Source organism: Lontra canadensis, unplaced genomic scaffold, assembly GCF_010015895.1.
Source record: "Lontra canadensis isolate GAN:19392208 unplaced genomic scaffold, GSC_riverotter_1.0 scaffold11, whole genome shotgun sequence".
In the NCBI taxonomy this organism is placed as follows: domain Eukaryota; kingdom Metazoa; phylum Chordata; class Mammalia; order Carnivora; family Mustelidae; genus Lontra; species Lontra canadensis.
Window position 1 is genome coordinate 7,544,681 of NW_022631005.1, and position 51,913 is coordinate 7,596,593.

At 38.5% G+C, this 51,913-nt stretch overlaps 2 pseudogenes; one reads left to right on the forward strand and one right to left on the reverse strand.

The window, feature by feature from the left end:
- Nucleotides 1–25,462: 25,462 nt before the first annotated feature.
- Nucleotides 25,463–28,370, reverse strand: LOC116866783 (annotated as a pseudogene).
- A 14,612-nt stretch (nucleotides 28,371–42,982) lies between these two features.
- LOC116866937 lies at nucleotides 42,983–44,947 on the forward strand (annotated as a pseudogene).
- Nucleotides 44,948–51,913: the final 6,966 nt, after the last annotated feature.

A 51,913-nucleotide genomic window follows, 5' to 3' on the forward strand; every position in this document is an offset into this window, starting at 1 on the left:
CCCAGGCTCCCTCCCTCCCTGGAGGTGGCTCTTTCAGCAAACTACAGGTTGACCTCTGCGGATCACCAGCTCTGCAGAAAGTCCGACCTGAGGAGGGTGGACTGCAGCAATGTCACTTTAAATGTCCAGGTCAGAGAAAACACAGCCCCTTGCCGGCCGCGGTGGAGGCTTAGAACCCAGAGGTTAGGTCTACAGAGTCCGCATTATGAATAACGAAGTGGGGGGAAACTGCCTTTCTAAAAAAGAAAGAAAAGAAAAGAAAAATGCACATAATTACAAGTAGGCCACCAGAAGAAACAGGTTTTTAAAAATTTTTTTTTGCCCTGCAGAATTAGAACTTTTGAGTTTTGTTTCCTAAGGTTAAGAATGAAAAACTATCTGCTTTGAAGTATTTGGATATCTTCTTCCTCTGATTTTACTCATTAAAATAAAATGGCTCTAATTATTTATCTCTCATCACCAACGATTTCGCCTAACACTTGAGGGAACTGTGTAGGAAAACAACACCACACAGGTAATAGTAATCATGATGGTGCTGACAACAATCAAACCCTTCCCATCCAAATTAGCTCAATCTAGAGAAGAAAACAGAAAACAGATCCCCTCCTGGTCTGCCCCTTCCACTCTAATGAGCAGTCCCTCCTCCTTCCTCTCCCCCTCTCCCTTCTCCAGGGCATATTGCAAATGGAATGACCTACAGGGGCCCTGCACCCTGCCCTTTCACCCAGCAAAAGGATTGCAGAATGTCAGAAAACACAGCCTTTATTGAGAAGAGAAGGAAACAAACCCTAAAACAAAACAGGAAATCACCTTTGCTCTGCATCATTGAAATATTTTGCTGCTTTCATCCAGCCATTTCTCACAGTCAGAAGCAGAAAAGATGCCTCCACTTCAGAGCACAGGGGGAGAAGCTGGTTTCCACTCCCCAGCATTGACCTGACAGCACTTACAAAACAGCAGTGTTCACTTGGGTTTATGGAATTTTATCTCTGAAATGACCAGAAACAGCACATTTTGTGACTAAAGTAAATTTTTGCAGAAGAAAGTTTGTTCCACTTAGGAGTTGGGGGAAAAAACCGCAACTGATGATAGATAGGGAATCATTTAGTTAGGATACAAACTTTGTCTACAATTATTTAATGCCATGATTACATGGCATTAATTTTTTTTAATTTTTTTATTATTTTATTTATTTTTATTTATTTATTTTATTCATTTTATTATTTCATTTATTTATTTTTGTTCTCTTAAGAACAAAGCCAAAAATACAGAAATGAATTAGATGAAAAATGATATAACAAGTACATTTTGGGGGAACAAAATTGAAAGCAGTCAGTATTAGAGCATTTGCGGGCTAATCTGCATCTAAAAATGTAGCTGGGGTTTTCAATAAATAAGAAGGAAGAAGTGAAGAGTAAACGTAATAGATTGTTTGCTATATATGTTCTGCTGTTCAGTCTAAGTCTTACAATAGAAGAAACAAACTAATTGTTTTTATGGTTCCACAACTATCAGAAACAAAAGCTGCTTTCCTTCCCCTTCACAGACGTTAATTACCACTTTGTCTAACATGTCCCCTCACAAGGTTTCTCTAATCCAAATGTGTCTTTACCAAAACCCAAAATAAATTTCACTGCTTTCCAGAAGTCTTTTTGAGTATACTGCCTGGTTCTGTTCATTTTTCTAGTTAGTTCCTCTTGAACTTTATTCATTTTTGCGAATTATTCTTTTAACACCTGTCAATTTACTGCTTTAAAATTTTTCCTTTTATTATTTCATTTGGGTGTGCTCTGCCTTCCTAAATGACATGTATGATTTTTTTATCAAGAAGAGCATTCATCTTTTGATGAACCTTTTTCTTTTGAAATGGGCATTTGAGAAATGTGAACAGATAAAATTTAGCTTGCAATATTTTAAATATTAAAATACAAATGTCTAAAAAGTAAAAAATAATAAACATCTTAAAAAGAAATAACATACAATTTGAACAAATAGTGATAGCGAAGTTTGAAAAATAGGCTATATAATCATGTAGGAAACACTAATTAGATAGGACAGTGTCCATTAGTGGGTGAGCCACGTCCGTAAGAATGAGTGCCTTCCAACAGCCCCACATTCAGAGAAAATGAAGGGAAGGTTGAAACCTGGTTCCTCAGAGGATATGGGTCATAGGTAATTTGTTTCTCTGATGTTATTTTGCACGGTTTTACTTAACCAGTGTTGAACTGACAGAATCCTTCGGTAACAGCACACCTAGGCTGTATGAAGTCAGCTGACTACTTCAGACATCTCCCGGATCTGCTGAAGATATGTAAAGACTTGGCAAGCAACACATCAGTGGCTAGAGAATTGAAGCATTTAAGTGATGTTTTGATTGGCGCAGCAATAGGGATTCTTTAAAACTCACTTTTTAGAACTAAGGATGAAAAGCAAAGATTTTTGCAGTAGATTTTGTATTGGAGAAAGTTGTCAAGATGACAAATGCAAATTGACTAATGTACTAAGACCCTACTGAAAAACATTAATGAAGACCAGATTCCAAGACCCTAAAATGCTCCCTAAAAATCTCCCCAAAACACATCCAGTGCCCTTCATGGGTGCCAGCATTGGGAGTAACCACGTGGTTCCGGACTCTCTGAGAACTGCTGCATAGCACCCACCCCCCAGCACCTACTGGGGGCTGTGAGTCAGTTCTGGGCTCTCAGCTGCTTAGGAAGTGCCCCCAGACCTACACATGGCCAATCAGTCTTCTCAGAACGCATCATAGCACCAGGTCATGGGCATTTCATCTAATTTCCTGACAAGTGATTTCAAGAAAAGATCTATATAGAATTGTTGGATCACTCCATCGTACCCTTGAACCTGATATAATATTGTCTGTTAACTACACTGGAATTAAAATAAAAATAAAATACCAGGGGAATCTGGGTGGCTCAATTGCTTAAGCATCGGCCTTGGCTCAGGTCATGATCCCATGATCCTAGGATTAAGCCCTACATGGGACTCCCCGCTCCGAGGGGTGCCTGATTCTCCCTCTCTTCCCCATTCATGCTCTCTCTTGCTGTCTCTTGTCTCTCTTCCTCAAATAATCTTTAAAATAAAATAAAATAAAATAAAATAAAAAATACCAAACAGAAAAAAAAAAGAAAAGAAAAGATCTTCCTAGAGGTTTTCACTGTGAAACAGCCATCTTTCCAAAATTCAAATTTGACCAATTAAAAAAAAAAAGAATTTGTAATTCTTACAGATTTGTAATTTGTAATTCTTGTCAATAATTTAAGTGTCAGCATTTCTTTTTCATCTGTCTAAATACACTTTAAACTTACCCCAGTGTTGCATTTGTAAGAGGATCCACATCTGTCCCTTAAGAAAGTGTGCTTACATTCTTACAAGCAGGGCTGGAATGTGAACTAATTAACTAGTACAGCATGGTCATTGATCAGTCCGAATGAGTCTAGTCCCATTCTGTACCGACTGGGGATCAGCCCTATGTAGCCAGGGAGCAAAGGAACTAGTGTTTATTGAGTACCTACTATCTGTGAGCCACATAAGCCATTCCATGCTTTGCAGGAGGTATTAGTTCCAAAGACAAAGACACTGAGTCTCAAAGGAATGGAGGAATTTCCCCAAGTTCTCACAACTAGAATAGAACCCTTCAGAGGTGGGACTTGAATCCATGCTCTTTTCCCAACTCCAACAATCACATTTCTTTTTTTCTTTTTTTAAATTTTTTTATTTGAGAAAGAAAGAGAGCATGAGAAGGGGGAGGGTCAGAGGGAGAAGCAGAATCCCTGCTGAGCAGGGAGCCTGATGTGGAACTCAATCCTGGGATTCCAGGATCATGACCTGAGCCGAAGGCAGTCGCTTAACCAACGGAGCCACCCAGGAGCCCATTTCTGCCTAGGAAGAGAGGATCTGGGAACAGGTCGGACCGTGGCTCTCTGTGGACCTAGGTTTCAGCCTGAACCCTGTCCTCACTGTCAGACATTGACTTTGCCTGCCCAGGAACAGAATATGAAGCCTTGCTCTTCAAATGCAGAGACCTTGTTTCGTGGCCTCATTCAAACTGTTCTGTGGACCTTGTAATTCCTCAAGTTCCACTTTAGGAGGAAATTACCTTTCTGGTCTCCAAACAATCCAATAAAAGCTTCCTGCTTCCTACCAGTGAGCTACATCAACATCAGGGCAGGGATTGTGCAGCAAAATCGCCTGCAGGACTTGGGAAAACTCGGATTGCTGGGCCCCACCCAGTTTCTGGTACAGTAGGTCTGGGGTAGGGCCTGAGAATCTGCATTTCTCATATGTTCCCAGGTGATATGGTATTGCCGTCCAGGGACAACACTTTGAGAATCACCCTTTTGAATGAGATATGAAGTCTTGATTTGCCCTTAGTAAACTTTGTGTACTATAAAGCTTTCATTATTTTATCTCCTGGTGATCTTTCTTAGGAGGAATTTAGAAACAAAATTTCAGTAAAGCAGTCTGACAGCTAAATGACCCTCCGAAGGGGGACTGGGAGGAAAAAGGGACTGGATTTCCCTACTAGTTACTCAAAGGCCAACCCCAGAGCCTCAGTGAGACTTGAAAATAAAATCAGCGGGCTCTCTCACCCTCATGTACTTTCCTAAAGGAAAATAGCACCACTCCACCCCCACTGCAACAAAAGAACAATAGATGGATCTTCAAAGAAGTTCCAGGAGTCACCATAGTATCTTAGTAATGGAATGAACCTCAACGATCTAGCCCACCCACCTGCTCCTCCCCCTCTAACCACCCAGCCTTTCCTGCCTTATTTTGGAAAAAACTCAGAGATAAAAGTCGCTTACGCAAAATCATGGAGCCGTTAATGGCACTTAATGGTGCTCAATTCAATGATCTTTCTATTTACACCACCCTTCTTGATTGGCAATACCAATGCCTATACCAAATACGTATGTGTTCAGTTTTCACAATCCCTTAAAATCATCCAAACCTTCCAAACAGCCCAAATGGATTTGGGGGTTGAGAAGGAGAGGTATGGGACACATCTGAGTGGTCCCCAGACTGTACTGCTCCCTCTGTCTAAGATCAGTTGAAACTAAAATGATCCTGAATTTCTTTCTAATCTCCCTTTGACAATATTTAATTACAGATGATGTCTAGAATACTCTTTTGCCATCTTACTCTAGAACAGACCTGTGTGTTTGACAACATCTTACATCTTATATCTTTAAAAGTCTTTAATTTTCTCCCTAGCTCCCCTCTGATGGTGAAGGGAAGTCAAGTGGCACACAGGTTGTTCCAACATGGGCTTTAGGCTTATGGCTGAACAAGTGAGCAACTGACTGTGACCATCAAGGCCAAGTCAGAAAAGACTTAAAATAATTCTCACTATATTGGAAATCCTGCAAAACAATCAATAAGAAGCAATAACCCAGCTAGCCCTCAGTCATTTGTGAATTGTTATATGTGAGGCATATAATTCATGTTAAACCTGGAAGATGAATTGTTCTCTTTCATGGATACATAAATAATGAGAACATCAATCTGCCAACTTGGCAAAGATAGCAGTTACTAAAGCCAATGAATTTTTTTTTTAAGTCTAAAACTGTTTCCTCAGTCTTGAAGAGTAAATGTTCATCAGAATATCAGAAATGGTTACTGACAAATTTCTAGGGTTGAAATGAGGTATTTCAAAATAAGTTAGCCAATGTTAAGCCCTAAATCTTAACATGGATCCTCCTAGCGTTAACAGTACCTTTCCTGGGACTAGGTTTATTACCCTTATATCACTAATCAACTAATTTACCCCATGTGGGAATCCTGGCCTGCTGACCTTCTTGCTGCCCCAAGAATATTAATCATCCTATTCAATTCCACCCCCCGACCCCACCCCACCCCCCCATCCTTTCTAATTGATGTCCTTGACCCTCAAGGTGGCCCTCAGTTACTTTAGTCTTCCCGTCACTAGCTAATAATCCTACCTTTGGCGGATACTCTTTCAATCATTCCCTCCATTTTTCCATCATAAAGAATTGGATCATGAGGAGGCAAATGCAGATGTTATTTTATTGTTCCCCTCTACCTTGTTTTGTTATCTGTCCAAAATTTGTCCCGGGAAATCTGCTTTCCTTACTCAAAGTTGGGCTCCTTTTTAAAATATATTTATTCCCTAAATTAGAAACAGGAAGAGCTGGAATTCACTCAGCATCAGAGGATCAAGTCTTGAATTTTGTAGACTCTATCATAATAACAAATACTTACACAGCACTGACTGATTTACTACGTGCCCAACACTATTAAAGCATCTAACTCATTTAAGCATCACAACAACTTTATACCATAGTAGCATGATTATTCCCATTTTATGAACGAGGAGGCTGTACCACAGAATAAATTGTTTTCCCAAGATCCCATGACTTAATAAGAGGTCATATCAGGATTCTGATTCAAACAGTCCTCTGCATTTGAAGTTACTCCTCCCCTAGGCACAATGTCCACAGGGAGAGGTTTGGGATTGTATAATATAACGTAAGTACTCTACCTACTAAATTGCATGCCATTCCTCAGATATCTTTTTTTAATAACAGTTTTATTGAGATACAATTTGCATAAAATTTATAAAATTCATTCTTTTAAAGCATACAGTCCAGTGGTTCTTAGCTTATTCATAGTTATGTAACAATCATCACTATCAAATTTAGAACATTTTTGTCACCCCAAAAAAGAAACCCAAACTCATTAGTAGTCATTTCTCATCTCCCCTTTAATCCTTTCAGCCCTAGATAACAACTAATCTATATCTTGTCTCTACACATTTGCCTATTTGAAACATATATATGCATTTTCATATAAATGGAATCATACAATATGGGTTCTTTGTGACTGGTTTCTTTCACCTCCTAAAATGTTTTTAGGTTCACCTATTTGTAAACAAAAAGTGGGAAAAAACTGAATACCCATCAGCCAATGGGCACCTGTTTTTTTCCACTTTGGGGCTATAATGAATAGCACTGCTATACCATTTGTGCACACATTTTTTGTGTCTGGACATAGGTTTTTGTTTCTATTGGGTAGAACTCAGGAGTGAACTTGCTGAATCACATAGTAACTTCATGGTTAACCTTTGGAGGGACTTCCAAACTCTTTTCCAAGTAACTATACCATTTTGCATTCCTACCAGCAATGGATAAGGGTTCCCATTTCTCCACATCCTCGTAAACACTTACTGTTAAGTGTCTGTCTTTTTTGTTATAGCCATCCTAATGAGTGTGAAGTGACATCTCATTGTGGTTTGGATGTGTATTTTCTTAACGGCTAGTTATATCGAGAATCTTTTCAAGTGCCTATTTGCTATTTATATATCATCTTCAGGAGAATCTCAATTTAGAACCTTTGCATTTTTTAATTAGATTGTTTATCATTGATGATTTATTCTTGTTTTATTTTGTTTTGAGTTGTAGGCATTCTTTATAGTCTAGAGAAAAGTCCCTTATCAGATATATCATTTATAAATATCTTTTCTCATTCTAGGGTTTGTCTTTTCATTTGCTTAATAGTGTTCTTTGAAGAAAGAAGTTTTTAATATTGATGAAGTTCTACTTATTTTTTTCTTTTGTCTCTTGTGCATTTTAGTGTTATATCTAAGAAAGCTTTGAGTAACCCAGATCACAAAGATTTATTCTTTTGCTTTCTTCTAAAAATGTTATTGTTTCAGCTCTTGATTTTGGGCTATGATCCATTTTTAGCTAGTTTTGGTGCATGGTGTGAGGACGGGGTCCAACTCCATTCTTTTGCATGTGCCTATCTAGTTGTCTCAGCACTGTTTGTTGAAAAGATTATTCCTTCCCCATTTCATTGTTTTGACATCCCCATCAAAAATCAATGAACATAAATGTAAAGGGTGTTTCTGGATTCTCGATTCTATACTACTCATTGTCCTGATATCCTGATTCATTCTGATGATAAGTAGCAAAGACCTTAACACCAACATTGGTTTTGTCTTGGAAAATTTGTCCTATAAAGCCTATCTTCTTTGAGCAATCTCTCAGAAATAATAAGGCAAGACAAGAAGATTATAACTTTCAAATACTACCCTGAATGTATGACTGATATGTTATTAATACAATATTAGTAACTGAACACAGTAGCAAATAATTTTTTGAACCCAAAGGAAAAGCATCTGGTTAAAGCCATTACTTATAAGATTATGATACATGACCGTCTTCAGGAAAATCCTAGGGGAGAATTATACTTCCTATCTCTTCTATCTAGATAAAAATTTGTTTTTACTTATATCCTTTATAAGAAATAGATTCTAAACCTATCTAGAATATATTTAATAATTATAATTCATTATAAGTAATACTTCTTTTGATACTCAATATTGGCTGTCAGTCTGATTGTGTACATTACTAAAGGAACAGAGAAGTAAGAGTCTCTCCAATTCCTTGCTTGACCTGATGAGGTTTAAGATTTGATAGGACTTGAGGCACCTGGGTGGCTCAGTGGTTTAAGCCTCTGCCTTCAGCTCAGGTCATGATTTCAGGGTCCTGGGATTGAGCCCCGCACGGGGCTCTCTGCTCAGCAGAGAGCCTGCTTCCCTTTCTCTCTCTGCCTGCCTCTCTGCCTACTGGTGATCTCTCTCTCTGTGTCAAATAAATAAATAAAATCTTAAAAAAAAAAAAAAAAAAGATTTGCTAGGACTTTGCACACAGGTCTTCTGAGAAAGCATCCTTTTCCCCTAGTTACATGTCATCTGAAAGGCAGCTTGGTACATGGAAAATTTTTCCAGTGAGAATTTGAGAAAGGTGTAATATAGAGTTAACATCACTCACTTATTCAATCTGAGGTGAAAAGGGAAATGCGGACAAAAAAAAAAATCAGCCATCCTTTCTCTTGGCCTGCCAAAAATAAAAACCTGGCAAAGTTATGAAAACAACAACACACATGAAGACCAGTTAAGGCCATCCAGATACTTACTGAGCACAGAATTTCTACAAATCCACCTCCTATCTTGATGGAAGTTCAGATTTTGAGTTTTCACTAGTAACTGCCAAATGAAAACATTTTAAATTCTTTAAATATTTTGCAAAAGTAAGACATAGTATGTCTTAGATTTTCTTTCTCACCAATTTTGAAACTAAAGAGATTTTAATTTGTAAGCATAATATAATCTGCTTTAAGTGAAAACAGTTTACTTGCCTTCAAGAGGACCTTGGAAGGGAATGTCCATTGGCATCTACTTATACTGTTTCATAAACAATATAAATGTTTTCATGTTTTTTATTACGATGATGAAGATGGTGATTAACACAATGACAATATAGCTATTAAGGTCTAGAAGTCTAAGTCCAATAGCATCAAACTGGAAAAGAAACAGAGGAAACATGAAGCATCTTCTTTGGGGGGCAAGGATGGAATATAATCTCTGGAAAAAGTTTAAAAGAATATTGTTGTTCTGAAGAAGAAAATTCATCCATTCATTTCCTAAACACTTGTTGCTGGCCTTTTAAGTTCCAGATAGTTTTAGGTGGAATAAATAGCACAATTAACAAAACAAAGTCAGGGCCATCATAAAATTTGCACTCTAATAAAATGTTTCTCTACAAAATAGAAAGAACTGTATCAGCCCTATATCTTGACTAAGGAAAGACTAAGTTACAACATTATGTTATGGCAAGAAAGAGTTATAATAGATTTAAAGAATGTTCCAGGTAGAGGTTGGTAAAGTCCTGAAATGGTTCCCTTAAAAATTAAGTTAATATTGAGAGACTGTCTTTTTCTTCCAAGAGTGTGGATGACTCTACTTGCAAACCAAGCCACAAATTTTCCTCTTATCTTCAGACAGGACCCCTGCTTAATGGGGAAGACAGAGGGCGTGGGAAGTGAGGTTTACAAAGAACTAGCAGGTAGAAAATGATTAAAGAGGCATTTTTGATATTTCATATAAACAGCTTTTATAAAACAGCTTACATTTCACTGACATACTGTCATGTTGGTGTTTATATTTATTTAGTCACCTTGCATGTATTAATACCCTACTAGAGTACACTTGAAAGAATTATTTGTCCTACAGGTGACATTTAGTGTTTCATTTCACCAAATTATATAGGTCCATATATTATTTTTATTTTTGTTTCTTTTCCCACGTTATCCATAGACATGTTTGGGGTGTTTTTCCCCCCCAGGAAATTGCATTTTCTCATCTAGATAGAAAAAATGTTCACAGAAGTATCTGTAAGACCCTAATTGCCAGGTCTGTGCAAGCCACAAGGAACTCTCTGTGACCCAGCACCGCATCTATAACTCAGTGTGTGATGCTGGTGTTACAAATATCATTTATAGTGAAAGATTGGGTGGGGAAATTTGCAGTGCTTTACACCTGCAGTGCATTTTGTTTTAGAACTTGTTTTTCTGTGAGGAATGTGGTCCACAACAGGCTAAGATTTTCCCTAAAAAATTTAAGAAGAACCAAACAGAAAACTATGAAAACTGTAGCACTTAATTCCTGGTAAGATTACAACAAAGGAACCAAAGGCAATCAACAAACTACTTTACATAAAACAGAATTCAATCACATTTAGAAAAGAAAAAAATTATCCCAATAGATAGCCAATCAATGGCTTCTATCCAGCTATTGTTACCTCTAGGGAGACAAATGTTTAGGTTCTGTATATAAATAAACCTATTCTATAGTTTTAACAAATGTAATGTTCCTTAAACATTCACACATTCCATGTTTTCAACCAAAGGTATTTTTTCTTTCCTGAATATAGATAATTAAGATTTGTGTCATTTCATACAGAGATCTCAAAATATATAAAATGCATGTTCCCATGTTTGCATCTTAAATGGGTATCACTAATGTTAATATTATATCTCTAATCTACAACACATGATTGAAATAAGAAAATGTGGAAGAAAAATGTCCAATGGCTGCCCATGATCAATACAGCATGCACCCAACCGCCTTACCACAGGCAGGTAAATGAGAACAAAGGAAAGCCCAGGAGAACAAGATGGGAGGATGCCAGGGATGAACTTAACGCTAGCAGAGAAACAAGAAGAAAGTTCGACAGAGAGGAGGCGTTGTCCACTTTTTTCCCCAGGACGGAAAATCATGGGAGGAAGCTGGGCAAGGAGCTTTTTTCTGACCTGTGGATTTGAACAAAGGTTGCCTCAGGCTGCCCCTCTCTCCTTGGGGGTTCTTCCACCCTGTCTGGCCCCTCATGTGGTCACTGCTAGTGGTGGTTCAGCCACTGGAGGGGGGCTTCGCCTTGGGTGGTCCAGCATTTCTGTGACTGGGTACTTAATTCTTACTAAGCCAGGAGTCAAAAATTAGCAAGCCCTATTAGCCATATACCTAAATCCACATTCCCCAATCAACTTTGTTAGTAATAACATCCATTAGTTCAGAACCAAGTGGTTCTGAAATTGAATTGGTAAGAGAGGGGTTTGTTTATCGGACTCCTTCAAGATGTACCAGAAGTCTAATTTTACCCCATCGACCTCAGGGACAACTACATGCCGGAATCCAGTTCTGCCATGATATGGATGGTAATGGGACCTCTGTGTGGTGCCTTAGCAATACACCACCAAAGAGGATATGATTCCAAAGAGATGTTTTGATGCCAAAGTACTACTCTTATTAATATTATTGTTTAATTTTATAAATAGGATTATAAAGAATAAATAAGTCACAGTTGATAAATACACTGTTTACCAATCCTTCAACTTTCACCATTTTAATTTTTCTCATGTTTGGCATGACCCTACCACCAACTTTTCTCTCATGTTGCCTGTTCTTTGCCTACTATAAACAGAAATGCCCTGGAGATGAAGTATTACGTAAATATAAAATGGAACAGATGGTGCACTCCATAACCCTTCCCCGCTCCCCAGAAATCCCAGGACCGAAGGGGCTTTCAGCATATTGTATGTTTCTGAAAGGCCAGAATTATGTTGTACCTTTTTATAATATGAGTACTGTTCAGGAATCTGATCTGTCCTGTAGCTAAAGCCATAAAATAGTAGAAGTTTCTGAGACAAAATCCATGAGAACCACTGAGCTGCTGTGTAATCTGTTTGAAATTTATCATGTATCCTACCAGCTTTATCATGTGCTGTCACCAAGGTTCTCCTGCTTATTTTATTTGTAACTCTTCATTGATAGAAATAATGAATGAGTATGTTCACCAAGACTAGAGTCAGGACATAAATATGTTCTGCCATGATGTGGCATAGTTAAAAACTATGGATGCTTAGGGATAAAAATTCCTATACATTTCCATTATTAATTAGTTTATAAATTATCTATTAAAAATTTACATCTGTTGAACCCTTAACTGATCTGTCCCAATTTTCCTTTCTTTCTTTTTTTTCAATGTCCACACATAGGTACCTATTTACTGGGTAACAATAGCGTGTAATTCCAAAAGGTGTGATGATTAGTGCTAAAGCACTTTAAAATCCTTTATTGTTTGGAAGGATTATTTGATTGTCTAACTATTAACATTAGATTGTATTAGGTTAAATTTGTCCTTCAGAGTGTCTAAGGTAACCACTGCAAATGTAACTTTCAAACTAATAAAGGGGAATACACAGGAAGGGCAGACAAGAAAAATGAAATTAAAAACTTCAAAATTTGGACATCTGGGTGGCTGTGTCAGTTAAGCATCTGCCTTTGACTCAGATCATGATATCAAGGTCCTGTGATCGAGCCCTGCATCAGGCTCCCTGCTCAGGAGGGAGTCTACTTCTCTCTCTACCTCTACCTGCCACTCCCCCTGCTTGTTCTCCCTCTCTCTATCTTTCTCTCTCAAATAAACAAATAAAATCTTTATTTAAAAAACAACTTTAAAATGTATCTCTGTACTTAAGTGCAGACATGGCCTAGAAATTATTTACATTTGCAAATATTCTATAGAATGCAGAACTTCACCTTGTGAACCCCATTCCCTCACCAAACCAAAGGTTTAGTCTTTCTCTTTCTCTCCCTCTCTCTCCCCATCTCCCCTGTCCCTTTCTCTCCCGTCTTTTCTCTTCCACTCCCTTCCTCTTTCTCTTTCTCTCATTATACATACACATATATACCTATATCTATATACTTGATTCTATTTTCAGATAGCTACATTTTAAGCACTTAGAAAATAGAAACATGGTGAGTGCTGTGAAGTGTGTAAACCTGGTGGTTCACAGACCTGTACCCCTGGGAATAACAATACATTAAATGTTAATTAAAAATTTAAAAAAAAATAGAAACAATTTACCCATCCCTGTGGTTGAATCTATATATTAACAAACAAATTTCACTAATTAAGAAGAAAAAGTCAAATTGAATATAATTGAAATTTGAATTATCTAGCTGTTTGTGGTATTGGGGCTTTTTAATCCTATTTTCAATGATAAGAAAATTCAATCAAATTTGTGTAACTTAAATCACTCTATCAGATAAGAAGTATATACTAATTACTTTATTGATAATGATAATTTAGGGAAGAAAAAGGAAGAAGGAAAAAAACCCAGATCATTGTGATATGCAGAGAAAACCTCCAGGAGGGGAGGGAGGGGAGAGGAACCTTCAGAGTCAATTTCATCTGAGATTTATCAACACCACTCTTTCCCTCTTTCCAGCTCTGACTTAGATGACCTTGATTTGACAGATAAAGTCCCACGAGGTTAGAATTAGATCCCATGTCTCATTATTAGGGCCTCTAGGAAAGACAAGACAGTGTACACTTGTGATAATGCCATCAACTATAACCAAGATCTGCCCATAGCCATTATCTGTGCCTCACAGCTTGATAAAAAGACAGGAGACTTTGAAATTGGATTAAACATGAGCAAAATCCAACTCTTTGGAAAGGCATTCTATTCTATTCTAAAGAATAAGATTCTCAATATTTAATTTATAGAGCTCTTCCAACTTATGACTATCCATCAAATTTTAAATCCATTGATTTAAAGCAAACTAACTAGGAAAAACTTCAGAGTTAGGCTTCCCATTACAGTTTGATTAAATTGTCCATCTAAAATAGGAGACTCTACAATAACTTACATTAAATATTTCCCAGAAAACCATAAAATGTTACATTGACTTGAAAATCCTCCTAGGTCGCCATTTTGTTTGAAGATGACATACTGAACTACAAAGTTGACTTATTGTGTGTGTACTGTATGCTCTTTGGCAGCCACATACTAGGCAATTTTTTTCAGACAAACAGAAAATATCAAATGGTTAAACTTAAACAAAACTTTACTGCTACCAATTAAAGGTTCCTTAGTGTAATGTTTTGGAAACGTTCCAAAATTCTCAGTTTCTTTAAAAAAATTAAAAAAAAAAAGTTTCTGCCAAAGTCATTGTTGCTGCATTTACCTAGTCCCACACGGTAAATATGGCCCTAACTGTTAAGAAAGAAAAAAAAAATTTTTTAGATGAACTATACCAAAGTGCTAGAGTTCACTTTTTCCCTTTTTACTTTCTTCTGCAGCAAAGACATAAAATGGAATTGAAATTTATGAAAACAGCCACAGTGTTTATCTTTTTTTTTTTTAATGTATTTATTTGACAGAGAGAGATCACAAGCAGGCAGGCAGAGAGAGAGAAAGGAGGAAGCAGGCTCCCCGCTGAGCAGGGAGCCCGATGCAGAACTCAATCCTAGGACCCTGAGATCATGACTTGAGCCGAGGGAAGAGGGTTTAACCCACTGAGCCACCCAGGCGCCCCTATCTTTTTTTATTACAGTGATTAAAGCACTTAAAATACATTCTGAGGTTCAACATGGTCCTTCCAAAAGAAAGCTTTCAGAGAAAATCTGATGTTGTTAATAGGAAATAAAAATCCTTTGACTAGAAAAGTCTTGAAACCACCTATCCCACTGAGTGACTTATGCCTCTTTCCTGCTTAGAGAAAACCATCACTTGTTAGTGGAATAAAATTATAAAACTCAATTACTTTAGCCCTAGGTTTTTCTGTAGGCTCTTCACCTTCAAGGTGAGCATGTGATGACTGCAACTAAAAGACCAGTTTGGCTTTATTTAACTAAATGCTTGGTCATTACTTTCTCCTTTGAGGCACACAGGTGCAAAATTAAACTGAACCCACTATTTCAGGTTATAAAGAGTGGATGTGATGGGGCACATACTTAAATGATTTTTTTTCTGCCAGAAAGTATTCCAACTGTAACATAATATGATGTAAGCCCAAGTCAGAACTCCACAGAAGGCAGAAATTAGGCTCCATCCATTTTATGTCCTCAGTATGAGATCTTATATATTTCTTATATATTTCTTCAATAAATACAGAATGTGAGAGCAGGAAGGGAATGAAAAAAATAAAAGAATATGTGTCATTTTTGTCTAGCAACTTTCTGTTCTTTAAGAAGGGTTTCATGTAAAAAAAAATTTATGTTTTTAAAATATTCATAACATGTTTTCCTAGTGAAATTAAATCTAACACTAGTGGGGGTGAAGGGAAGAAAGAAAGCAATCCTTGGAAGTCACTCATGTGCCCTCATGTCTTGAGATTTAGGAAGGACCCAGAAGGTCAGTGAGGGGGCTCAGCCTCCATCTCCAATATGAGAAGGTGCCCAGAGTCTCGATGTCCAGGCTTGCTCAAACCCATGTCTCTTCAAAGCAGTGTAAGTGGCTAGGGCTGAGACTCACCCTTTGAAATTTTAATCAAAACCCTTAAGAGACTTGTCCCAGGATGGCCAGACCCCTGACAATCTCCCAGTGCTTAGGCCATGCTCCCCTTCCAAACCAGCACCACCCCAAGGCTTCTTTGGTCCTGGTCCCTTCATGCCCCTTACTTAGATCTTATCTATTCCTCTCACCATGTCAACACTGAGCTGCCTTTCAATACATATGCTCTGCTCCAGGAAGGCTGTTGTATAAGCAAGAACTTCATGAACTTTTCTCCAGCCCTGGCTGCATGATGTGACTCATTCACGACCATATCACTTAATCAGGTTACCCCTTGTTATAGAGGCATGTAACAATTTGTGATGCCACAAGGCTGAGAGCTATATTGTAACTCTTTTGTACGTCTCACCATACTTCTCAGTGTGCTGTTCCCATAGTACATGGTTAGTATTTATAACCTAAATGAGAACAGATTCTTCTTTTTTTTCCTCTAGAATTATTTTATGTAGCTTCTTTAATCTAGGCATGTTAATCCAGAGCAATGCCCTTTCTGAACCAATATTCCATAGTAGTAGAATAAGAGGTACCCCTTATATGAAAGTTGGCTAAGGAATTTCTACACTCAGCAATTTCTCCACTATCATTGATATGCAAAGAGTTCACTCTTGCTGTGCAAAGCACTATTATGGCAGATCCAGTGCACCTAACCAACATCATATAACAGCTATGTGGTCATGGAAGTAATAATAATGGTGATGGTGGTCATGGTGGTGGTGGTGACACACTATCTGTATCTGTAGGAGAGTTCTGGTATGTTCTCTACCTAAAGGTGATCCTGGAAATCCTCATCTCTCTCATGTCTTAATGTTGGAGAGCCTCAAAGCTCAGTCTTTGATTCTATTCTTTACCCTGTATTTACTCTCTTGCTGATCTCATCCAATCTCATGGCTTTTTACGTTCTGTCTAGAAACTGATGACTGCCAGGTTTATGTCTCTTAGCCCAAGTTTGGCCCTGGACTCTGCTCAACTTCCTACTTAACATTTCCACTTGGATATCTAATACACATCCCAAATTTAGCATGTCCCAATCCATGTTCCTGATCTTCACCACCTGATCTTTCACCACCAGCAACCTCCACAAAAAATAAAATAATAAAAAGTTTTAAAGTTGACCCACTCACAATCTTTCCAATCTCAGTTAATGGCAGCTCCATCCTTCCAGTTAATTCAGACCAAAATCCTTGGGGCCATTCTCTCTTTCGGTCCTACCTTCAAAATACATAAGGAATCTGATGACCTCTCATCACTTCAACTGTGAGCACAGTGAGACAAATCTAGATTAATCATAGAGTCTCGCAACTCATCTCCCTGCTTCCACTGTCAGCTCCTTATTTTCTAATCCTGACACCACAGTCAGAATAATACTTTAAAAATAGAAGTCAGATCCTGTTATTTTTCCAATGGCCTTCACATCAAAGTCTTTACAGTGGCCAACCAGACTTCATAGGACCTACCTTTCCCTTTCCTTTCTGGCTTAATCTCCTACTACTCTCAGCCACATTCACTCATTCTGCCACATATATTTCTTTGCTGTTTCTTGAACATGCTGGGAATGGAAATGCTCCTGATTGGTGGATTTCTCTGTCCGAAGTTCTCTAAGTTCAAATGTTAACTTCTTAATGAAGACTTCCCTGACAACACTATTTAAAAAGGTAAAGATTCAACCCCATGGCCCTCTTTATCCCTCTTGCACTGCTTTATTTTTCTCCATAACTATTAACACCTTGTAATAAATAATAGTCTATATGTGTATATTTTATTGTCTAGAATGTAAGTTCAAGGATAGTAATTTGACCATTTTGTTCTAGTGCCTACAACAGAACCAGACATCTAGTAGAAACTCAAAACATATTGGTTGCATGAATTAATGAATGAGTGTGAAAAAGAATCTTTGCTGATTGTTCTAGAAAAGAACAGCAACATTGAGAAGTGATTCATTATAATAACCTCACTGAATATAAAGTCTAGCAAGGCATATTTAGTTTTAGTCTTGGTTCCATCTCATACTAATATCTTGCCCTTGTGTAAGTCGTTGAATTTCTCTGGCCCTCAGTGTCCTCATCTGTAAAATGAGCCTAATAGTACTTTCTCACTCTGTATCAAAAAGCAATTTTGAGGGTGAAATAAGATAATGTATATAAAAACAGTATAAATTTGTAACTTGTAGTTTTGACAATGTTAAACAAATCATCTTAACAGTGAAATTTCAAAGATAATTTCTTTATTAAACTTACTGCTGTTTGACTTATTTAGCATTTCATCACATACAGTTCTATGAATTGTCATTTATATTTATTCATTCAACTTTTCATTGTTGAAATGAAATGAAATATGAAATTTTTCTGACTGCTTACAATAGTAAGATTCTTTTTTTTTTTTTAAAGATTTTATGTATTTATTTGACAGACAGAGATTACAAGTAGACAGAGAGGCAGGCAGAGAGAGGGGGAAGCAGGCTCCTGCTGAGCAGAGAGCCCAATGCAGGACTCGATCCCAGGACCCTGAGATCATGATCCCAGCCGAAGGGAACGGCTTAACCCACTGAGCCACCGAGGCGCCCCAATAGTAAGATTCTTAAGGACAGAAATCTTTTGATTTTTTTTTTGTATTTCTTGTTCACAAGTAGGTTTTTAGTACATATTAAATAGCCAAATTTTTGTGAAATAAACTGATTAAATAGATTTCTAAACAGAGTAAGCTGTGGGGGAAGTGGCCCAGAAACACTGGCTTACAGAAATCAGGTCTAACTGACTTAGACTTGAGGTACACAGCAATATATCATTACTAAACTATGTAATACAACATAATTATAATTCAATTATTCCAATTATACAACAAATTATAAATAGAATATCAAACTGATTATAATCTTACATATCATCTCATTCTTCAACCTACCTTGAAGCAGGATGGCTTCAAATGATCTTAAGACTGGTAAGAATAGGGACACCTGGATGGTTCAGCCAGTTAACCGTCTGCCTTCAGTTTAGATCATGATCCCAGAGTCCTGGGATCAAGCCCCACATCAGGCTCTCAGCAGAGAGCCCGCTTCTTCCTCTCCATCTGCCTGCTGATTCCGCTGCTTGTGCTCTCTCTATATATATCTCTCTCTCTGTTGAATAAATAAAATCTGGAAAAAAAAAAAAAGACTGGTAAGAATATAATAGAAAATCTTAACACTTCTATAGCACTTAGCAGACCAGAGACATATGGCTACAATAAGTTAATTATATATACTAGACTTCTTTGTATAATGATCTCACTCTAACTAATCCATCCCACGATTTTCAGAAGAAAACACAGAATTTTGGTCTTCACAATTCTTTTCTTTACCAGTGTTCAGGAACAATGGCTTTGCCCAACTGAACAACTAAACTAAACTCATTCATAAAACCATAGGAAAAATTTAAATGCTCTAAAATTAAACCCTGCTTTTAAAAAAACATTTATTGTTGGATAGCTTAAAACAGAAAGTTGGAAACAACATAAATGCTATTAATAGGGGCCTGATTCAATGAAAGAGGGTACCTACCCAAAGGCGACTTGTATAGCAACAGAAAAGAACAAGACAGATTTGGACACTGTGACTTGAAAACAAATCCATGATGCATAAAGTAGAAAAAAAATGCAAACAAATACATAGAACTTCATTTTGTGGCAAGAAACGGTCACATGTTATCTGCATATACCATTGTAAGAAGGAGTTGTAAAGGATAAGCCAAAAATGTAAGAGAGGGTAAAATTTTCCCAGGAGAATGGGATTAAATGTGGGCTTAAGTAGACGGAAGGGGAATTTAGCCACTTTATACCATGACATTAAAAAGATCGGTAATTAGTTTTTATGTTATTGCATTCCCAGTGTTTTTCAAATAAAATTTAAAATTTTTGTTCCCACAAAAATGCTTCAGAAGGAGATAGGGGAAGCAGCCACCTCTGTGAGACCAAACCACCTGAACAGAGAGTGGTTTGCACGGTGGGGGAAAATCTTTCAGGTGCTGTGGCCAGGAGACAGGAAATCACACCGTCTTTTTAGTGATAAAAACACAGATCTCAGAAATGAAGGCTGGAAGCTTCCAAAATCTAAACACCATCAGAAAATAATATTCTACAACCTCCCTTGGTGAATCAAGGCCTTAAGTAGAAAGTTACTGGAACCTCACCCCCTCCATTCCCAGGCCCTACTCATTCTACAGTGAATACTGAGTAAACCCTTAGTAGGCCCTAGATTCTCAAACACAACCCACCACTTTCTCTTCTTTCTTCCTTTTCTCTTTCTTTTTTCTTCCCTCCCTTCTTTCCTTCCTTCCTTCTCTCCTTGACTCTCCTCTTCATTTGCACTGTTATTACCCCCCTTCTGTCTTACTAAACACCACGCCAATAACTTGCTCCTCAATCGCACATAGTTTCTAGCCAGTTCTAAATGGAACAGTCTTCTTAGCTCCTGTGTAAATAGCTGAGCTGATGAGCTCTGTGGAGGTAGGGCTAGGTGTCCTGGAGTAGAGCTGTCCTTGCTGGAGCCTAGAGATGTAGGTCTTCCACAACTACTAACAAGTCACAGCTTATGAAGTTAGTAAATATCATTCACTCACCTTCCTTTGGAGGAGGGAGAAACACAGGAATATCTCAGTAATCAGGCAACATCAGGAAAGGCAGAACAGAGGTCAAATATGTTGAAAATTGATTTTTGAGTTCTAAGATTTATATAAACATTCCCTTTCAGATAAAACATCCTAAACCTTATCATGCCCAAGGCTAGTAGAATACCTACAAGATTATTTAAAAGGCCAAATGCATCCAAAGCTGTCAAGAAAGGCTCAGCTAGACATACGGATGAAAAGTACACCACCCCCCCACCCCACCCCCTCAACACACATCCGGCCCCTTGCTGCTGTGCCGTGCACACCCCATACAGATACACACACATTCACACAAGCAGACTTGTGCACACACGCACGCACACACACTGGCGAACCTTCCAGACCACCTGCTCCCACAGCAGGTGTCTTCAGCACTTAGATTGCTGGGAGCCAAGCTGCGAGCTGCGGTGAAACGTTCCCAGAACACCCCTCTGCCTGCGGGCTCAGCTGGGGCAGACAGGTGGCCTCTCCATGTAACCATTATCACCCTTCCACCCCTCTGTGAGGGGGCGAATGAATTAAACCTTTCCATGCTACCTTAGAAAGACTCTTTTTTCAAAAATATGTTTTTTCCTTGATACTCAATATACTCAGTATTTTTCAGTCTCTTCATTTAATCACCTATTTTTTTTTTCAAACAGAAGTTCTCACATACTTATTACTGAAACAATCTATTTGTGCAGAAGTAAAGAAAAAATTATTTTCCCAATATAATATGCCCAACTGTTCTGATAGTGGCAGTTTTTCAGCTTGATAGGGTAAAATTCTAGTGACCTCAAAACAGCATCAGTATGAGCCATCCGATGTGTGATTCCTTACAGACACAGCTTGGTTATTCTCCAATGTCTCCTCTTAGAGTTGTACCTGACTTATTATGAGTTTTCAAGTGAATTCACTGGAGAATGAAAATGACTCTGCTTTTGTTTCTTGGCCAGAAATCACTTGATCATGAAAGTCTTACAGGAAACAGGACAAGGAAAGGTGTCAAACCCCACACACCACAGTGGTGGAGAAAGGGAGAAAAGCAATACATTGTTACTTAGGACATCCATCTGCACGCAAGTCTCTGTCTCTAACCAAAATGAATCGGACACAACCATGCCATCAAGGAGTACATGCTCATGTAACAAAGACAAGAAACACACTTTGATCAACAACTTACCTAGGTAGTGAGTAGGTTAGTAGGTTAGATTGTTTAGGACAGGAGGATGGATGTGAGCCAAATCTGTGATATGCGTGGAATTTGCCTTCTTCAATAAATTTGTTTTATAAGCTTGAAATATGTAAGGAGTAGGGCAAAGAAACAGAAACAAAACACACGTACACACACACACACACACACATGCACGCACGCACACACATGCACACACACACACACACACATAAAACCACGTTATCTTAACAGCTGGCAGCAGAATTCTTCTTAGAAGAGGAACTGTCTGTTTGGGAAATGCTTTCCTAAATACCTTGGGTGAACGCCGGTGCGAAAGGTCAGCAGCTGCCAAGGCAACAAGCAGGAATGTGGTTGGCAGAAGAGAGAGATGGGACACAGAGGACAACCACGTCACACGGGGGCAGGCCAGATATCGGTAATAGTGAGAGTAAAAGCAGCTAACCACTTCATACCAGGCATTGTTCCAAGTGGTTTTTTATGGTTTATCTCATTTAACCCTCACAACAACCCTGTGGTTTAGGTATTATTATTCACCATGATTTGATCGAAAGCTCACTTTTCAGGAATGGCCAAGGCATTTTCAAAATCAGAAATGTCCAACATTTAATTTGTAAGCTAATGTGTCTGTGATATAAATCCCTCTTCCTGAACAGTCAACTTTTCTACACAGGCATAAATATCCATGGTGAGTAATTTTTTGAGTGTATATGGAAATGAAAGAAAATCACTGGGTGACATGTCAGGGTCAAAGTGGCACAGAACATGGACAGGTTCATGGGAAACTGAGGCAATCTCTTAATGAGTAATTTGGCAGAAACAGGAGACTGGAACCATAGGCGACCATGACAACATGCTTCTTGGGAATTCAGGGACATAGACGGGAAAGCATTGGACTTTCTGCAGTGAGTGGGAATGTGTTTGACTCTATGTCAAACCAGTAATACCAGTAATACTGAGTGGAGTCAGCATAATTAACAGAGTTCCAAACAATTTTCTACTTCACCTCCTGCATGCTAAGCTAAAAAGGTTTTTTTCTGTATGCTAAGCTCTGTGCTAAGTGCTCAATATATGTTACTTTATTTAAACCTCACTGAAACACTCTAAGTTCTAGGTCAACCCAATAGCAAGGAGCTGGCAAGTAACAGAGACAGATTTGAAACCAGGGTTTTCAGACTCCTGACACAATCCATTTAAAATCACCAACTCTAGTGCTCGCTTCGGCAGCACATATACTAAAATCACCAACTCTGAAGGCAGTATTCTCTTTTACCACCTACAGCTAAAGGATGTCATTGCAGGCTAATGGTATGAAGGTTCCCTTCCTTTATATGTTTATCTGCTTTGTATTAGAGAAACACATAGCAGTGTTCCATTGGAGATAATGTGAGTCCATATAAGGAATTACACGTAGAAGCAGATTCTCATTTTCTCCTCCATTGAACAAGGCTATGGAAACCTCCACAAACTAAAATTATGGCAGAGAGAAGAAAAAAGATCAAGAAAGATTGAAATACATAGAAAGGGGGAAATAAAAGGAAAAAAAAGCATTTATTGACAGAGGGAGGCATGGTCTGGGCAGAGGTATGAGTCTAGTCTACAAATCTCCTGTCCCTGAGTGGTGCCTGTCATTTCGTGTATGGCAGATTCATTTTGTTGTCGTTCACATTGACCTCTGTGTTGCTTTTATTTATTTATAAAGGATGGGAACCTTCATACCATGTTTATTCTTACGGGCCTCTTTAAAATCTCTTTTATCCTGGTAATGGGAAACCACCCCACACTAAACTCCTATAGATTAGAATTTGAAACCCTACACTGAAGAAATTTCTGAATATTATAAAATGAACCATGCCACTCTTCACCAAAATAACAGTTCTTTGAATATATAGTTAAACAAAATGTTTGCAATAGAGCTAAATGTAAGAACTCTAAGTGGGCTATCAGCTGACCAGGAATCTACTCTTAGTTTCCTACCTCAACCGTATAGTGAATGCTCTTTGCTAAACCAGCATAACAACCGCTTTCACTCCATTGCCTGATATAGAAGACATTGGTAAGTGGATATCTGTGTGGCACTTTGAGCTCTTCTGTTAAAGAGCAGCCCATAAAAGTTTAGAGTGATGTTTGGTAATGAGACAGGGAAACAGACCCTCCCCAACCCTGCTGGTAGAAGTAGAAATAGGAACATACCATCTAGAAGACAATGTCATTGAATAGCAGAAGCTTTGCAAGATTGACTCATAACTCCACATCTGTGAATTGATCCTAAAAAAACAGAATTGTCAAATGTATGCTCTATGGATTACTATGCATTACGCCATTGAAAATGACTTTGTAGACTATAATAGTAGAAGAAATTGGCATGGAAAACAGTTCATGATATGCTAAGTCTTTAAAAACTTATCACATAGTAGATCTTGCATGATCTTGTATGAGTGCCTCTAAATATAGATAGTGAGATAAACTGAAGATAGAACAGTATATAAGGATAGATATAGATACATTTGTAAATATAAATATTCCTACAGGAATACATATAATTCTATGAAGTATGTATGTATATCTAGATATCTATCCAGATATCTCTTTATATCTAGATTAAATGTTAATAAAGATGGGATTTGAGGTGATTTAACATTTGTGTTTATTGCTGTCTGTATTTGTCCTAAATATATGTGGATTTTCTGCAATAAATATGTAAGTTTCCATTAATAAACATATTACTTTGTAAAATGGAAAAATATTTGAGTGGATGACCCAAGGAGAAAACAGCATACCTAGATAAAAGCAAAATATGATTATGCATATCTTCGTGTACAAGCCCCAATTCTACCAATGCTGTCTAATGCCCTTTGGGCTTTGTCACAGGCAGAGCCAGCCGTACCTTCTATGCCACATGGCCAGGTTATGTGGGAATGGAGTCACAGCCACCATCCCGGTCCCCAAGCCAGGGACAACTGCACCGGTGGCTTTTGATTTCCTAGGATCTCTGAAGGGATATGTGACTTTTCACACAAATTCTAGGACACTGAGCCACCTATCCTCTGAAACATGATTAAAAGGCATTTAACGGTTGCTTTAAGGCATTCTAAATTCATCTGGGAAACATCTTCAGATTTTTGAAGTGAAGACGAACCTAATTCCACACTGTACCTTTATATGGCTAACAAAATTGGAGCCAATCCCTCAACCCAGGTACTAGTGGCTGGGTAGGAGAGGGTATAGGAAAATTTGTCTTGGCATCCAATTCCTTCTTGTTTTATCCATCTAGGACTGCCTCCCCGGTTTAATAACGAAGAAGGAAATGTGGTCACCTCCACTAGGGAGTATCGCCTTAGAGTCAATATTTCTGGTATAATATCCTCTGCAGAATGCTGGCTTTTAAGAAGAATGCTTTAAGAAATAAATATAGAAATGTTCTTTCTCAACTATGGAAGATTAGGATTCAACTTGATACATTACTGAAGGCCTAGATGTTGTGCATGAAAAATATAGGAAGGGAAAATTACTAAATCCATTCTTGCATTATTATTTAAGTTACAGTATCCCTAGTGATCAGCACATAGAACAGAAATGTATATATACTGGGGCGCCTAGGTGGCTCAGTGGGTTAAAGCCTTTGCCTTCGGCTCAGGTCATGATCCCAGGGTCCTTGGATTGAGCCCCATATCGGGTTCCCTGCTGAGCCTGCTTCCTCCTCTCTCTGCATTCTTCTCTGCCTACTTGTGATCTCCGTCTGTTAAATAAATAAATAAAATCTTTTAAAAAAAAAAGAAATGTATATATACTAAAAATTCAGTGCAATGGTCTCACAGCAGAAGATTCTTTTTTACTCTTTAGTTTTCTTGAATTTGGTTCGTGGATTTTTCCTTTATGAGGCCCTCCCTAATTTATACAGAATGCATGTAGCCACAAGATAGCACTTCTTTCAGCATTCAAGAGTCTCACTCAAGGCTGAATCCTCTAGCTAATATTCTGGCAGTTTCCGGTATTTGCAGTCTATCTTCTGGTTCACAAAATGCCTTCTATGATTGTAGCCACAATCCCAACATTCAGAGCAAGGACCATGAACCAAAACAGATGCAGAGGGTTGATTCTGAGTTTCTTCTGCATTCCCATCACTTCAACCCCTTTTCAGATGAATGGGTTCGATGATGAATTAGTCTTCATTTGTATGAAGAAATGTTTCTTTTCCTTCTAAGCCAGTCTGGGTTACAGCGAGATTGGTGGTCACTACTATCATAGGTTAGAACCTTACACTGGAGATACAGGGCGCACAAGTCTCTCCAGATTTTACAGACATGAAACTGCAATCTTTGATAGCATCAAAATAAGAGACACGCCTTATTAGTCTCATCTTGATTACATCTACACTTGAATAGGTGATAGGCTGGAGTTGCAAAGTCAGACATGGGAGATGTGCTATAGGTATCAAGAACCTCAGATTTGGATCTGAGGTGGGTAGACTGACTTGAGCAAAAAGAGTTTGGTTCAAATGCACATAATATAGTGACCACCCCCCCACCCCAGTGCAGGCTTTTCAAATAAATTGGATTTTGAAAACTAAGATCGTGTCTTGCTTTCTTTCTTTTTTGAAAGTTAGCTTTTTGGTAACAGTAATCAAAGAATAACTTCTCTGAATTTCTCTTAAAATGGCAGAACACTCCTAAATTAAAGACTCCTTGAAAACAATATTGGCCCAATAAACCATATTCTTGAAATATCTCCTAGTTTTTAAGTCACCTAACTTTTTCTACTTAAGTTAATAAGATACAATATATCATTGTTGGTCTAATTTGCTTGTGGGAAACCTCATTACACATAAGTTTTCACGAACTCAGTGTCAAATGCCTCTTTTCTCTTCATTTCAACATCACAGTTGATTATGTGCTAGGACAGACACGGGCTGCAATTACAAAGAGGTGGCAGATCTACAAAACAGGTTATTATGCAGCAGAGACTACTTAGTAATACATAACTTACAATGTAATTTACTTATTTCCCCTACAAAGTTACATGACTTGCAAACACCATAAAATACTTCACTTCCAGTCATAAAGGGGGGATTTATTGTGTATTTCCTGTTTCAGCAGCGATCTTGTTATAGCTCCCACGGGTAAACAAAACACAAGAGAATTTTAGCTTCCTTTATTAATTGCTCAAACTCAAACAGAGCTAATATTGAAGGAAATAGGAACAGGCTGTAAGAGTATTGTACCTGCTGGGTGTTTGGGAATCTCTTTTGTATTTCTAAGTCGTTACTTAATCGTTGTGTCTTTTAAAAAAACTTTTTAATTGTGAGGTTTCTCTTCCTAAGAAATCAGCTAACTTGTTAAATTTTACATAATAGGTTAGACTGTAATAGCAAAGCTAGATTTCCTAAGCCACAATTTTAGATCCTTTCCTTAGCAGTGTACACTTGCTTCTTACAAAATAATAAATAATAATAAAAATCATTTTCCCAAGCACCTTAGTCCAAAGTTACAGCTGTATTTGGTTACTCTTTGGATGGGAAATAGGCCAGTTGCTTTTCTTCTTGGCCTGCAAGCCTTGCTCCTGAAACCTTTCCACACACACTCCTCGTATTTCAAAGAGAGCCCCCACTGGGAGGCTGGAAGACCTGACCGTGAGAGAAGGAAGTTATGCTAATTTCCCACCCCAAAGACACCAGTGAGCATTTCAAAGACTTGCAGCTTAGGAGGGAAACAAGGCTTCATTCTGGATCAATTCAAAGTTGATTTCACTTGCAGGTTTTCAGCTCTGCCATCTCGACCCTCCTTTCCCTCCTGCGTAGCCGAAGAAATCACTTTGCTGCTTGAGGCTGGAGGGGACAAGGTGTCCTCGCGGAAGCCTGGGCTGTGCGCTAATTGAAGACATGGATGGCTGTGTTTCTGGCCACAGAACAGCCAGGACTCTAAGTCTGGGGAACTCACGGCCCCCCGGAAACTTTCGGACCACAACCGTCTGTGTAGCTTCTCTGACATTCAGGAGTACTTTGCCTCTCAGACTTGAAAGATTCCAGAAGAAGGGAGAGGGGAGCCCTGGAAAAGGAAACAATTTGAACATTTTTTACACATCTGCTGACAGTAAAAGAACAGACTCTCACCTTTGTTGCTTGAGGAATTTCTAATGGAGAAATCTTTCAGGAAGAAATGATACCTATTAAAGAAATTTTTCAGGAAGCAATACAGTCCAATGCAAGCATCCATTCCACGAATATTTTATATATGTACAGTGACATAATTCTTAACATTTCCCCCCATCCTCTTTGAAAATCTGATGAACAGTATGAACTATGGCCCCAGGAGAAAGAATATACATATATAAATACAAAGCCTAGGTCACAAGCCTCCTGCAGTAGAGCCCAGAGGCCTCCCCAACTCCAGTTAAGAGCCCAGGTTTCCAGGTTTCAATGGGGGAGGGGGAGAGGGTGCTTTGGGCATCTACAGCCTTTCACAGTGGCAAAGGAGCCCCCAGAAAGCCTCACGGTCCCTGCAGTCCCTGTAGGTGAAATTGTCAATCATCTTCATGAGGAAACGTCTCACGCACCCTCTTGGGCTGACCTGGGAAAGTCTGAGAATAAAGGTTTTTTGGAAGAAGGCTGGGACTCAGGAATTCTGACATGTTTTTAAAGTTGCTGCTCCTACTTGTGTGATGAATCTAGAGCTCAGATCTTCTGGTGTAAAATGAAGGAAGTGACAGAGTACGAAAGCAGAGGTCCCCACTATGGCCTTAAATTCTGTGACCAAATTAGCTATTCAGACCATTGCTAGGGCACAAGTCTTGTCCCTTTACCAGTTGCTAGTTGTGTTACTGGGTTGGCAATGGGAACTTGCTGAGCCTGCTTCCTTACCTGTCAGCAATACAGATTTCATTGTGACCAATGGAAGGCACTAGCATAATGCTTCACAGAGTGTTTAATGAGTAACTGTTATTTTTATGAAAGTGCCAAGTTTCTTCTCCTCAATCTTACACCAAAATAATAAATCGGTGACTTATAAGAAGAAACCACAAAAGTACGAGAAATGGTGTGAAGAATTTTTTTAATCTTGAAAAAGTGGATACATTTGTGTCTATGTAATGATTTAGAAGTTCTGCGTAGCTGTTTAAAAAAGCATAAAGACAAATGACAGACATAGAAAATATTTGCCAACAATATGATAGACAAAGAAACTAATTTTGTTACTGGGCATTAAAAGCTCTTACAAATCAATTAACATAGCAAAAATGCTCAACATTAGTTTTCATCCACTAAATCGACAGTTTAAAAATTTGATAATATCCATTACTGGAAAGTGGGTAATAGATGTCTATACATTGTCGGTGGCAGTGTAAACTGGTACAAACACTTTGGAGGGAAATTTGACAATATCTACCATATTATTAAAACAGATAATTTTTCAGCTAAAGGCCATTTTTCTAAAAATTTGTCAAGCACATATATTTACCCAAGTGCTCAAGCTGAAAGATGTATATTTAAATGTTCACTCTTGTATTGCTTAATTTTTTGAAAAATTTTTTATTTTATTTATTTTATTTTTTTTTTTTTTTTGAGAGAGAACACAAGGAAGAAGGAGGGGGGCAGCAGAGGGAGAGGGAGAGAAAGAATCTTTAGCAGATTCCACAGAATGAGCGCAGAACCCATGCAGGACTCCATCTCACAACCCTCAGATCCTGACCTGAGCCGAAATCAAGAGTCAGATGCTTAACAAACTGAGCCACTCAGGTACCCCTATTTATTTTTTTTTAATAGGCTCCACTCCCAACATGGGGCTTGAACTCATGACCTAAAGATCAAGAGTCACAGGCTCTACTGACTGAGCCAGCCAGACACCCCTGTTTGATTAAAAAAAAAAAAAAAAAGAAAAGAAAAGAAAAGAAAAAGAATCTAATCTGGATGTCCAGCAGTAGGACACTAATCAAAAATTTAGATTATTTCAAGATTAAGAGTATATTTTGATACCACCTAAAGGAATAGAGTACATCTCTATGTTTTGATCTGGAAGTATGTCCAAGATAGAATAAGCAAAGAAACATGCATATAGAACACTTTTTGTTAAAATACACACACGCATTTTTAGGTATACATACTATATATATATACATATATATACATATATATACATATATATGTATATATATGTATATATATGCATAGGGAAATTCCTGGAGGAATACACAAGAAAAAAAATAGCGGTTACTTCTGGAGAGCATTTTTTACTATTTTTTTATCATGGTAAAATAAATATAATGAAAATTTACCATTTTAAGCATTTTTCTGTACATTTCTGTAGCCTTAAGTACATTCATATTGTTGTACAACAATCATCACCATCCATTTCCAGAACATTTTCATCTTCCTCCATTCTGTTCCCAAGAAGCATTCACTCCCTACTCCCTTTCCCTGCCAGCCCCTGGCAATCAACATTTTACTTTCTGTTTCTATGAGACTGACTACTCTAGGAATCTCATGTGAAAGAAATCATACAATACACAGCCTTTCATGACTGTTTCATTTCACTTAGCATGTCTTGAAGGTTCATCTATGTTGTAGCATGGATCGAATTTTCCTTCTTTTTGAAGGCTGAGTAATATTCCATTGTCTGTATATGCTACATTTTGTTTATCCACTCCTCTGTTGATGAACACTTGGGCTTATTGCCTTTTCTTACATACATGTTGCTGTTTTGTTTATCTGTTTAAGTGAAAAATGACTTTTAAATTTCCCCTGAGAATATATTAACAGTACAGAGCATCAAAATACAAATTAATTTGACTAGAAACAGAGAGTTTCCAATGCTCCATTTTGAATTTGATTGGAGGTGCTAAGAATAAAGGAGGGAGCCCACCATTGGATGAGATTCAAAATGAGCTTTTTGGTTACTCCTAAGAAAAAAACACTTTCCTCATTTTCCATTTCCAGCAATTGGGGTATATAAAGGCAAAATAGCTTTCTGGTCAAAGACCACATATTCTGTCATGTTTGGTGTTCAGACACATGTAAACATGCCTGCTGGCATAGGGTGGAGGGGGAGAAGGGATTTAGTGAAGACTAAAATATAAAAGACTGTAGAGTTCTAATGAGAAAGTTTGTTCTCAGGAATTCAGCCACTAGGTAGTAGACACCACTGTTAATAGTGCTATCTCTACTGGGCTGGCATGTAGGATAAGGGTATGACCAGCCCTACCGCCAGCAGGAGTGCTTTGTATCCTTACTGTCTTATATCACTAACCCCCAATTCAAACCCCCAGTAGTTGCATCTGACAAGATGAGCCTGAGTCACATACCCCATAAAAAGCACAAGGGAGGCTAAGAGAGTGGACCTCTAGGGTACAAAGTAAACTCTGCACCCCACCAAGCCTCAGGCAATGAAGAATTCAAATACACAGGAAAAGGGTGAATTCATAGGAAAAGGTAAAATATAGAAATAAAACTGAGAAATGGCAATAAATTAATGACTTCATTATTTAGTTAATATATTTTAATATAATCTGCTATAAATAGACAAATCTAAAAAAACTGAAACCTAAAATCTTAATCTATGAAAACATAAGTGAAATCCATAATTTGACACTTTAAACTTCAAAAGGTTAGGTCATCAATGGAGTGGCCATCATCATGATTTGGAACCAGGAAAGTCACCCATTTTGATAATTTTTGTTTTCATTTCCCTCAAATTCTTCGAACATTTATGCTGAAAAACACCTACTTTTTCATTTGGAGAACAGATTGCAGTTGATGGAGATTTTTCTTTAATGGCAGGAGTGAAATCACCAAAATGGTGATAGATGAAACCTAGCCTCATTCCCTGACAAAGAGCAATAATTAGCTATCCAAGAATAAAACAACACTGGGAGAGCTCTGGGGTCCATTTGAAGTTAAGCAGCACAGTGAAACAAAAAATCCGAGAAAATCCGCACAAGAAGCAAAGGAAGACAGCTTCATTTTGCCTGTCTCAACCCATCTTGCAGGCCAGCACTGCTGTGTAAAGAGAGAACTTCCCATCTAGAAAGAGTTCCCTCACCAGGGAAGGAAAACGAAGGTCAGTGACCAGCTTCCCCAGCCTTCTAGCTCCCCCTGAAAGTCTTACTTCAGTTTCACTGCACCCAGAAAGTGGCAAAGCAGAGACAGCAAGGAACAAAGAGGAAGAGCAGGGGATACAGACAGTCGCCATGCAGCACAGGCAATCCTGGGCCATAGTGACCTGCTCTGTAGACAAAGCCAGAAGATTCTGATGAAAATGATGAAGCATCTTCTGCTTGGTACACCACCACTATTTTTCGTCTGTGGACACCAGCCTCCCGCGTCTGTCCCTGCTGCCTCCTCCCTCACCCAGGCCAGAGCCCAGGAGCTGCAGTCAAACCCAACTTACGTGGAGGCATGAGCGCAAGATGCCAGCATGGAGTCCTGCGGCTGAGCTCCATAGCCTAGCAGGCACAGGGGCTAGCCCCTCCAGCTGAGTATTTGCGTGCCGCTAGCCTGACACCTGTCACCAGCCTCCACTGCCGCATGTGGACCTGCGACAAACTGTGCAGCCATGGGAGAGCCTGCCAGCGGCCAGGGTCCCCGTAGCTGCCAAAGGGTCCCTAGTCAGGCAGTCCCACTCCTTTCCCCCCACCCACGACATGTGTGTCTGCATCTGGTCCCAGCCACTACACAGGCACCTGCTGCGGGATCCATACCCAAGTGTGCACACACCAGTGGTTTCAGCCACCATCACTGCCTGCCCAGGTCACGAGCTACTGGACCTGAAGGTTCTGCTAAGGATCCCAACAGTCCTTACAGCCACTGTATTCCCCACAGTGCTGACCAAGGACCACATGGGTGTTCTAGCAGCCTAAGCCAAAGGGACATCATGCACCCCTGTATCCACTGCTGCCACATGACCCCACACCTTGTGCCCTGTAGGACTAGACCCAGGGTGACAGCACATTGTGTTTCATGACTGAAGTCAATCCATAAAGTCCAGAAGAGATAACAGGTTCTGCAAAGGCACAGACACCAGGGTTCATGAAGTATCAGCGAATCATGACTATACTAAAGGAATATAGTAAACCTTAAGTAACTGTCCTCAAAGAAATGGATACCTAGGAATTGTCTGACAAAGAATTTAAAATAATTGTTTCAAAGATGCTCAGAGAGCTACAGGAGAACACAGATAAGTTATATGACAATATCAGGTAAACAAATGCAAGAACAAAAGGAGGTCGACAAAGAAATAGAAAACATAAAAATAAACCAAACAAATATTGGAGCTTAAGAAATATACTTGAACTGAAGAATTCAACAGACAACTTCAATAACAGATTTAACCAAGAAGGAGAATCAGCAAGCTAGAAGACAGACCAAGTGGAATTATCCAGTCAAAAGACCAAAAAGAAAAAGGAATGAAGAAAGCTGACAGCACTTACGGGATACCAGTAAGAGAAACAGTGTACACGACTGGAGTCCCAGAAGGGGAAGAGAGAGAGAATGGGGTAGAAAGCTTATTTAAAGAAAGAATAGCTGAGAACTTTCCCAGTCTAGGGAAAGATTTGGACATTTGAGTTCATGAAGCTAGTAGGTCACCCTAAAAATTTCAATCTAAAATGATCTTCTCCAAGACACACTGTAATAAAATTTTCTAAGATCAAAGGCAAAAAGACAATTTTATTTTTTCCTTTTAAATATTATTTATTTATTTTATTATGTTATGTTTGTCACCATACAGTACATCATCAGTTTTTGATGTAGTAGTCCATGATTCATTTTTTGCATATGATACCCAGTGCTTTGTGCAATATGTGCCCTTCCTAATATCCATCACCAGGCTCACCCATTCCCCCACTCCCTCCCCTCTAAAGCCCTCAGTTTGTTTCCCAGAGTCCATAGTCTCTCATGGTTCATCCCTCCTTCCAATTTCCCCCCTTCATTTTTCCCTTCCTTCTCCTAATGTCCTCCATGCTATTCCTTATGTTCCACAAATAAGTGAAACTATATGATAATTGTCTTTCTCTGCTTAACTTATTTCATTTAGCAAAATCTCCCCCAGTTCCATCCATGTTGATGCAAATGGGGTATTCGTCCTTTCTGATGGCTGAGAAATATTCCATTGTATATACAGATCACAACTTCTTTGTGCATTCGTCTATTGAAGGGCATCTCAGCTCCTTCCACGGTCTGGCTATTTTGGACATTGGTGCTATGAACATCGGGGTGTATGTGGCCCTTCTTTTCACTACATCTGTATCTTTTGGGTAAATACTCAGTATTGTAATTGCTCATTCATAGGGTAGGTCTATTTTTAATGTTTTGAGGAAACTCCACATTGTGTTCAAAAGTGGCTGTACCCACTTGCATTCCCACCAACAATGTAAGAGGGTTCCCTTATCTCCACAACCTCTCCAACTTCTGATGTTTCTTGCCTTGCTAATTTTTGCCTTTCTAACTCGTGTAAGGTGGTATCTCAATATGGTTTTGATTTGAATTTTCCTGATGACTAATAATGATGAACATTTTTTTCATGTGTCTGTTTGCTATTTCTATGTCTTCTTTTGAGAAGTGTCTGTTCATGTCTTCTGCCATTTTTTGACTTATTTGTGTTTTGGGTGTTGAGTTTGAGAAGTTCTTTGTAGATCTTGGATATCAGCGCTTTATCTGTAGTGCCATTTGCAAATATCTTCTCCCATTCTATGGGTTGCCTCTTTGTTTTGTTGACTGTTTCCTTTGCTGTACAGAAACTTTTTACCAAGATGAAGTCCCAAAAGTTCATTTTCACTTTTTTTTCCCTTGCCTTTGGAGACATGTCTTGAAAGCAGTTGCTGTGGCTAATGTCAAAGGGGTTACTGTCTAAGTTCTCCTCTAGGACTTTGATGGATTCCTGTCTCACATTGAGGTCTTTCATCCATTTAGAGTTTATCTTTGTGTATGGTGTAAGGGGATGGTCGAGTTTCCATTCTTCTGTATATAGCCGTCTAATTTTCCCAGCACCATTTATTGAAGAGACTGTCTTTTTTCCATTGGCTATTTTTCTTGCTTTGTTGAAAATTATTTGACCATAGAGTTGAGGGTCAATATCTGGGCTCTCTTTTCTGTTCCATTGATCTGTGTCTGTTTTTTGTGCCATTACCATGCTGTCTTGGTGATCACAGCTTGTAATACAGTTTGAAATCAGGCAATGTGATGCCCCCAGCTTTGTTTTTCTTTTTCAACATTTCCTTGGAGATGCAGGGTCTTTTCTGGTTCCACACAAATTTTAGGATTTTTTTGCTCCAGGTGTTTGAAAAATGCTATTGGTATTTTGATTGGGATGTCATAGAAAGTATAGATTGCTCTGGACAGCATAGTCATTTTAACAATGTGTACAATGTGTATCCTTTGATCCATGACCATGGAATGTTTTTCCATCTTTTTGTGTATTCTTCAATTTCTTTCATAAGTGTTCTGTCATTTCTACAATATAGATCTTTTACCTCTCAGTTAGGTTTATTCCAAGGTATTGTATGGTTTTTGGTGCTACTGTAAATGGAACTGATTCCCTAATTTCTGTTTATAGAGTTAGATTGTTAGTGTATAGGAAAGCAACTGATTTCTGTGCATTGATGTTGTATCCTACCACACTACTGAATTGCTGTATGAGTTCTAGTAATTTGGGAGTGGAGTCTTTCGGGTTTTCCACATAAAGTATCATGTTATTTGCAAAGAGAGAGAGTTTGACTTCTTCTTTGCCAATTTGAATACCTTTTATTTCTTTTTGTTCTCTGATTGCTGTTGTTAGGACTTCTAGTACTATATTGAACAATGGTGGTATGTGTGAGCATCCTTGTCATGTTCCTGATCTTAAGGGGAAGACTCTCAGCTTTTCCCCATTGAGAATGATATTTGCTGTGGGCTTTTCATAGATGGTTTTTATGAAATTGAGGAATGTTCCCTCTAACCTTACACTCTGAAGAGTTTTAATCAGGAAAGGATCCTGTATACTGTCAAATGCTTTTTCTGCATCAATAGAGAGGACCATATGGTTCTTGTCTCTTCTCGTATTAATGTGTTCTATCACACTAATTGATTTGCGAATGTTGAACCACCCTTGCACCCCAGGGATAAAACCCACCTGGTTGTGATGGATAATCCCTTTAATGTACTGTTGGATCCTATTAGCTAGGATCTTGTTGAGAATTTTCGCATCCATATTCATCTAGATATTGGTCTGTAATTCTCCTTTTTGATGGGTTCTTTGCCTGGTTTTGGGATCAAGGTAATGCTGGCCTCATATAATGAGTTTGGAAGTTTTCCTTCTGTTTCTATTTTTTTAAACAGCTTCAGGAGAATAGGTATTATTCCTTCTTTGAATGTTTTGTAGAATTCCCCTGGACATCCATCAGGTCCTGGACTCTTGTTTTGGGGGAGGTTTTTGATCACTGCTTCAACCTCATTACTGGTTGTTGGTTTATTCAGGTTGTCAATTTCTTATTGCTTCAGTCTTGATAGTTTATAATTTTCCAGAAAGGCATCCACTTCTTCCAGATTGCTTAATTTATTGACATATAGTTGTTGATAATAATTTCTAATAGTTGTTTCTATTTCTTTGGTATTAGTTGTGATCTTTCCCCTTTCATTCATAATTTTATTAATTTGGGACCTTTCTCTTTTCTTTTGGATAAATCTGGCCAGTGGTTTATTGATCTTATTAATTCTTTCAAGGAACCAGCTTCCAGTTTCATTGATCTGCTCTACTGTATTTCTGGTTTCTAATTCAATGATCTCTGCTCTAACCTTAATTATTTCTCTTCTTGTGCATGGCTTAGGTTTTATTTGTTCTTTCTCCAGTTCTTTAAGGTATAAAATTAATTTGTATATTCAGGATTTTTCTATTTTTCTGATTGGGGCTTGGATGGCTATGTACTTCTCCCTTGGGACTACCTTTGCGGTATCCCATAAGTTCTAGACTGCTGTGTTTTTGTTCTCATTGGTTTCCATGAATTCTTTAAGTTCTTCTTTGATTTTCTGGTTGACCCAAACATTCTTAAGTTTGATGATCTTTAGCTTCCAAGTGTTTGAATTTCTTCCAAATTTTTTCTTGTAATTGAGTTCCTGTTTCAAATCATTGTGGTATGTGAATATGCTGGGAATAATCTCAATCTTTTGGTATCGATTGAGACCAAATTTGTGTCCCAGTTTGTGTTCTATTCTGGAGAAAGTTCCATATGCACTCAAGAAAAATGAGTATTCTCCTGTTTTAGAGTGGAATGCTCTGTATATATCTATGAGGTCCATCTGATCCAGTGTATCATTCAAAGCTTTTGTTTCTTTATTGATTTTCTGCTTAGATGACCTGTCTATCGCTGACAGTGGAGTGTTGAAGTCTCTTACTATTAACGTATTATTATCAATATATCTATTTTTGTTAACAGTTGTCTTATGTAGTTGGCTGCTCCTATGTTGGCGGCATATATTTACAATTGTTAGATACTTTTGTTGGAAAGACTCTTTAAGAATGATATAGTGTCCTTCTGTATCTCTAACTACAGTCCTTGGCTTAAAATCTAATTTGTCTGGTATAAGAATTGCTACCCCACATTTTTTTGAGGTCCACTGGTATGAAAAATTGTTCTTCATCCCTTCACTTTCAGTCTGGATGTATTTTTAGGTTCAAAATGAGTCTCTTGTAGACAGCATATGGATGGGTTATGTCTTTTTATCCAGTCTGCAGCCCAGTGCCATTTCATGGGAGCATTTAGGTTATAACAATGAGAGTGATTATTGGAAGATATGATTTTATTGTCATCATGTTGCCTGTGAAGTCCTTGTTTCTATAGATTGTCTCTGTAAATTTCTGTTCTATATCACTCTCCAGGTCCTTCTCTTCCTATAGAACCCCCATTTAATATTTCTTGCAGGGTTTGGTGGTCACATATTCTTTCAGTTACTGCTGGTCTTGGAAGCTACTTGTCTCACCATCCATTCTGTATGACAGCCTTGTTGCATAAAGTATCCTAGGCTGCATGTTCTTCTCATTTAGTGCCCTGAATATGCCTTGCCAGCCTTTCTGACTTGCCAGGTCTCTGTGGACAGGTCTGACGTTATTCTAATGTTCCTCCATCTGTATATAAGAAATCTCTTTCCTCTTGCTGCTTTCAAGATTGTTTCCTTGCATCTAAGATTTGTAAATCGTACTATTTATATGTTGTGGCATCAGTCTCTTCTTATTGATCTTGGGTGGGGTTCTCTCTGCCTCTTGGACACAAATGCTTGTTTCTGTTCCCATTTTAGGAAAGTTCTCAGCTACAGTTTGCTCAAATATATCTTCTAGACCTCTCTCTCTCCACCCCCTCAGGGCTTCCCAATAATTCACATATTGGATTGAGTCACTAATCTCTCTCAGTTTGATTCCTTGGGTTTTAATTTGTTTTTCCCATGCCACCTTGGTTTCCTTTTTTTCTATCATCTTACCCTCTAGCTTACTAATTCATTCTTCTGCCTCATTTACCCTGGCAGTCAGAGTATCCAGCTTAGATGGCATTTCATTCATAGAATTTTTAAGTTTGGCTTGATTAGATCTCATTTCTGCCCTTAGAGATTCTATACTGTCATTAATATTTTTCTCAAGCCTAGATATCACCTTGATTTGTTACTCTGAGGTCTACTTCTGACATCTTGCTTATATCCATATCCATTAGTTCTGTGGCAGAAGCCACATTCTCTGGTTCTTTCCTTTGTTGGGGATTCCTCCTCTTAGTCATTCTGTTGGGGGTGGGGGAGGGTTGAGGGTATGTACAGAGTCCAAAGTATTGACCATAGCCCAAGCTAGATGCACCTGTTTTATAGAGACCTTAGCATTGTCAGCCTCTTGTTCTTCCAACTGGTCTTGTGATGGAGGGGCCTGCTGCACTGTTTCTCAGACAACCCTGCTTGGGCAGAGTTGCCTTGCCCAATATTGGGAGGGAATGGACTCAGTGAAAACCGATGTTTGGGGGCTTTTATTCTCTGGCAGCTTTCCCTGGTGGCTTTCTGCATCTATTCTGAGAGTCAGAGCAGAAGTGACCATATCCAAACCTCTGTCTCAGAACACAGAGATCACAGTCTGCTCTTCACTGAGCTCTCCAGGCCACACTGTCTCCATTTCTGTCTGTGCTGCTAAAAACTACTGTGTCCTGGGTTGTGCACCCCACAGCAGCATTCCCAGTCCTTACCCCTGGGCCTGGGCACATCTCGGTCCTTTGTGCTTTTAAAACCATAAGCCGCCCCCAGATAGCATGAGTGCCCCTGTAGCTCCAGGTTTCAGTCTGGGGGGCTGCCCTGAAGTCCTTTCCCCTTTGCTACCAGTCTGCAAGTCTGTGCCCTGTCCCCAGCACAGGAGGCTTTTACCTTCCCAGTACAAGATGATGGAGGCTCCCTTTCCCTTCTGTTTATCTTCTATCTGCATGCAGAATCACAGCTTCCTGCTTCATACCTCAAGGCCAACCACTGGAAATTCTGTTTGTAGAGATCCAGATATATCTTCTTATATCTCAGGCTGATTTCATAGGTATGCAGAGTGGTGTGCTAGATATCCAGCTCAATTCAGGGAACTGGTTAAAATAGGGACCCCTACTCCTCCACCATTTTTCTCCTCCCTTAAAAAGAGAGTTTTTAAGGCAGTAAGAGGAAAAAAAAGTTCTCTCATATGAGGAACTTCCCTTAGGTAACATCAGATTTCTCAGCATAGACCTTACAGGCAAAGAGAGAATAGAATGAAATAATCACAGTGCTGAAAGATACAAGCTCCCAACCAAGAATAGTTTCCCAGTAAAACTGTACTTAGGAAATGAAGATGAGATAAAGATTTTCCCTAGCAAACAGAAGCCAAGGGAGTTCATTACCAATAGATCTGTCTTATAAGAAATGCTGAAAGGAATTCTTCAAGCTGAAATAAAAGGATGCGAATCAGAAATATAAAAACATAGAAAATATACAACACTGGTTAAAGTAAGCATAATCAGATTTGGAATACTCCAGCACTGTAATATTATGGTATGTTAACTCTGTAACTGTAGTATAAAGTTTAAAGGACCAATGGATTAAAAAATGTATGGTTATAATAATTTGTTAATACACAATATTTATATTACAATATTTATATTGTGGATACACAATATAAAAAGATGAAAATTATGACAACAAATAAAGAGAGTAAAAATGTAGAGCTTTTGTAGCAATCAAAGTTAACTGGGGCACCTGGGTGGCTCAGTGGGTTAAGCCTCTGCCTTCGGCTCAGGTCATTATCCCAGGGTCCTGGGATTGAGCCCCGCATCGGGCTCTCTGCTCAGCAGGGAGCCTGCTTCCCTTCCTCTCTCTCTGCCTGCCTCTCTGCCTACTTGTGATCTCTCTCTTTCAAATGAATAAATAAAAAATCTTAAAAAAAAAAAAAGTTAACTTATAAGGGTGCCTGTGTGGCTCAGTCATTAAGCATCTGCCTTCAACTCTGGTCGTGATCCTGGGGTCCTGGGATTGAGCCCCACATCAGGCTCCCTGCTCATCAGGAAGCTGGCTTCTCCCTCTCTCACTGTCTCTCTCTCTATCTGTCAAATACATAAATAAATAAATAAAATATTTTAAAACAAAAAACAAAGTTACACTTATCAGTGTAAAATAGACTGTTATATCTCTACAATGTTTTATGTAAGCCACATGATAACCATGAAATGAAAAATATACAGTAGATTCACAGAAGGTAAAGAGAAGGGAATCAAAGTATACTGCTATGAAAAATCATCAATTTATGCATGGTATTTGTGTGGGGGTAGGGGGACTGAGGAGATGTATACACACATAGACAGAGTATTATTCAGCTATGAGAAAGGAAGTCCTGCCCTTTATGTTACATGGATGAAACTTGAGGGCATTATGCTAAGTGAAATATATCAAAGAAAGACATATACAGTACGATATGACTTAAATGTGGAATCTATAAAAAGGCAAACTCATGGAAACAGAGTAGAAGGGTGGCTACCAGGGGAGTGAGGGTGGGGGAAATGGGGGATATGGGGTCAAAGGGTACAAACTTCCAGTCATAGCATGGGGATCTCGTGTACAGCATAATGCTTATAGTTAGTACTACTCTATTAGATACTTGAAAATTGCTATAAAAGTAGACCTTAAATGTTCTCACCACAAAAAGGAAATGGAAATCATGTGACTTGATGGCCATGATAGTTAATGTTATGGTAGTAATCCTTGTACATTATGTAAGTGTATCAGAACTACACACTATACACCTTAAACTTACATAATGTTACATGTTAACTATATCTCTGCAAAGCTGTAGTGGGCTATAGGGGGACAGACTTCACAGGAAAAAGCCTGGATATTTCAGAGGGAGATTTCCCTCATATACTCATCTATAGCTGTGTCAACAAAATTGAGATGGTTTGACTTTTCTCATTTTAAATTTTTCATGATTTTATTAGAAAGCCATAGCTACATTGGAATCTTACTAATATCCCACTTCAGGATGCCTTTTGCATTATTCATGCATTTTTCACAATAGACTCTTCATGCCTTTGAATTCTTTTAGTTGGGGTAGGGAATGCAAACAAATCAGCAAATGGACTTGGCCCTTAAAAGCTTATGTCCAGCTGAGTAGTTACAATATCAATTACATCATGAAAAATTCCTTTTACCTAAAAACTGCCAAAGCTCAGAGGATTGCAGTACTATTTCGCAGCATAGGACAGAAGGGGGGTGTGGCGGGACGGGGTGGGAGGAAGGGAGAGGAACACAGATCTCTTTTAAATATCTTTGGATGTTAGCAAAAATCTGGGGAGTCTTTTGATATGAGAAAAATATGCATTTGTCTTTAAGGCAACATGTTGCTCATTATGTATTAATAAATAGGCTTCAACAAAAACTTTTTTATCCATTGATAAAATTGACCAACTATAAAACAGCTACCACAGCTCTGTTTTTGTCAGTGACAAAAGGATTTCCAAATCTTTTCTGCTAAAAAGTCAACAAAGATCAAAAAGTTTTCACATGTGATCTCTACATGCCAGTAAGATTAAATGTGTTATCTTTTAGTACATTATAGTAATCCTATTGTGCAATACTCTTTTACAATGACCTATAAATAGTACATATTTAAGGAAGGCATTTTTTTCAGTTAAAGAGACAAAGTATGAATTAGGAAAGGTACATTTGACAAGTCAATAATCTATTGTTATAAATTAATATATTTTTGCCCCATTCTGTAAAGTTGAGAATTGCAAATGCTTAGCCAATTAGACATAACAGAGACAGAATTTGAATGTTACAGTGCAACTTGACAAATGATTTATTTACGCTTTGTCATTGAAATAAATTATATGTTCTAACAGTTACTGCTTTTCACTTATTTTGTTATGCACACCCTGCACCAGATTAAAATATGTGCACTAGCACAACATTGTAGTCAGATTTCAAAAAGAAAGAAAGGGAGGAAATAAGGAGGAAAGGGAGGAAGAAGGCTGAAGGAAAAAAAAACTGGCAAAAGTTGAATTCTAGTTAAGGGCAATTTATTTATTTTTTTGCTAATGATATCATACCAATTTTCTAATGCATTCACATATCCATTGGTCATAAGCAATAACATTGAAACTCTTACCCAAGCCTCTGTTTAGTTTTGACACTACAATGTTGAATAGTCATTATCTAGTCATCCTGCATCAGATGATGAGAGTTAACACTTATATTACCATCAAGACCAAATATGTAAAATCTGTCTTCTCTTCTATACTGTAAACTCCATGATGTCAGGGATCATATCTGCTTCCTGTATACACCAAGCATTTAGGACACAATGCCCTGTACATTTATTCATTCAACAAATATTTACTGAGAATCTTCTCTGCACTGGGAATTTGTAAGAAATATAAATCTTGTCAAATCAATTCAGGTAAAAAAAGAGAGTTTGGATGTTTTCTCATCTTCATCCTGTGATGCTTCTTTGATTTCTTCTGCACCTCCATGCCATTCCTTCACCTGATCAGCTTTTTCTGACACTCTCCTCCCTCATAATCTGGAAGCACAGGAAGCCCAGAAATGGCTCTTCCAATCCCTACTCCAGCTTAAGTAGCCACTACAACCTTCAGCCTCTCTTCTAATTTATGAGAAAAATCTGGTAAAAACAGCCCACCATTTTCAAGTCATCAGACTATCTCCCTGCAAGTTTAGTTCCTTCTCTCATTTAATCAGTTTTAGCCAACAAGAAGACACATATTAGGATCAAAGTGTATAAACACAGAAGGGCCCTCCATTAGGAATCTTTCTCTTTAGATGAAGCTGTCTGTATGTAGGGCAGAAAACCTAGATAAGTCTAGTTAAACTGTATTTTTAGTTAAGACAGTTTTGTTTTTACTATTCTGCCCCAAGGATTTGGCATTACATTAGGTATTTTTTAAAATATTTGTTGCAGGAAGGCAGTGCACATGTGAGTGCATGTGTTGCAGGAGAATAGGGAACCTGATGACTAGAATATTTGAATACCACAGTAGGATGGAGTGTAACCTCATAGAGACTAACATCTTGGAGTCATTTGAAGATCTAGGTAACAAGGGTCCATTGTTGGAAGATGGCGCTCTGTCTCAGGCACTCTCTGCTGGAGCCAGTTTCCCCAAGTTTACCAAACCGTGCTTGGCTGGTGTCTGAATTAAGAATGTTTTATAAACTAGAGGAAAATGTGCAAGCAACTAATACCCTGAGTGAAACTGAAGAATTCCAGTTTGAAGTGAACGGGCTATTAGGGGAGATGAACTGTCCATATCTTTCACTGACATCTGAGGATGTGACCGCGTGCCTTCTCATTCAGAACTGCCTCCTTTTGCTCACACTCCTCGTCTCAGAACTAGAAGCTGCCAGAATTCTCTGTACAAATACTCCTCAAAAAAGAAAAAAAGCTGGGCCTTCTGGGTGGCTCAGTGGGTTAAAGCCTCTGCCTTCAGCTCAGGTCCTGATCTCAGGACCCTGGGATTGAGCCCCGCACCAGGATCTCTGCTCAGCAGGGAGCCTGCTTCCTCCTCTCTCTCTGCCTGCCTCTTTGCCTACTTATGATCTCTGTCTGTCAAATAAACAAATAAAAATCTTTTAAAAAATAATTTAAAAAGAAAGAAAGAAAGAAAGCTCAAGAAGGAGGCAGTCATAAGGTCTTTCAAGAGTTGAAAGGCATATGTATTGCTCTAGGAATGTCCAATCCTCCAGCCAATATAACTATGTTTCAGTTCTTCAGTTGGATTGAAATAAATTAAAGGAGACATTAGCAAAAGTTCCACTTAACCATGTGGAAAGCCTTTATTGAAGAAACCAATGAGACCAGCCCACTGGGAAAACAAAGAAGCAGTTAACCAGGCCATAGCTAATGAACATGAAGTTCTGAGAAAGCTGCTATTAAAAGGCTTAGATGTCACTGTCCAGTCTTTTGGTTGGTCTGACAGAGCTAAGAGTCAGACAGAAAAAATAGCAAAGGTTTACCAGCTGAAATGCTCAGTCCTATCTCCTAAAAGTATTATTTCTGTTCCCATTTTTGGCTATAAGACAAGACTCATCAAAGATTTTTAAGGACAAACAGTAACTCTATAAAAGAAAAGACTGCCTTGGACATCAATAAGATATTGTTGGGCAGGGTGCCTGACAGAGGAGGTAGACCCAATGAAATTGGACCTCCACCTCCAGAGATGCCACCATGGCAGAAAAGGTAAGATGGCCCCCAACAACAAGCAGGTGGCCAACAAGGAGAAGAGGTGGTTATGAACATTCCTCATATGAAGGTCGAGGAGGTCATGAACAAAGAGGAGGGAGAAATGGACGTGGTGGCTATGACCATGGTAGCTAGAGGAAGAGAAAATAAGCATCAAGGAGGCTGGACGGTTGGAGAGAATGGAAAAGGAGGTGGTGGCTACCAAGATGGTGGTCATCGAGATTCGGGTTTCCAGCCAGGTGGCTATCATGGTGGTGGCTGCTGTGGTAGCTATCAAGGTGATAGTTATGGTGACTTCCAAAACACCTACATACATAGAAAGTGGATACCGGGGTAGTGGATACCAGCAGGACAGTAGATACCAAGATGGTGGTCACCATGGTGACTGAGGCAGTGGTCGTGGAGGGAGAAGTGGTTGCAGAAGCCAAGGTGGATGTGGAGGCCAGAAAGAGGTTGGGGAGGAAGGGGGAGCCAGAATTATCACCAAGGCGGCCAATTTGAATAGCACTTCCAGCATGGAGCTTATCAGTGTAATCATTTTGGATTTGATCAGGGAAGACATTATCCTAGTTAAGGCTACAGACCCTTACATTGTGCTAGAGCTCAAGTAATAAAAACTTAGTTTCAGAATCTTGAGTCCAACATCAATTCTTTGTTAATATGAGACCATAAGTGGCAGGCAGATTCCTGCTTGGCATAAGTACTTGTAGGTCTTCATGGAATTCTGTTGTTAGTTTGTTTTTAAGGACTTACATAATGTGGTTTATTTAAGAAACACATACAGCATCTCTCCTTTGTATGAAGAATTTTTAAAAAGTATTAAAATTGTCTTTAGTTGACAAGTTGACTAATTCCCCCGTCAGAACATGCATGCATACTTTTTTGGGGGAAGAAATTACTTAAATTGTTTTAGTAAGCAGTTTAGAATATGAGGATTCTCCTAGATTTTTTTTTTTTTTTAAGATTTACAACTAGGAAACCTTCTTCATATTATCAATCCATTTAAATGTGTTTTCCTTAAAGTATTCCAATGCTTATTTTCCAAGCAGAGTTATGCCCTGATTGGCTTTTTTCCAGAGTTTATGCTACATTTGCATCATGATAGAACTTTTAGGTCAGTTCCTATGAAATGAGCTCTTCTGCAGATAGCACTTTCAGTAGCCTTATCCTTTTGATGGAATACTGAACTATATGCTCAACTCTGAAAACCTTGAATATAGCCCAAATCCATAAAGATTATAAAAGCAGACTAAGTTGTGAACCTATAGTACACGTAGGCATTTATATAGTATAGCAAATCAAACCGACCTGCATGCATTCAAACCATTCTTCCTTAAACCCTATTTTTACTTGAAATCTGTTAGAAGAAACAGCAAACTGAAATTGCTTTATGCATGAGCTAATACCTCTGGCTCAGCAAACAGAAGGTAGCTTGCTTTTGGACATACATTTTTTGTTTGTTTTATAATGGGAGAAAGTCACTGCAGCAAGTAAGAGAACAGATTTTTGCTAGGCACAGGAGGCCCTTTCTTATTGCTGTGGAAAACAAAAGCCTGGCTGAGTTACATTCTCCTTTACTCAAATCTACATGAAGCTTCTTGCTGGGTTTTTGCAGACCTAAACATTGTCAAGCTGTGGAAGAAAATGGCTGGTGTGTTTTGTGTAAAAGGTGAACAATAAAGTATCTATCTTTAAGCTCTCTCTCAAAAAAAAAAAAAATTGTTGAGAGATGCCTGACTAGTTCAGTCCAAGGAGCATGTGGTTTTGATCTCAGGTTCATGAGTTTAAGCCCCACATTGGGTAGAGAGACTACTGAAAAATTAGTAAATAAATAAAAATAAACTTAAAAAATATTTGTTGAATGAATGCTAGGATGTAATATATTACAGTAGCCCTCCCTTATCTGCAGTTTTACTTTCTGTGGTTTCAGTTACCTGTGGTCAACTTCTGTGGTCAAGAAGCATCTGATCCTCCTCATGACATGGTCAGAAGGTCAATATCAGCCTAAGGCTGTCATAACACCTACACCATTCACCTCACTTTATCTCATCACCAAGTAATGTGGGCATTTTATCATCTCACATCATCACAAGAAGGGTAAGTATAGTATAGTAAGATACTTTGAGAGAGAGAAACTACCATTCACATAACTTTTATTAGAGTATATTCTTATAATTGTTCTATTACTTATTGTTGTTAACCCCTTACTGTGCCTAATTTCTAAATTAAACTTTGTCACAGGTATGTATGCATAGATGATGTTATATATAGGGTTTGGTGCTGTCCACAGTTTCATACACCCACTGGGAGTCCTGGAGTATGTCCCCTACAAATAAAGAAAGGACTACTGTATTTAAGAGTCATAATTTTATGGGATGGGAAAGGAAAGTGGAGGGAGATAAAGCAATAGTTGCTGAGGTTTTAGACCCTGGAAAGATACATAATGCTCCCAGAATAAGTAGAATTAAAGCTGGAAATTTATATTTCACTTTCCTATTCAAGCATTGCTTTTTTTTTTTTTTAAGATTTTATTTATTTGACATACAGAGAGAGAGACCACAAGTAGACAGAGAGGCAGACAGAGAAAGAGAGGGAAGCAGGCTTCCTGCTGAGCAGAGAGCCCGATGTGGGGCATGATCCCAGGACCCTGAGATCATGACTTGAGCCGAAGGCAGATGCTCAACCCACTTAGCCATCCAGGCATCCCTCAAACATTGCTTTTAAAATGAAAACTCATCAAATCAATCTTTTAAAGGGGCACCTGTGTGGCTCGTCAGTTAAGCAACTGCCTGCAGCTCAGGTCATGATCTTAGGTTCCTGGGATCAAGTCCCACAACCAGCTCCCTGCTCAGTGGGGAGTCTGCTTCTCCTTCTGGCCCTCCCCCTGCTCGTGCTCTCTCTCTCAAATAAATAAATAGATAAATAAAATATTTTTTAAAAAATCAATCTTTTAAAAATCAGTTAAAACAGAAAACAGAGAATATAATAGAATATAGAATATAATTTCTCAGAAACCCGTCCATTATAATGATCCTTGAGGACATGCCACATTCTAAAAATGCCACAATACTGTATTTTTTCCGTTTCTGATTCCCTTTAGACCTTAAGTTATTTAGAATGAAGAGTTCTATTATTAATTTCAAGATTAATTAAGGAACCAAATACTCTCTAATAAACTTCCCCCTCAGAAAGTATGCTGTGAGGTGGAAAAGTCTGATGGCTAGACAAACATTACAGAAATCCAGGGATAGAGATGCCCTTTGCCTCAATGTTAGGAGTAAAAAATTATTTTTCTTTTTGTTCTTGTGGAAGGGCTGGCCCCTCTAGTGCCCAGAGGAACATTTATTAGGTTTTCCCTCCCTTCACTTCAAATAAATCGAATTTTGTAAAGGAGTTATAAAGCCAAGACCAGAGTGATCACTGAAACTGGGAATCCAAGCATGCCAGTCATGACAGCATGTCGTGAGCACCTTTACCTGGGTGTTCTCCCCAGGAATACAGGTACTCTCAAGGTCTTCTCTCTCTCACGAAGAGAGGCAGTCAAACTCAATCTGAGAATTTACCATCCGTGCACACCTCAACTTCAAAAGATACAATGATATTGATATGTGAAGCAAAGCAGAATTTCTATGATACATTTTATTTAGGATGACTTGGTGGATTCAGAAGCTGTTCTTGAAAGACCACACCTATATTCCAACTGCAATGTTTTGTATAGAATGCTAATGTTCAGACTATAGCTAAAGAAGGCTCTATGGCTTCTAGCTGAGGAGAGTATACTTGAATTGTGTGATATCTCCTTCAAACTGAAATATTAGTGTTAGTTCACTTGTTAGCAACCACTGGACTTGGGCTCAAATATGACAAAAATAGAACTCACTAGAGAGGTCATCAGCTGCTTCCTCCAATCAGTTTCTGGATGCTGTGGACGCCAACAGCAAAGGCATTTATTCTGCAAGGGTGTTCTGCCATCTTGAAAGCCTAGGAGCCTTGTCGGTCGTCACTGTGTGATCAGCTGCCAAAGTGATTGTCAGTGTGATCTTGAGAGTAGATGAGAAGTTACACTGACAGGATATTTCAAGGTCTACTAATCCTTGTGCCTGGTGACATGAGAAGATCATCAGACCAGCTCAAGTATGGGAGGTATTTCTGCAAAGGGATAAGATTACAGTTAAGTGTCTCAAAGCTCCTGCCTTTTTTATGAAGTACTGACTTTAGTTAGGGGTGAGTCACCAAATTGAAAGGATTATTTTTCTATTTCAGGACAATGACCTCAACTGTCACTCTGTAATTTCTCTTAGACCTTCTCTTCTTTGTTCTTGGCATTTCACTTACAATTCCAGAGTTGGTGTTTTTTTTTTTTTTAATCATTTTCCTGTAATATGGAACACTTTCTTGATCTCTCACTATCCTTAAGCCTATTTTTAAAAAAATTTTATTTAAATTCAATTTAGTTACATATAGTATACTATTAGTTTCAGGGGGGTATGCCTATTTATATAAGAAGTTCAGATTCTCCCCCAGGACTCCAAACATGTGAATCATCTCATTGGGAGAAATCACAGAAACCACTTTGTGTCACCACTGAGCCACCTCCATTCCAGGCACTGGAAGTACCTACCTGTACTTCACAATGCCCTGTCCCTCAACAAGAACAAAAAGAAAAATAACCACTTGTCCCCAACGTGAAGCAAAGGACATTTTTCTGTAACATCTATCTAGCCATCAGCCTTTTCCACTGAGTTGGGGGATTGATTAAAAAAAAAAAAAAGATGAAACAAACATGGATCCAAAAGACATTCACAGAATCAAAGGAGACACCAATATGTAACAATTACACTATGATTCAATAAGTATTACAATAAAGGTATTTACAAGGTTCAGAAGAAACAGTGGATGATGTACTCTGGCAAAGAAGTTGATGTTTGAACTCACTGTTGACAATATGATCAGCAGTTTGCAGGCCAGAATATGAGAGAACATTCCATTCTAGAGGTAGGAAACAACATGAGAAAAGGCACAGAGGCTTCCAGTGAGCAACTGTTGAAATTGTTCTGGGTACTACAAGGACATTTGAAAATGTAAGCTTTCTATCTTTTACATCTGTGGTATATACTATGCACAAATACAGTATAAGGTATATATAGTAAAGAACAGTCTTAAATTAACTTGAAGATTGCTTTATGTTAAATCTACACGAGAAAAAGTTCTTTCCCATTTAATACAAAGACTCTCAGATCAGAGCTGGAGTACAGGCTGACACAACAATGTCCATTCTCATGACTGGAAGTTGTGATGTTACTTTTCATAAAAACCATGACAAACTCTTTGAAGATAACTTCATAAAAATCAAAACAAATAGCCAAATCAACAATAAGAAAACAGCCACCACTTATTAAATCTCATCAATTTATATACATGTCCTCACTTACTTTAATCCTTACAACAGCCCTTTGAGGTAGACACTATCCCCATTCTACACTTACAGAAACAAACTCCGTCAAGTAATTCATCCTTAAGTGACAGAGCTGGGACTGAGATCCCAGATTTGTTTGATGCCATGGAATCATACCTTATACATACCCCTAAAATCCTAGCAGGAACCAGCAAATGCTCATTATGATTTAAACTTTGACTGGGGGACTAGGCACATTTATGCAGCAGCATGGCACAGTACAAGGAGCACTAGATCTACTGAACCAAGAATCAAGATGAAAGAATTCTAGAAGAAATCACAAGATTTCTTCTATGTGACTTCGGATAATTGTTGTAGACTAGGTTAAAGTAGGTAATTTCTAAAGCTTTAACCAGCTATGAAAGACTAAAATGCTCCATTATTACTGTCACTCTGTATTTTTGTTACAAGGGATTTAAAGCTGTGATAGTTTCTTCATGAAAAAATAGTCCCTATTGACCAATTTGGTTGTGCAGATTAAATGGGGTAATGGGCATGAAAATGTCTAGTATCAACAGTGGCACAATGTAAGCACTCAGAAGTGTTTCCTGACCCTGAATCTGCAGCTAAATTAGTGCAAATCACCTTTAAATGCTAGTGCATAAAAAAGTCCACATTTATATCTGAGAGATCTGAGACAATGTAATGGTAAGTATGTAGTTTGGGGCCAGATTGCTATTTAGCCACTACTTCCTTTCATTATGATGTTTGTGCAAGTTACTCACCTTCCCTGAGCCTCAGTTTACACAGGAGTAACTTGGGGATAATCACCATGTAGGATGACTGAGGAGACTAAATGAGCAAAAGAGGATCCAATTGATAAAACTTCGCAGTGTCTGCTGCATAGTAAGCTATCAATAAATGTGAGCTCTTCTTAAGACTCTAACCAGCATTTTCAGCTTGGACAATACCCCTATTAACAGCCAAGGTCAAATTTGACCTGTCCTCCCATCTCAGGTTCTGCCAGCTGGGCCTTGCACTTCAGGGTACACACAGAGACCTGTGCACATTTTGGCTGAAGGTAAGAAGTAGGAATGGACTGAAGTTCAGCTTCAGCCTAGGAAGTTCTGCATTATCTCCGCTCCTTAGATTCTGCTTCGGTTTTTGCAAGGTCTAACAATCGAATGCCTGCTCCAACCTGCTCTCTGGCTTCTACAACTTGTGTGTGATCAATCACCAGGTAATCACATAGGTTATGGTCATACATAGTTAGTACAGCATCTTGATTTATGATTAACAATTGAACATCCAGTTTCAAGTAGAACCTTTCAGATGTAATTGGAGTAGAGATATCCCCAAATTGGATTCTATCACTTTAAGTATGAATGTGCCTTTTTTTTTTTTTTTAAAGATTTTATTTATTTGTCAGAGGAAGAGAGCATGCACAAGTAGGGGGAACAGCCCGCAGAGGGAAATGCTGATTCCCTGCCGAGCAAAGAGCCCGAATCCCAGGACCCAATGCTTAACTGGCTGAGCCACCCAGGTGTCCCTGAATGTGCCTTTAGAACTCGTTTCTCTTACATGACACTTGCTGTAAAGATTCTCTTTCTACTAAACGGAAGATGCTGAAATTAATGGGCATGCTGTTAAAGATAATATGCAAATGGGAATTCAATTGTATTTGTTCTGTTGTCACATTTTTAGAACCAAAGTTTATGAAAAATTTTTTTCAAGTAATTGTGATCCAGTAATACATGCAAAATTAGAAAATAATAAACAAGGGCAACATGTTTTAGGTTTGTTTCTGGTAAATATAATCCAATAATGCATGAAGTTTCAGTATGCAAGAATACTTTAAGAAATTTTATCATTACCACTCACTCCCAAAACTTCAAATCCAGGAGTTAAAGAGGAGATGCCTTTAACTTAGTACTAATGGAGAAAAAGCAGATCTTAAATAATTTGATAGCAATTTCATGAGTTGCTCTCCACTCTATACTTGAAAGCAGCTAGAATTTTGGTTTTTTAAAGATTTTATTTGGCAGAGAGAGAGAGAGCGAGAGCGAGCAATCAGGGGGAGCAGCGGGCAGAGAGAAAGGTAGAAGCAGGCTCTCCGCTGAGCAGAGACAGTTGGGACTCTATCCCAGGGCCCTGAGACAACGACCTGAACCAAAGGAAGCCACTTAACTCATTGAACCACCCAGGTGCCCCATTTGTATTTTAAATGAGTGATTTTAAATGAGCACAGGAGCAATTTAGCAGTTGACAGAGGTGAAAAATGAATGATCCTAAACTACATTAAACTTCAAAAACATAACTGATATAATAAAATTGTAAC